The sequence below is a fragment of the Apium graveolens genome, chromosome 1 (genome assembly GCF_009905375.1).
Source record: "Apium graveolens cultivar Ventura chromosome 1, ASM990537v1, whole genome shotgun sequence".
NCBI classification, from domain to species: Eukaryota; Viridiplantae; Streptophyta; class Magnoliopsida; order Apiales; family Apiaceae; genus Apium; species Apium graveolens.
In genome coordinates this window covers 200580396-200648033 of record NC_133647.1, presented here as the reverse complement: position 1 = coordinate 200648033, position 67638 = coordinate 200580396, and the positions used below count along the sequence as shown (strand labels likewise).

Below are 67638 nucleotides of genomic sequence, written 5' to 3'. Positions count from 1 at the left end.
AATTAGCTCATTTGGCCTTGATGGATAACTGAAGTAGACATCTCTTAGTTCAACGTCGCCATCTATGTCATCCAGCTTCCGACCCTTGGTATTGGAAGAATCAATCTCTGGCGTTCTACTGAGAGTTTTATATATCTTATATGCAGCAACTTGTCCACCGGTAAATGCAGTCAAGCATGGAGATGTTTGTCCTAGCGAACTAGAAAAATAATACTATACATTAGTCCATGCCACACATTACATCTATATATGCATTTGGAACAAAATGTACACATATCAGTTAATTCAAATCACCAGAGTGGATAATTTAGACGGAAAAAAAAAGAAGAAGTGGCAACTTACATAGAGCCGGTTAACACAGCAATGATCACATTTATGGTTTCTCCAGCAGTATAATTTTTGTGTAAGATCAATCTTCCACCGAACCACACAGCCAAAGCATAACTATTGTAAAGGACCAACATATATATGCCAGCACCTAACCCAGCTGCCAAGCCCTCTTTCACACCAGATAAGTAAGCTGCGTCAAGGGACTTATCAAATTTAGAGATGGCTTGCTTCTCCCCTGTGAAAGATGCAACCTGAACCCAAACGCAAATTTCATGAGCACGTACATGCTCAATGCTAAAGTAAGATTATACTCTAAGACAAAAAGTAGTGCATACTGTTCTAATTGAGCCAACTGCCTGTTCAACTATGTTTGCTGCTTCAATATAAGATGCTTGTCCTCGAGCCATAAGCTTGCCCACGAAGGTGGTCATAATACCAGAAGCAATGACAATACAAGGTATCGAAGACATTAAGACAAGAGCAAGGAGCCAACCCTTAACATAAGCTATCACAAAACCACCCAGAAATGTAGATACTAACTGTATGAATTTTGCAACCTGAAGTTTGTAGTCAATAAAATGAGTATCATCATAAATTCAAAATAAAATTTTGGCTGCAAGTATATATGGTCTACATTTATAGATAAATGTACCTTTTCAGTCAGAACACCTTGAATGATCATAGTGTCAGCTGACAATCTCTCAACAACTTCGCCTGTTCTAGTTTCAATATCAAAGAATGCAACATCTTGCCTCAGTATAGCCTTCAAGTATAAATATCTAATCTTGGCAGTCTGTCTCTCCCCTGTGATATTCCAGCAGATCACCTCTATAAAATGAAATTATGATTCTCAGTCGTTTCTACTTTAGGATAGTATTCAGTACTCAACAAGGAGCTAGCTAGCCATAAAACTTACGTAGAAAAGCTGAAGTGCCAGACCCCAGAGCCAAGTACACATACTTAAGAGAAACCTGATGATACAATTATCCATTAGATAAGTACAAAGTGGACTTCTCAATTTCGTCTATTCCTCAAAACCTCAACATACACGAGGTGAAGAATGATGATTCGTTAAACATTGAGAAAAAAAATCAGGAATGAGTTACACTGAACTACCAAAGCACAAGAAATAAAAAAGGAATCTCGATTGAGTGAAAACTCATCTGCAGCTCCAATGATAAAAAAGATCGACGCAGTAAGACAAGTTTAGTCCAGTAACTATGCAATCATCAGAATGAATTTTACTAAAGGTTTAAACTTAAACATTACCTTAGAAATTGCATGAACAACTTTTGTGCTATCTACGGTTCCTCCAAAAGTATCAATTAGCTCCCCTAATATCAAAGTGATGAAGATGAAGGAGATCCCACTTCCTACTGCTGCGATTGTGCCAACAAACATCAATGCATTGTCAATCCTGTCTGCAAACAAGAATAACTTGAGAAATGGAACTGACTTAGCAACTTCCTTCTTTTTGCGCGTATCTGAATCTTCCATGTCAGAAGACCTTTCCGGTAGTTTTAGTGCTTCTTTTGTCACTAGTAAATCGTTTACTGTTGTTGCAGTTTCTCCTGACTGAAAATTTCTCTCCATTCCAATCTCAATGGTCAATCAAGTACCAAACAATATTTTCACTAATTCGGCTCCAAAAGAACTGATGGAACACTGTTAAGAAGTTGAACAACTAAAAGTTCTTAAGATCGATAACCATTTTATCTTAAAACACAGGCTAATGTATCATCCACATAAAGATTAGTGCTGTAGAATTTACATCAATGGTGCTTCAAATAGATGACATTCTAATAACAAAAACCAACTTAAATCACAGTTATAGACTTGTAGTGCCTGTTAACGGTTGCAGTGTGACTAGAATTTTACAATCAGGAACCTGCAATCAGTCGAGCAGCTATATTATTATTATAAAACATAAACAACTATAGACTTGTAGTCATTAAGCTCTGAAACTTAAGGTCGTACTTAACGCGATGATCACATCTCAATTTTTTATAAGCTAGGCCATGGTCGGATTAACTTCTTTATGAAAATTAATTAGAAGGTTGCATATATCGGAACCAAGGCTCTCATACCATAGGTTTGCGGAAGTCTTGTACATTAGCTAAAATGGTTTTGCAAATAATGTCTAATTATTACTCCTAAGCAAGGTGAGTTGACTTGTAATCATTACTACAATAATGTAATATGGACCACAAACTAGATGCATATAGATTGATAGATGTATAAATCTAGTTTAATGAGGTGATTCAAACTTTTTGTTTGATTCATCGGACAACTTGATTATGACCAAACCATTGATCTATTTTTCTTTAGTTAATTATGATCACTCTCTTCACATTTGCACATATGAGATACCATTTGTGAAGTACATGATACTACTTGTACCAAATGGTGTACAGTGTGGTGTCAATAATTCTGTTGGTCATTTCTGAGTTACAAGTAGTAAATAATTTTGTTGCTGGCCTTTTTTTGTGAACCAACAACATAAAATATTAGATCTATGAAATCCGGGGAATAATATAAGATATTATTTATTAAGTCCTCTAAACTTTTCCGAAGAATCGGTAACTTAACATGATATCGTACTCAATTTATCATCAAGTTCAAATTCCCTGTTACCCAGTTATTTATTATGAAGAGGAAAAACTTATAATAATATCAAACAAGCATTTTAAAGATTAGTGAATTTTGTTAGATTGAAATAAAAGTTTGATATTGAAAAAAGGGTGGTAACTTTATTAAAGTATATTTCTTATCAAATTTCCCTTTTTTTTTACTATGAGTTTCATAATTAAAATTTACTATTTTCTTATAAACACTTTGCAACTATTTGCTTGTGAAATGGAAAACAATTCTCATTTTTTTTTCAAGTAACATCTTCCACCTTATTACAAAAAAAACATACACGTGTGCAGGTTCCCATGCATTTTGGACACTTAAATTTGTTCAACCAACAAATCTCCTCTTCAACTGCAATTACCCAGATTCTCAAATGTTCCATGCATGTATGAAATACATATATTTGTTTGATTGTTTGCTATTAATAAAATCTCCTCATAGAAGCCTAAATTAATCAAAGATACATATTTACATGCAGGTACATGTTTAAGTATAAGTAAAATGGATTCGAGAAACTCTGTTGTGTTTATGATTATGGTGTTGGTGGCATTTGTTGTAACCTCATGCAGAGGTGCCACTGCCGGAGAAATCTGGGGATATCAGAAGAGCAATGCGGTGGAGCCACCGCCCGAGAAGTATGTTGATGATGCAAAGGAGGCTACAAAGTCATGGACTGGATGGGTAACGAACAAATTATCTGAAAACATGGCCTTGATATCCGAAAATAAATTCATTGGTGCTTCTAAAAATACCAAAGATAAGATTAGTGATGCTGCTTCTGGTTAGTTAGTCTGTTTTTCCTTTTTATATCTTGAAATTGATATGCCTGTGTGATTTTCTGAGACAGTGAATGCAGAATAACATGATGTCAAAAATGTGCAGATGTTCTTAACTTTTACAAAAGTACTGCATAAAAATTGTTCTAGTTATTCACAACCTAAAAAATGTGTTCTCCGTAGAGTATGACCCAGAAACCAACCAAACATATTTAGCCTAGTGTCTAGCTATACGTATCGCAAGTATGGGGTTGAATCCGCGAGTGGAATGTATGCAGACCTTAGTCTAATCATCCATTCCATCTTTTTGGATACAATCATACAATTGCATCTGTTGAATCACCTCGACGAATTTGCAGGCCTCAAATATTGTCAGCATATTCTGTAGGCCTTGATAGTGCTTGAATGATTAAGCAACATATGTCTTTGCAGAGTAGTAACTAATACTTGCATCCCCTGAATGAGTCTCTGGATCATCAATAAGATTTGACTGTTTTAATGTATTTTTTTGGGTGAATTGGCAGAAGCAGGACAGTATGGGTATGATAAAGCTGGGGACGTAAAGAATTCAGTGGTGGAGAAGGTCTCTCAGGGTATCGATAGGGCATATGACACGGCCTCTGAGGCTAAGAGAATGGCGGGAGAGAAGGCTGATGAAGTTGGCCGTTCTACTGAAAAGGCCAAGGAGAGCACTTATCGAATAGCAGAGGGAGCGAAGAAAATGGCAATGGAGAAAGGAGAACAAGCATCTAACATGATGGCTAATGCCAAGGACAAGGCTTATGAGACAGCCGAACAGGGAAAACAGAAGGTAGCAGAAAAAGGAAACGAGGTTTCTGACATGACAAAGAAAGCAAAAGACAAGGCCTCTGAGGCTAGCGAGGCTGTGAAGGAGAAAGCAACAGAGAAAGGCAATGAGGCTTATAACATGACAGGGAAAGCAAAGGAGATGGCTTACGGGACAGCTGAGGGAGCGAAGAATTTGGCAATGGAGAAAGGAGAACAAGCGTCTAATATGATGGGGAATGCCAAGGACAAGGCTTATGAGACAGCCGAAGAGGGAAAACAGAATATAGTAGAAAAAGGAAACGAGGCTTCTGACATGACAAAGAAAGCAAAAGACAAGGCCTACGAGGCTAGCGAGGGTGTGAAACAGAAAGCAACAGAGAAAGGCAATGAGGCTTATAACATGACAGTGAATGCAAAGGAGATGGCCTCTGGGGCAGCTGAGGGTGCAAAACAGATGGCTGCAGAAAAAGGAAACGAGGCCTATAACATGACAGGGCGAGCTAAAGATATGGCCTTGGAGACAGCTGAGGGTGCAAAACAGATGGCTGCAGAAAAAGGAAACGAGGCCTATAACATGAAACAACAAGCTAAAGATATGGCCTTCGAGACAGCTGAGGGTGCAAAACAGATTGCAGTGGAGAAAGGAAAGGAGACGTATGACATGACAGGGCGAACAAAAGATATGGCTTACGAAACAGCTGGGGCAGCTAAACAAAAAGCAACAGAGAAAGGAGATGAGGCCAAGGATTTGACGGGGAGAATGAAAGAGATGGCCAGTGAGACAGCTGAGAATGCGAAAAAAAAGGCAACAGAGAAAGGAGATGAGGCCAAGGATATGACGGGGAGAGTGAAAGAGATGGCAAATGAGACAGCTGCGAATGCGAAAAAGAAGGCAACAGAGAAAGGAGATGAGGCCAATGATATGACAGGGAAAGCGAAAGAGATGGCCAACGAGATAGCTGAGAATGTGAAACAGAAGGCAACAGAGAAAGGAAACGAGGCATATGCCATGGCAGGGAAAGCGAAAGATATGGCCTACGAGACAGCTGGTGCTGCAAAACAGAAGGCAGCTGAGAAAGGAAGTGAGGCATATGATCTGACAGGGAGAGCAAAAGAGAAGGTTTATGAATTAGCGGAGGCTGCAAAACAAAAAGCAGCAATTAAGGGAAATGAGTCCTTTGACATTACAGTAAAGGCAAAAGACAAGGTGTGCGAGTGTGTGTGTACAGAGGAGAAGGCGACAGATAAGAACGTGGAACGGTCCAAAGAAAAGGCCAAGGAGGGGTATGAAGCTGCAAAGGCCAAAGCTGGGGAAACTATAGAATCAGCTAAGGAGGGTCTCTCATCAAATGCAGAAGCTGCTAAGCAGAAGTCTCAAAAAGTTAAGGACACTCTTGCAAGCCAGCTTGAGGAAGAACTTTGAGTTGTTTATCTAATTAACATTCTTTAGATTGCATTACTTAACTTCTCCCCTTTTGAGCTGTAGTGTTGTAATCTGTGTGTGTTTACTGTAAATTACAGTTTGATATTTGATAGTAATGTTGATTTAGTGCTCTGGTGTTGTATAGGACTGGTAAACGTCTGTCATCGGACTTGAGGTAATGTTCATACAACATTAGTTGCTACTACTGTCTGCTTTAGTTCAATAATAATACAAGATTTAGTCTCAATCTAAAACTATGCTACTCTTAAGTTATTAATAATGACCCGGTTAGGGGCAAACGATTGTTGCAGCATACCATATCATTGAAAGTTCGTGCTGTATATTTTGGTACGTAACTCCTATGCTGCAATGTATGCTAGTGAACATCTCCCATAATAATTTAGTTTGAGCGAAAAACATTTATATTGATGTGTTCAAGGTCTCCTATCTATCCGATTTCATCAAAATTATCTCATATACTATTTTTCTCAATGCATTCAAACTTTCTCGATATCAAGGTTCCAAAAGTCAGTAACTGAATATACAAAAACATATGCATTGTTTTTTAATGAGTTTAGTAATGAGTTTAGCATTTTCATTGCTGGTGTATCCCAGCCAAGTTGGCTGGGAATAATTTGCCATATTTATTTGATTCATAATATAAATTCAGACGGATATGCATTAGTACTTAAAAGATTAATTGACCCTAGTATTTTCCTATTAGCCTTGCTAATCCTGCAAGGTCTTAGTTCTTACATCTACCGCGTTAGTTGTGATTGCGAAGAGATATTCAAAACAAAATTCTTTCTCTAGCAAAGCAAATGCTGACATCCATTTTTTTTGTTAGAGTTTGAGCAGCTGCTGTTCTGAAAAAAAACAATTTTCTTTCTTTATATAGCTGGCATAACCCACAGAGTAGGATATAATTTTATTTAGTTATGGTCAATAATTAGAACTAGCATTCAGGTCTAGAAGTTCATCTGAGCAAGAAAGTTAAGGATGGTGGAAAAAGCAAGAATTTTGCTGTAATTTTATGATAATTTTCTTCCGTATGTTGGATTAATTGTTATACCTACTGGCACTGTATAACTTTTGTTATCGATATGAAGTTGTTCTCTACAAAGAAATATCTACATATAGACAAGACTAATTGGTGTTACAAAGCAGCCTTCTCCTAAGTAATCTAAGTGTTAATCAAACTGCTGCACTAAATTTGTAATTTAAGAACTATGCCGAATGTTTTAGCCTTTCAAGCCCAGGAGAAAAGGTGCTCCAGTTCCTTTGAGCCATTGATCACCTTGGATAAATGGCCCAGCAGTGAAAGGTAGAGCCTCATTCCTGTTGGTAATAACTTTGTAGCCTCCCCATTTCACCCTCTGAGCAGTATTTGCTCCTGGACCGCCATTTGCATACTCTCTATAAAACAATGTATCAAGTGCAAAGTTTCCTTCCCATGGCATCCATCCGGCTGGCTGTATGAAGTCAGCCAGTTGCGATTCCATGATCACTGTCATGGAGTATTCTTTCCAAGGTCTTCCCAAGAAAGTTTGGACTTGGAATCTCTGTGGGAAAAGTTTTTGCTCAGGAACAATGCGGCAATTTTGGATGACTATACCAGTAGGTTCGCGTCTGTCTGATCTCCCCTGTGCAGTTACTGTATTTTTCTGACTAGGACCTGGCATTCTGACAATAATCAAACTGTTCTGAATAATGACTGCTCCATCGCCAAATATGAAATCAACAGTGCCTGAAATGACACAGTTGCGATAAAATTGGCGATGTGTTTGTGTATATAAGCTGTCTTGATATCCATCAATTCTGCAGTTATAAAATGCAGACATGTCTGATTGGACTCTGAGAGCCACTGCCTGATGTCCATCAGGACCTGCTGTGTTCTGGAATCCCATTCCCTTGGCCACGAATCCGGCTCCAACAGCAGCTGCAACAATCATCTAGTTAGTATTATCAATTTTTGAATGATGATTGTGAATTCATATAGGAAAGTAACTTTATAAACTTGCCAAAAGATGCACTCTGCATGGTTGAAATTCCTTTGGCATTGCATTTACTTCCAGTGACCATTGTCTTGCGAGGTCCATCTCCGTACATAAACACATTTACCTGATCCTTGGTAACAGTTATGTACTCATCATAAACTCCTGCTTTTACATATATGGTATATTTCCCTTTATTACCCTTCGGATATGCAGCAAGAGCAGCACCGATAGTTTTGTACTGTCCACTTCCATCTTGTGCTACAACGGCATTTGGTGTCACCCCCGCGTTGTTACTGGCTAACAGCTTTCTATCTGCAGACGAAAGCCACCTGGGATAACCATGCTTATCCTCACGAGCTACATTAAGAAGGCGTCTATTACTTGAAGTTGCATTTACAGGAATGTTAAACGACTTAAAAATATCAGACATTGTCGACACAATAGCTAATGCATTGCTTGTCAGCTGTGTTGCATTCAAAAGTCCATTTGACATTGTGGCATTTAGTTCATGATGATCAGCACATCCGTCAATGCAACTTTGCTGATACGAAATAACTGCACTCAACCAGTTCCTCAACTCAGCTTCTCTGTCTGACATGCTATGCAAATTGCTATCTCCAACAGATGAAAATGAGGCTTGCAGCTCCTCAACAGCAAATTGTAACAAATCTTGGCAATCTTCAACAGCCATTTTTTCTCGCGGTTTATTCACAGCTTTCGACAGTGTTCCTGATTTATCTAATGCAGCTTTTATTTCTTTTTGTGCAATATCAATAGCAGCTTGAATAAATTCCTTTGGAGATGCAGATTGATTATTAGCCAAAGCACTCATGGTATTAACACAAGCCTCCTTGTAATCAGTTGGAGAGCAAACTGAGGCAACCGGTTTCGTCGTGGTGGCCAGAGGATCTTTTCCATCACCGGATGATTTCTTATGCACAACATCAGAGCCAATAAGGCCTATAACTGCACCTACAACTGCAACACCTGCAACTGCAAACAGTACCAGTTTTCCTTTCATCTTGTTTCTATGTATATTACGTTGACTATCCTAATACTTATGCTTCAATGTTCCTTGAAAACATGTTTAAGATTGAAAAATTGGCTCTGATGAAATGCCAAAATTAAACACATGCATGCATGCAAGCTTATGGATTAAATATTATCATTTGAGTGTACGTCCTTTAAACAAGGTTTAAGGGAAGGTGATTAATCATTATTAGTAGTGTTCTGAGGAAAGTAACCACTAAAATAATTGAGGTTACATTTAGCAAAAAAATAAAAAAAATAAAAAAAAATAATTGAGGTTACTATCAAACCATTGTTTTGTTTAAGTTTGAGGTTTAAATCTATATTTTCTCTTTTCTTTTCCTCTTTGGTTTCTTCTTTCTTCTTTGTTTTGGTTTACTATTCTAGTGAACTGCCATACAAAGTTTGTTATTATTTTGGACAACTGGACAATTTATGTCTAAAAAAACTTATTAACAGTAAATTTTGTACCACATTTGGAATTAATGAATCCTGGACGTTTTATTTCACATTTATCATCTACAATAAATATTTGTAACGATCTTGATAAACCCCTCAATATTTTATCTCACATTTACTATCTTGATAAATTAATTGAAACTACCTTATAGCCCGTGCAATGCATGGGCATGTTCTACATTGAACGAATTGATATTATTTTAGTTATACTTTATGATAATATTTCATGTTATCCCCTCCGAATGTTGATGAATTTATTTGTGTATATGAGTAGATTTTTATTGTGATGGTATTGGTGCAATAGTGTTTATCTACAATTGACGTAGAGTTCCACCGTTAAGGACGATCTATGGAAGTTTTTTTAGAAATTTTAGTAATTGCCTAAACTACTGCACGATATAGTTGTTTGTTTATATAAAATTTTATTTTATAATTGTTACTTGAATTTTATTATTCTTCAATTTTAATTTCCGACCTTAGTAACTCTTTCCCCTCTCTCGAAAAATATTAATAAATTCACATCTCTCGACATACTAGGCGCTTCTTGGTTGTATTTCATATGTAAACTTTACCAAGATTATTTATTTTAGTTAATATTATTCGTTCACGCCATGATGACGCCGTAAAATACCATTGTAAACCAACATAATCATATATTTTATGAAGACCATAAGTTAAAGGTTTTTTTGCATAAATTAACACATAGATATACATATATATATTATATACATATATATGTGTGTCTATATATATATATATATATATATATATAAAAGTCCTGAATTTAATTTTTTTTGTGTAAATATAAGAATATATATATATATATATATTATATATACATATACATATATATGTGTGTGTCTATATATATATATATATGAAAGTCCTGAATTTAATTTTTTTGTGTAAATATAAGAATATATATATATGTATATATATTATATATACATATATATGTGTGTGTGTCTATATATATATATATATGAAAGTCCTGGATTTTTTTTGTGTAAATATAAGAATATAACACTTAAAGTATGACATGATTAAATATAAATATTTATTCAGTTAAAGGTATAAATGGTTGTGATGCACATAATCATATTTAATATATAAGTTTCTCTAGTTGATTTGTTTTTAATATTTAATTCGTAAATATTTATAGTAGACTATAATGTGATAGATATGGTATATGCCGTGTGATTGAAGGTGGGTGTGAAGTGAGAGATGAGGGGGCGAAGAGAGACGAAATATTCTTTACTCAAGTTTGACTAATTAATATAAATAAATAAATTTTATTTTAATAGTAAGATTTTGTGCGATTTTCGCATATCTTTTTATATTTATATATTTTTTTTGTCATTAAGATTAACCACGAACAATAATATTTTGTAAAAATAAATTTTATTATAATTTAAATGTACGACCACTTTTTTTTATAAATAACATCATTTTGTACTCAAGTTTCTCATGTATTAATATTATTTATTTTTTTATAATAATAATATTAATAATTATTATTATTATTATTATTACTATAATAATAATAATTATTATTATTATTATAATTTTTAATATATATGTTTTATAGACCTGCTATTCAAATTAAATATTTTTTATTTTTTAATAAAATTTAAAATTATTACTATTACTATTTTTACTTTATATTTAAAATTCACTTATTTATATTATTAATTTGATAATTAATAATTTATGTATTCTCTTCTTTAGAATTTAACTTACGTTAAAAATAAGTACAATTTTATTTTTTGTAGACAAACAAAATTGAATCATTAACTAAAAGAGAAATTTCATTTGAATATTATGTTTTTAATTTTCGAAGCAAATAAAAAGTACAAGACATGACTGGCACATGCCAAATAGAAAAACAAACTCAGGGTAATATAATATTTTTATTGTTTTACTCTGATAATTAAGAAACTGCTCTGAAAATATAACATCTTTAACTAAATTATTATATATATACACATGTACGAACATACGTACATATGTTTGTATGGATATATGTATGTATGTATGTATATATATATGGATACATGCATGGGTGCATGTATTTATATAATAATTAGTTATATATATATATATATATTAAGTATGTAATAATTAATCGATATTAGTAAGTCACTTATGGGATAGTTTATGTATTATATGATGCATGCATGTATCTCTATAATAATTAGTTATAAATAAATATATATACTAAGTATGCAACAACTAATCGATATTAGTAAGTCAATTATGTATTATATGAATTCTTATGCAAGGGTTATCATTTAAATTTTTTATACTAATTTTTTTTAATAGAGTATGTAAATTTTATGAAGAAATTATTTTTACTGACTTGCATATTAATGATGTTTTAATTGAGATAATAAAAATTACATGAATAAATCCGTATTAAATATATATAATAATGAATGAGTTGCATATTAATGATATTTTAATTGAGGTAATAAAAATTACATGAATGAATCGGTATTAATTTTATAATAATGAATGAGCATTAATGGTTAAAACAAATTATGTATGGATATTAATTACTGTATTTATGATTAAATTTGCTCAGCGAACCCCCCTGTTACTGTATTAGATATATAATAGATTTCAAGTAGTTCAAATTTGGCCTCAAATACTAAAAAAATAGAGTTTTTTCCGACCGTCACTGACAATTTTATAAATATAAGATAAAGTAAGAGAAGAAAGAACATTGAATAGGAGAGAACGTTGTTTATTATTGATAACGTAAAAACTGATAATGGAAAAGATGGGTACAGGCTGAATAAATAGCAGTAGTGAATTAACATGGGAATTGAGGACATTTCATTAAAAACAACAAACAAAAGATAACGGTACTGTCAGTTGGGACCACAATAAGCACTAGCTGGAGTCTCATTATTACTCTGAAGAGTAACAATCTTGTTTTTACTGCTCGATGTAACATTCCCCCTCAAGTTGGATGGTTGGAAAAGGTTACAAACATTTAACTTGGAATTGAAATAAGCTAACTGAGTTGAGCCAACTGCCTTAGTGAACATGTCTGCAGGTTGCATCGAAGAGAATAAATGGAATGTGTTGATAATTTCTTGCTGCAACTTTTCACGAATTAGATGACAGTCAATTTTTATGTGTTTTGTTCTCTCGTGAAAGACAAGGTTATCTGCAATATAGAGGGCTGATTTACTGTCACAGTAGAATGGGATTGGAAGTAATTGAGGTAGGTGCAAATCCTTAAGAACAGCTAGTAACCAGGTGACTTCACAGCATGTGTCAGTCATAGCTATGTACTCTGCTTCTGCAGATGATATAGAGATGGTGTGTTATTTCTTGCACCTCCAAAAAATCAGAGATGATCCTAGCATTATACAGAAACCAGTGAGAGAATGTCGAGTGGAAGGACAACCTCCCCAGTCAAAATCACTATATGCAGTGAGTTGAAGATGATCAGATGCTGAAATTACAATTCATTGTCCTGGAGATTGCTTTAAGTATCTCAAAACTTTGTATACAGCTTGCAGGTGATCAGTTCTAGGAGAAGAAATAAACTGAGATAGGACATGTACTGAATAGGACAGATTAGGCCTCGTTATGGTCAGGTAGATCAGTCTTCCTACCAGTTTTCTGTAGGTTGTAACACTGGCTGGAGATAGAAGAGGAGATTCATTCTTTAGTAGTTGATGGGTTTTGCTCAATATGTACTAATGATGGTTTTGCTGCAGACAAGCCTGTATCTCTTAGTAAATCCAGAGTATACTTTCTTTGATTCAAATAGAAACCATGACTTGACCTAGAAACTTCAATTCCAAGAAAGTATTTTAGAGGACCAAGATCTTTGATTTGGAATTGAGAGTGCAGAAACCTTTTGACATCAGTGATCAATGAAGTTGAAGAGCCTGTAATAAGCATATCATCTACATAGACAAGAACAGCTACAAAACTTGCGTCTTTGTTCAAAGTGAACAGACTATTATCACTGTGAGACATATGGAAGCCAAATGCTAGAAGAGCAGAAGACAATTTATTATACCAATCTCTAGGGGCTTGTCTGAGGCCATAGATAGACTTCTTCAGTAAATATACCATAGGAGTGGATTGGTGTGGCTGATTTTGGGAAGACAAGGCTCTAAAACCATGTGGCAAACTTCATATAAACAGTCTCTTTGAGATCACCATTGAGAAATGCATTTGCAACATCCAGCTGAGTGAGTGACCATTGCTTGTGAGCTGCCATTGCCAAGAAAAGTCTGACTGTAACCATTTAATCCACTGGAGCAAAGGTCTCAAAGTAATCAAGCCCAACTGTCTAAGTGAATCCTTTGGCCACCAATCTGGCCTTGTACATTTCCACTGATCCATCAGGATTGTATTTAACTTTGAAGATCCACTTACAATCCACAATATATTGATCAGGTTTTTGAGGAACAATTGTCCATGTTTTGTTCTTTTCTAAAACATCAATTTAATCCTTCATTTCTTTACACCAATGAGGATTACTAACAGCTTGAACAAATGTGTATGGTACAGAGACTTGAGAGGTAGCTTGAACAAAAGCTTGATATTTAGGAGTGAATTTATCATAAGATAAATAATCTTGAAGAGGATAAGGACATGAGTTTGTAGAACACATACCTTGATCAGATGTAAAGTGAAAGAGATGAGTATTGTACTGAGGCAAGCTAGTAGGCAAACCAACAAAGTCTTTAAACTTACTGGGAAGTTGTTTAGTTCTGGTTGGCCTAACATGAATCTCAGTATTAGAGAGAGCAATTTCAGGGTCATTATGAGGAATGGAATGAGGACTTGTAGTGGTATCAATGTTGTCATGATCAGTGGTAGGAAAGGATGACTCATGTTCAGTGTGTTCAGGAGTTTCAAAATTAGGAGGTAAGTCATTGTGGATAGGAAAGAGAAAGGTTTTATCAAAAGGAGAGGGTGTTCTAGTTTTGAAAGGAAACTCAGACTCAACAAAGTGAACATCTCTGGACACAATACACTTTCTAGTGACTAGATCAAGGACTTTATATCCCTTTTTGCCAAAGGGGTATCCTATAAAGACACCTTTAATACACCTATGACTGAATTTGTCTGAGTTGGGATCAGTAACAGTGGCATAGCACAAACAGCCAAACACTTTAAGGTGTTGATATTTAGGAAGGGTTTTGAACAAAAGTTCAGAAGGACATTTATAGTTAAGGTGTTTGACTGGTAGAAGGTTGACAATATGAGCAGTTGTGAGAATAAAATTACCCCAAAAATTGTTAGGCATATGTGACTGAAATTTTAGGGATCTGGCAATGTTTAATAGGTGTTTGTGTTTTCTTTATGCTCTCCCATTTTGTTGGGGAGAGTAAGGGACACTGATTTGATGAATAATACCAGAGGAAGACAGAAATGTAGAAACATCATGGTTGGTGAATTATGTACCATTGTCTCTTCTTATAGTTTTCACAGTGGTTTTAAAATGATTTTGAACATAGGAAACAAAGTGTTTGATTAAGTTAGGTACTTGAGTTTTATGAGCAAACAGAAAAATCCAAGTAGCTCTGGAATGGTCATCCACAATGGTCAAAAAATAAGAACATTTGTTGTGAGTCACCTGTTTATAAGGTCCCCGTACGTCTATGTGAACAAGATCAAAAATATGAATACTATAAGAGGTGCTATCTGTGAAAGTTATCATTTTTTGCTTAGAGAAATGACATATATCACAAGGCTGAGAAAAATCAGGTTTAATGTCAATAAACTGCAGTTGTTGCAAAATAGCTATAGAAGGATGACACATCCTAAGATGCCAAAGACAAGTATCAGACTTATTACAAGAAATTGCACCAGACATAGAATACTTAGAGTTTGATACAGATCTTGTTTGAACTAAATTATTGACATGAGGCTTGAGAAAGGTTGAATTTAGCTTGTAAAGTCTCTCATGACAATCACCAATCTCTCTCTCATTCATCGAGATAAGTTCCTGTATAAAATATTTAGAATTGGAGAAGGAAATCACAGATGGAGAGTGATTAGTTAGCTTGGAGATGGAAGCCAGATTACAATAAAATGTTGGTACAAAAAGAACCTCATCCAGAGTTAAATTGGAAGAGAACTTAATACTACCAATGTGAGTAATGTATTCAGTTTCTCCATTAGGTAAGTGCGAGACAGAGTTTAGAGGTTTGACATTGTGCATAAGTTGTAACTGGAAAGCGATGTGATTATTGGCACCAGAACCAAGTATCCATAAATTTGGGTCTGATTTATTAATAACATGTGTTGTATTAGAGCAATAATAGTTGAGCTAGAGTATTGAAATGTACCATATAATTGAGAATTTGAAGATGCAGCTGTCCAATTGTTTGCAGGTGTCATCTTTTCCTGCAGCATTCTCACAATTTGCTGACATTGTGCCTCAGATAGATTAAAGTTATCCTTGCTACTCTCAGCAGTCATCAACTGATCTTTCATATTGTCACCAGTAATTGCTTTAACAGATACTTGAGCTGCAGATCTGAAGCCAGAGTTTGTGAATTTCTTCAGCTTTGGTTTTGGCTTTCCATAAAGCTTCTGCCACTCAGGATACCCATGAAGATAAAAGCATTTGTCCTTAAGATGCCTTGTATTTTGACAGAACTCACACACAAGGTTAGGATCAACAGTGTTTCTTTTTGGTACAGTTGTAGGAACATTGGGCATCTTGGACTTGTTGAACCTCACATTCATAGCCATATTCTCAGTAACAGGGGGCAGGCTAGATGAAAATTCCCTTTGAGATTCTTCTTGAAGAAGAAGTGAAAAAACATTGTTCAAAGTGGGTGTTGGCCTCATCATCAAAAGTTGACCTCTCACAGCAGTATACTGGTCACCAAGACCCATCAAGAATTGACTCAACTTGACCATGTCTTCATATTTTTCCAATTTCAAAGTATTTCCACAAGCACAGTTACTATTGACACAAACACATTTGGGAATGGGTGATAGAATATCAATTTCAGCCATAAGAGTTCTGTATTTGGTAAAATATGAGATGATAGACATATTTCCCTGATTCATAGAGGCAAGTTATTTCCTAAGTTGAAAGATTCTAGGGAGATTTATTTGAGAAAACCTAATGGCTAAGTCTTCCCAGATCTGTTTGGCAGTAGAAAAATAAGTAACAATGTTTCTTATTTCAGTGGATATAGAGTTTAACAACCAAGATATAACCATATCATTGCATCTAATCTACAAAGCATAATGAGGAGAATCACTACTGGGTTTAACAAGAGAACCATCTATCATACCTAGTTTCATTTTTTTAGATAAAGCAATGGATACAGATCTACTCCACTGATGGTAGTTTTGTCCTGTAAGCAGTTGAGTTACCAAAGGAATACATGGATTATCAGAGTTTTGAATATAGTATGGGTGATTTGCATCAATAGTTACAGCTACAGCTCCTGATGATGTTGAGCCTGTAAATGTTAAGTTTGTCGCCGACAAATTTCCGGTAACAGCAGCTGCGTATGAGCTTGCCATATCAGCTAGGTAGATAAGGGTTGGGGTATGGGTATGATTAACAATAGAACTAGATTATCAATAGAGACAAGCACATGGTTTTGGAACCTAACTCTGATACCATGACAATTTTATAAATGTAAGATAAAGTAAGAGAAGAAAGAACATTGAAGAGGAGAGAACATTGTTTATTATTGATAATGTAAAAACTGATAATGGAAAAGATGGGTACAGGTTGAATAAATAGCAGTAGTGAATCAATATGGGGATTGAGTACAGCTCATTAAAAATAACAAACAAAAGATAACGGTACTGTCAGTGGAGACCACAATGAGCACTAGCTGGAGTCTCATTGTTACTGTGAACAATCTTGTTTTTACTACTGGATGTAACAGTCACTTATTCGAACGTTTAAAGTTCGAGGCTAAAATTGACTGTCAAATGTGATAGTCAGTTTAAAAATAAAATTGACCAAATAAAAAGCCGATCAAAGCTTACTCTATGTCCCCTTTTGAGAGAGGTTGACTTTATAATTTTAAATCAAATGACAAAAACAACTATAACATGGTAACTAGTAACCACAACTAATAACATAGACCCTTGCAAAAAAAACTTATACGGTTATACCATAGACTTAATTTGAATTATATTTCCGGTGTAAAATATCATTATATTAATCGATTAAGCTACTGATTAGAAATTTATTAGTAAATCAGAATTAAAATAAGCAAAATTAAAAATTTAATATAATAATCTTATCTATAACAATATACAATTTAAAGATAAGTCAACTTTTACTCGCATTCTAAAAATCAAATCGACCACATTTATTTAAGAATTAATCGAGAATTGATCAGAAATTTTTAAAACACTGATTACAATCATATACTATTTAAAATTATTATTTAAACTGTCCCCTCCGTTACACAAGACAGTACTTCTCGAGATATAAGCTTACTATATAATATTTACTCCGTACTATCCATTTTTTTACACTTCTTTTTTGATATATTCTCTCATTTTTTATATAACAATTTTTTTCAAAAGTAGTAAATTTACATTTCTTTTCAAAAGTAAAAAAAAAAAGAATTATAATATAAAAATCAGTTACATTCACTAATATCATCCACTATACTCATGTAATACATTAAATATTAATGGATTTCACCACTTTATCAACTTTCTTTTTTTTTCTTTTTTTCATCACTAATATATATTTTTATTAAATTTCGTATTCAAACCTAATATAAAAAATTGAGTGATATGGACATTGGTTAAATTTCGTACTTTACTAAATGAACATATGTTATATTGATGATAACCAGAGATGCACAAATAGACCATCGGGCCGGGTTTTATCCGGACTTTAAAAAATCCGGTTTTTTTTAAAAGGGATTGGGCCGGGCTTTTTTAAAAATCGGGCCGGGTCGGGCTTCCTAAGAATTAAAAGGCCCGTTTTAGGCCCGCAGGCCGGGCCGGATCTGGCCGACTCGGACTTTATCTGGGCTTTTTATTTATATATTAAAAAAATATTTTATAACTCGAATTATGAGTAGTTTAAATAGCGGAGAAAATTATATCTTGATATATCATATAAAGTAGTTTAGACACCGAAATAAATAATTATTTTAATATAATATATAAATAATCATATATAACTTAATTGCTTCTAATATTATAATATAATATTTTAAAAATAATAAAAAGTATTGTATATTTTCAAATTTTATATAAAAAATTCGGTTCTTTAATCGGGCTTTTCAAAAAGCCCGGGTTTTTATCCGGGCCGAACCGGGCTTTTATCCGGGCTTTTTTCGATCCGGGCTTTTATCCGGGTTTTTTTAATCCGGGCTTTTCGGGTTTTGGGCCGGGCCGGATTTTCGAGAAAAAAAAGGCCCATTTAAGGCTCACGGGTCGGTCGAGTTTTTTTCTGAATCGGATTTTTCAGACTTTTATTCTGATCGGATCGGATTTCGGATTTTTTGAATATATCTTATGATCACATTGTAATGTTGATTTGACTATATCGTCAAGCTCGTACGATACAATTGATAAACTTTTTTGCGCTTTTCTCTTTATAGCGTTTTACGAGACATGTTAGTAATGCAGATAGCTATATATATTGGCCTAAAACTCGTGCAATGCAAAAATTATTTTTAATATTATATATTTGAATTTAATTTGAAGCGAAAATTTTAATTTCTGAAATTTATTTATTAGAAATTTTTGATAATATGATTTGATAATTATTTTAAATATGTGTGTATAATTTAGTGAAATTTTAGTTTTTAAATAAATATCACAGATTGAAAGATTTAATTTTGATTAAATTCATAGGTGTATTTATAAAAGATAACTATGTTTTAATTAAAAGATTAATTTTAGCTCACATCAATAGTAAACGAATTATCTTTATTTTGGTATACCGAACAAATCTAACTAATTATATTCAAATTTATTTTGGTTTAATTTGTTTAAACCCCGATCAATGATAAAAAGTTTATGTATCAATTATAAAAAAATTATGTTAAGCCGAACAAAACTACATATTGTTTTATTTTAGCTGGTACAGATTTCTTATTTTAATTTTTATTTATAATGAATTAATTATTTTATTTTTTTAGCCCGAATAAATAGCATGTATTGATTTATTTTAGTCTGACGCAATTATACTAACTAATGAATCATCTCTATTTTCATTTTATTAAAATAGTTTTAGATATTATAGAAATTGAAAAAACCCCGTAGTTATATAAACCCAAACATTTTACAAACAGATCTGTAATTAAATTTTTAATGTCTTAGGGTCGGATCCCAGTATCCCACAATCATTATACCTAACAACAAATTAGGTGAACTTTAATTTTATTTTTAACACAAATTAATAATATAAGAATTACCTTTATTTTGAATTTAATTTTAGTATTAGCGTAAATCAATAAAATACATTATTTTGTTTTAGCCTTAGACCAGTTATATCAACCATTTAATTACATTTAGTTTGTTTTTAATTTTATTTTAGATCTGTTAAATATTATTTTGTTTTAAGCCAAATAGATAACATATTTTATTTTATCTGATGTTATTATATCGACCAACGCATTATGTTGTAACCCGATTTGATAAAATACTTTTTAGTTAGATCAGTAGTAATTTTTATATTGTATTACCCCGAGTTAGCAAATCTTTGTTTTAGTTTCAGACCCGTTATGTCAACCAAATCTAGCTAATTATATTTAGTTTTTTGTTTAATTCATTTTAGCCCGCAATGAATATTATTATGTTTTAAACCGAATTGATAATATGTATAATTTTATTTTGGTGTGATGACATAATATTTGTCATACTAATAATTACTTTCATTATTTTATCTTTAATATAATAGTATAGATTATTTTATTTATCTTAGTTCAATGGTATAATTTTTAAGCTGGATCAGTAGTATTTATTATTTTCTCTTAACCCGAGTCACATTGTATCAACTAAATTCAACTAATTGTATTTAGTTTGCTTAAAATAATTTTAGCCTGAAATTTAAATTAAACTAATATAAAATTAAATATGAATTAGAATTTAAAATTGGTAAAAAAAGTTGACTTTAATATCAATTAATAATGATATAGAGTTGGATGTGAATATAATTTAAATTGGTAAAGAAAGTTGACTCAAATATTAATTTGAATTTGAATTGACCGATCGACCAACTCACAAATTAGAATTAGGATAATTAATAAAGGGTGATTAAATAATTTCAGCAAGTACCAACGAGTGCGAATTATGCTTAATTTAATATTAGTTTGATTTATCCCGTATAAGTGTTTACATTATTTTATTTTATCTCGAGGCTCATTTCTACGACCAAATTCAACTAATTATTTTTTGTTTAATTTTAACTTTTTATGTCTGCATCAATAAGTTAATTTTGTTTTAGCACGGATAATTATTATATATGATTTTATTTTAATTGGTTGAATTATATTTTGATTACTCTCTCTGTCCCGTTAATTTCTATACGTTTACTAATTGAACGCATTTCGAGGCCTCCATAAAATATAGTTCCGTAATATTTTTTTCAAATTTTTTTTTTGAATAAAAGTTTAAACATGAAACTTTTATTCAGAAAAAAAAAATTAAAAAATATTGTGGAATTATGTTTTAAATAAGCATTGAAAAGCGTGCTGAAAAGTAACGTATAGAATTCAATGGGACAGAGGGAGTATAATTTTGTATTAGTTTGAATCAATTGTATAATATTATTTTTTTAACTTGGATGACTAATATATATTATTTTTCATCCTAGTTTAATGATATAATTTTTTAGTCGTATGAGTAGTATTTATTATTTTGTCTTAATCTGAGGCACATTATATCAAACTAAATTCAACTAATTATATTTAGTTTGTTTAAATTGATTTTAGTCCGAAATATCAAGAAGAATAATATAAAACTAGATAAGAATTAAAATTTAAAATTGGTAGAAAAAGTTGACTTTAATATCAATTAATAATGACATAGAGTTGGATATGAAATATAATTTAAACGGGAGAAATTGACTTCAATATCATTTATAATTGAAATTAACTAATAGACAGGCCCATTAGAATTTGAATAAAGGTTAAATAAGTAATTTTAGTAAGTACCGACTGACTATCAAACTTTTAATATTTCGTTTTGAGGATTATAGCATAGATCCGTAAGCAAGTTAACAATATAAAGGTAGAGGTAAGATGAAATCCTTTGCCCCCAAGTTGTTGTAGATCAAGTCAAATTCCATTTATAAGAAGATTTCAGAGGACTTAATTTTAACGACTCTAGTACATCTATATACAATATATAGTATAAATTCTTTAAATTAATACTCGTTAAATTAATAAACTCTCTAAAATAATAAATTTGTCCGGTCTCGACTTGGGGTAATGTAAAAAATTGATAAACTTGATAAAATAATAAGATAATAATTTTTCGGGAAATTCCTTTATAGTTTTGAGTCCCAAGAAAATCATAAATTAATAATTCATAGGAACTGAAAAAATATATTACACCTTATTGAAATATGATTCAATAGTTGTCTGTTTTATTGTAAAGTTCAAGTCTATTTGAAACTCATCTCTAACTTTTCTTATTACATCCAATAACTCAGGTGTTGTATTTTTGTATTGTACTGTATGTTTTGAATATTCTAACACGTTCATGTAATTTATATATGCCAAACTTGTTTGAGAATACATTGAACACATTCATTAATCTTGTTTACGTACAACTTCAAAAGTCATTATTAATTTCCCAAAATTAGTAATTACGTTGAATCTCAAGATTCGTTGATTCTAAGATGTATGTACATTATAATAAGTTAAAAACTCTTTAAATTAATAATTATTAATTTATCAATAAATTAATAAATTTCTCCGGTCCCGACATTATTAATTTATAGAGTTTTTACTGTACAGTATATATTATTAGACCTTGGATAAATAGGTTTCAGTAAATTAGTTAGGTTAGAAAATGATGTACATTAGGTTGGTATAGATCTTGGAGAGCATTTAACTCTGAAAACGAGATTCTCAGCCAACTAGTTTCGGGGATAAATAGAAATATATTATTTAATCTTGTAATCATATTATTTTAATAATTAATAATATATTACTATTATTTTATTAAATTATAAAGGGTCGAAACGTAGACTTTAAAAAATTAGTGGTCGAACTTGGTTAAGATTGATGTGTGTTTAATATTTGATATTATTAAAATACTTTTTAATTTACAAAAACACTATTTTTCAATTATTTTTGCAAAAATACCGTTTTTTGGCAACCGGATCAACTGGATGCAACTTTTACGGGTTGCTGCAATTACATGCAACCTCTAATTAACCAAAAAAACTTTATTCAACTAGTTGCATGTCTGGTTAATTTTTGACTGATTATGATTGATTCCGTATTTTTACAAAAAAAATCAGAAAATAATAAAATCACGAAAAAAACAAAAAAGTTGATATTTTGGTAAATTCTCCTAATCATCTTATCAGCAAGTTGTCGGGCAGTTGTCTAATTTTAAGTATTCACCTCTCTCTCAATGCACATTCATATGATAAAAAATGAAATTAATACATTAGCTTTTGTCATTTTTACGTGACTAGGTTTAACTGCTACCAACATTAATAAATATATCAAGTGTACTGACCACATAATTACATAAATTATTTCTTTATTTTTCTTACTAATCTGAATAAAAATATTAAAAATAATGAGAAGCGAGTAAAAATCGAATTACAAGTATGAATGTAAGATGCATTAAATATCTTTTTAATATAAGCATTAAATTGAAAACAGACTGTTGTGGAATGGAACGAATAAATTCTAAATTTCGATTTGGGCTTGTAACTTTTCATTGGCTCCAATAACAAACAGTGTATGATCCTAAATTCGAACTAATATATGAACCGGATATTAAATTCCAATTTGATGATTCTAAAACTTAATCGTGTTATTTCATTAATCTGTTTTTCGGATTTAAGGCTCAAATTCTTGATTTGAGATTCCACTTAAAGGCGGCGATTTATGATAATGATTTCATGCGGGCAATGACAGTTTCAGAAATTACATATTAAGGATAATTTCATGGTGGCATCAGCTCGTCTAAACGGTGGCGTGTCAACTCGGCGAGTCAAGTGGAATTTTAAGTTTGGAATGTTTGTTATTTTCTTGGTGGATAAGTCTAATGTAAATCCAATCATGGGCTCAGAAATTGCTTTTTCATTCATTCCTCTTCTTCCTTTTCTTACTCCCCAGACACCGCTTCCCAGGATATGGTTTATTGATTGATTGATATTAAATTCGAACTCAATTTTTAATTTAGAAATATTAGGAGGATCAACCCAACCCAATTTTTAGTCTCAAAAATAATTATCATTGGGCTTCCACTATATCATTGGGCTTCCAATTAATCATTGGGCTCCAATTACAGGCCCATCCACATTAGACACGATAAAACTGTTATAAAACCTTACAAGTCATTACCAGGGGTGCACACGGGTTGACAAAACTGATCAAACCGACCCAACCTAACCCTATTTTCGACCGATCAAACCGAACCGTTATAATACGATATTAGGTTGGGTTAAAAATATGTCAACCCGACTTTAATGGGTTGGGTATGGGTTTTAACTTATTTTTAACCAACCCAACCCAATCCGAATTTTTAATTTATTCGTATAAATATATACTATGTATATCTCTATTCTATGCTTCTTGTATTAATATGTTGTTCAATTTTAAACTAAATTTGTTGCATATCAATTATAGTCAATTATATAATTTATTTTTCATACACCATTAGAGATCATTTGTATTTTTTTGTGTATAAAACATATTTTACTACAAATAAACCTAAGATTTTATCATGGAGTAATGTTATGTATATCGAAAGATATCTAAAAAATGTTCTCGAATGACACATAACATGATTTTGTTTGTGGATTCGTATGTCTTTACAAGTAGTCTCATATCATAAATATATTTTTTATCAACTATATATTTTGAATAACTTTTAACAAACCGTTCAACCCAACCCAAATCAAACCAAACAGATGAGTAAAGAGTAGGGTTGGGTTGCATTTTTATTTTTAATGGGTCGGGTTGTAAATTTTCAAACCGATTTAATTGGGCCGGGTTGCTAAAATGGCTCTAACCCAGCCGACCCGACCCATGTGCACCCCTGGTCATTACCCGGTTTTCGGATCTCTACAAAACCCTAATCCTCTTTTCTCCTTACAATTCATCAACACTCAATTCAATACATTCAACGCTGAATCCACGTAAGCTTCTTCTTCTTTACAAATCTATACATACATATATGCACACAATCTCTTTTTTTTATTATGATTTTTATAAATGTGAATTATTATTTTTTTTAATTTAATTGTGCTGTGAAATTGTGTTCAGAATGGTTGAAAACAAGCCAAAGATTGGATTAGCATGGGAACCAAAGCTACCCAATTCATTTTTACCTGGAAATAAATCCGGCTCGGGTCAAAAAACCCAATCTTTGGTTGAAAAAAGTGGTGTTTATAAGCCTAATAGTGAGCTAGTTGATGGGCTTTTTGTGCCAACTAATGATCCTAAGAAGTTTAATAAGTTGTTGAAGAAACAAATTAAAGATACTTCTGGGAAGAATTGGTATGGTTTTGTTTTTCGGTTTTTTGGGTTTTGTGGTTTTAGGGTGTGTGTGGTAATGTCAGGTGATTTTTTGGTGTTGGTGTGTAGGTTTGATATTCCTGCGCCTACGATGACGCCCGAGTTGAAGAAAGATCTTCAGTTGCTCAAGGTGAGTTTTTTTTTAGTGTAGGAATTTTTCGGTGTTTTTAGTAGAGTTTATTGTTGTATTGTTTTGCTCGGAATATGGATGGAAAAATTTCTGTTTGTCGGTTTTTTAAATTGTTGTTAGCTATTTGAGTGACTATCATATTTTTAGGTGTGTTGTGTTTTTTGTGTTAATTTTATGTTACATTTGATTGGAATGAGCGGGGTGAGGTAAATATTTATAATAAATAATTGTGAACAAATCTAGACGGAAAGAAAGTCTGTAAGATGAAAGAGTAAAAGATTGACACTTTAAATTATAATGATGTGGTAAGTAGGAATTAGGAATTTATCTTTAAATTGGTAGAATTGAGCTTTGATTTGTATAAATAGAATGGAGGGATGAATGAAATTAATGAGTTCCCACAAAAATGTACACGCTTTCATTCCATCCTAATTCCTACCTATTAACATCCCTTTTTATGTAAATGGATCATTTGTTTTGCAACTTTGAGCTACTAAAGTTATATTGTTATGGGGCTTTATTGTGTTTGTCATGTTTTTCATACGTGTATAGGTTGTGACTTGAAGCTATCCAATAGTAAATACCAACTAATGAAGTGGGAAAATTCTAAAATAAAATTCTGTATAGTATTAAGCATCCCATAAGTCTATTGATAAGATACCTTCTCTTTCACATTATATAGACTTCTAGGTATTCTGTAAGTCCAGGTTTAAGATGCGAAGTGTGCATTTTCTTGTTGGTAGAGTCAGAGCGTTGTACAGCTTCATTTAACCCACACCCACATGTCTAGGATGGAATTTTGAATTTAAGTTGTTTAAAAGTAATGTTGGACCATAATAAAGGAATCAATCTCCTAAGTTAATAAATGTTATACACCTCGATGTAACCTTGACATTAGTCTGAAAATATTTTCTTGAAAAGTTCATTTCTTCAAAGAGTAATAATCATGTAATACTGGCATTTGTGATCTTTTTGGTGGTTACAGTTGAGGACTGTCATGGATCCAAAGAGGCATTACAAAAAGGGTGATTCGAAATCAGTTCCCAAATACTTCCAGGCAAGTCACTATTCAGATCCCCCCCCCATTGCAAAAATAAAATGATAATTATGGTGATAATCGAGGACCATGTGTTGGCTTTCATATGTATGTTTTGAACATATATAATCCATTTTTATTAGCTTATTATTTTGCTGCTTATTAATGGTGTACGTTTGAAAACATATAAATTCATCAGGTTGGCACTGTTATAGAGTCGGCAACAGAATTTTACACAGGTAGACTTACTAAAAAGGAGAGAAAGGCATCCCTTGCAGATGAGATACTTGGTGACCATTCTCTAGGGAGTTACAGGTAACTTTGGCTAAAGAGCTAAATGGCTTGTATAATTGTTAAGTACCTCATTCCGGTTTGTCCTAGAGTGCATGTGTAGTTCCATTTTATTTCGATTTTGACGAGTATTAATATTTAGTTAGATGCCATACTCATTTAATGAACTAAGATGAACCGCAAAGATTCTTTTGTTATTGTATGATTCTAAAATGACTCTCCGTGACCCCTCAAACAACCTGCTCTTTGAAAGAATCATGAATGGAGAAGATTATGTTTCTTTCAACCTTTTTTTTGGCTCAATTCTGCTGTCTGTCTTATATAACTTTTTCATGCAGAAAACGGAAGGTCCGAGAAATAGAAGAGAAAAACCAACCAGGTGGGGTTGATAAATGGAAGATAAAGGGCAAAGAGTCCTGGAAACGTGCAAAGCAAAGAAGGCACTGATGGGAGGATGTAGGCCCTGCATCACCATCTTGCTTAATTTTGTTTTTTCCCAGCTGTGAGGATGAACCAAACTAGAGTTAGTTGTGTCAAAGCATAGGCAAATCCCAAGCCCCTCACTGTTGTATGGTCGTGGATACTACTAATGATGCGCCCTTCACAAATAGACTGGCTTTAAATGTATGATTAAAAGTTTTTACGATATGGATGATGGCTGCAAAAAAAGGAATGACTCTCTTGCCTAAATGATTATTGTTAGCCAAAGTTGCAGGTGAACTTTAAGTTCAGGTACAGTATCATGCCTTCACCATTCAGATAATGATGTTTATTTCGTAACTTGGTGCACCAATGATAGTATAATGGGTCATTCGTTTACAGTCCCGAAATGTGTGGTTCACCAATATACCATCAATACCATGTCGAATGGAAATAGACAATTCGCAGATTCCTTTCGAGATACTGTGAAGTATGAAGTATAAATAAAATTGTCTAACTGGAGCCTTATAACCATATGGCTGTTGTGATGATGCCTGTTTCGATATCTGAATGTTGCTCAAAATTGCGGGTCTTTTGCAGTGCTTTAAAGTTGTAAAACACTTGAGCAGACCAATTCTTGCTATTCCATGTTAGAAGGATACTCTGTTGCCAAGCGTGAAACAGCTAAAAACTTGAAATTCTAAGGTTGATAAATACCAACACACATACATTAAAATGGGATCATACAATGCTATTTGAATTAAATTAGTCAGTACATCTCAAAATCATTAACGATTAAACGCAAAATTTTGGCAAGTAAAAATTAAAGAATTTATATTTTTTATATTCATATGCCAAGTTATAAAAAACCTTAATTTACAATTTGAAAAGACATCCTGATTTTTATATTTGGTATTCAATATCTCTAATAAATTAATAAGAACGACTGGTAACCGCAGTTCCTCTAAGACAACTCTAGCTACCTATACTGTTTGGGAGGAACAAAATACCACTAGGATAAACATTGCTAGATTTTTTAACAAATATAACTACTATTATGATTGAATAAATTAAATGAAAATCAATTGATTACAGACACTATATCATCATGCTCCCTCTTTTAACAGTAAATGTTATCATCACATCCATCCAAAGCAAATCACATAAATACATGAAAGTGCTAATAAAATGAAGAACCCGAGCACAACAGCTGCTGGATGAATAGATGCTACACTGAGTTTTGCAGCTCTCCGTAGTAATTACATATCCCCTACAAAAAATGGATATTTACTAGACTTTAGGATAGATGCAACAGTTCCCAGCAGTGGCTTGTCTTTGCCTCATATTTGCCGAGTAAAGGGTTTTCAGCTGTAAATCGATATTTGCACTAACACAATTATACATCCCGATTGCTTAGCTGTGAACGTCCAATATGAGAGATCCTAGATGATGGAATTAGAGGTGCCTCTTCGTCTACATTTTGATCGGAAGCAGAACTGACAACTCTGCTATTACTTCCATCATCTTCACTATCAGGTGTGAATATATCAGATGATTTTTTCTCTAACTTCCATTCCTGTGACCAGAATTCCAAACTCAAGATTATGATACAACATGCCAGGTTCCTAGAACTGTATATACTTTTATATGTTAGGAACTCCATTCTTTTGGGCTATAGATTCATATGGTTTGCTAGATAGTGATTACTTAACATACTTTTTCATTTGCTTGCATATTGAACTTTTTATTTAAATGTGTATATGTTTTCACTTTGCGACTGACATTATATAAGCTTACTAGATTAAATAAGCTTTGAATTCATGCTTCTATAGTAGTCTAGTCATATGCTAAAATCCTCGAATCTAGGTCCATGAAGGCCATGTCATGATTCATTCTGCCCATCATTAGCAGAGCCGTGCTTGAGATTTCAAGTGCCCTATTCAAAAACTAAAAAACTGCCCTACTAATTTTTTAATTTTTTTACATGAAATAATAAAAAAAATAAAATTTATAAACAAAATATATTAATTAAAGTACAAAAGTAATTTTATTACATAATCAAAATGAACTCAATAAAACAGTTATATATGTAAATTTTAATATGTTATGCTATATTTTAGAAATTAAATATTTTTCTTAAACAGATAAGTTATACATGTGACTTATGATGTATTATTTTATAAAAAAATAATATAAAATATTGGTAAACAAAAAAATAGTCAAATAAAAACTAATTTATACATAAACTTGTAATGTAGATCTGTTCGACCCATTATTTAATTTAGTTTATATTAAATTGATTTGTTTGATACAATATATACTTTAAAAATGGATATATTTAAGATGAATAATATACCTGAAATTTGAATTATTATTTAAATGACATAATAATATATATATTGTCACCAATAAAAAGCAAGTGTATAATTTAGTAAAAAAAAGTAAGTGTGTATAATTATATAGTTAACTATAATTTTTTTTATTAAAACTAGTAGTTTACCTCGTCAAACGAAAACATTCACCGTGATTTACAATGCAATTTTTGTTTTTAAATAATTTTTATATTAGTCTTTTTAGAATTAATGTGACTTATTCAAGATAATAATTTAAAATTATTTAAATGTACAATATTTTTCAATTATTTTTCATTTACAAATTTCAACATTAAAAAATATATTTTTATCCTAAACATTCTTTTTTCTACTTTAGTATACATCTATATACACATGTATATAAAAAAATGTGCCCCCTCTTATCAAAGGGCCCAGTGTCGTGGCATCACTCGCACACCCTTAGGCACGGCTCTGATCATTAGGACCAAAAAAAACTAGTATGCTATGTAATTTGGATAGATGAAGTAAAATGATAAGTGTGTCATCATGTTACCACGATTTTGGAGCAAAACATATAAGAAAACATGAAAGAGGCCTAAACTGGTTTCTTCTCTAGTCTAACTCAGACTGTTATAAGCGTCATGGTCTCAATACCATCTGATTTATCTCAAAATCACATGCAACATTTGAAGCAAGTCTATGTGAAGAGTGAATTACGCTTATTTTAAGAAAATACATTTACAAAACAAACACAAGGAATTGATCTAAGGCTTAACACTCTTAGCATACACACATCCACATATATGCAATTAAAGTTCCTTTGTAATAGACTGGAACTATTTTGCAGTTAAAGGTTCTTATTTAATATCCCTGATCATTGTTAAGTGATAACCTGAGCATGTTCTATAAAACATTGTAATGTTTCAGGGAAAAAATAAGCCTCGACAAAGTGAAGCAAGAGAAGTCATAAATTAGCTAGTCCGGAAAAAACAAGAGGTAATGCAAAAACTGACCTTTGTCATTCTTTCTGGAATACTTTCAACCGGAAGTTGAGATAAACGAACATCCTTGACTTTTATGTAGTTATAGAAGACAACACCGCAGAGTGCTGAAAAAATGTTATATCAACCAATTATGTCAAAACAGGGGGGGGGGGGGACCGGGCACTATTAGCTTTAACAAAAAAAAATGACTACGTACCTATGGCATAGCCAGTAATGTTCAGTCCAGTAATAATGGACTCTGGAAATATTACAGTCGAAAGAGCAATCAATATCCAATCTTTCAGAACACCGGCAACTCGAATCGTTACAGCTCCAGTTCTAGCAATTACTAAGAAAATTGAGAAGTTTAATGCTAGAGCACACATGGCATTGGAGAAAAAGATCCAGAAATTGAATTTAATCTGTGAGACTTCCATCCCAGGCTGCTCCAGGAAGTACCAAGGTACAAATAGGAAAGCAAAACTGCGAATGACAAATATAGCAACACTTGTGTCATGAAATATCTGTAACAAAATTCTGAAATAGGGGACGATAATGCCATATGCATGTACTAATTGGAATTAAGAAAAGATGGTAGCTAATGATTGAACGATATTTGCTTTATAACTGAAAAAACGAAGACAGTCAATGCAGAAAAATATACCCAGTCACAGAGTAGCTAACAAAACCTACGTAAAGCAATAATGTCTCGAAAAGAAAATTCCGTGTATTAAATTCTAAGTTCATCATCCTAAACTTTTGGGAAGAAAATTATGTGTATTAATTTTTTTGTCATCCTAAACTTTCAGGAACAAGTGGACAAGTGTCCACGCATAATAAGTTAATAACAAAGAAAATATTGGGAAAGCAATAAAGTTAAACCTGCATGGAGCTATGTAATATAAGCTTGTGATAGGGTTGAGAGTCAAGCCTTTCTTTTGCAGGAGGACTTGCGTTAAGACTAGCCTCAAAGCTTCTGCAAATATGCCTGTGACTTGGTAAGCTGTACCAATCACATTAAAATGGATTTCCCCATACGAGGAAACAACCACCCCAACACTGACCAGCAACATATTTAAGAAGACATCCCATCTTAATTTGTCAGTGCCGCACAAAACAGCCATGAGAAATGTCGCCACTGGCACTGCAATGCAGAATTAGAGGTAAGCAAGTCTTCACTGTATATCAGAAAGAAAGTGAACTAACTTTAAGTAACATACTTAGGGCTTTAAGCATCTGAATAAAGGCCACAGATATATGCAAGTAGGCTGTGTTCCCAAACCTGTGTCAATAGAATTAATTAATAGATGTTACTTCTGAAGATATAGAGAATGCAAGTAGAGTTATTATTAAATGGAATTTTAAACACAATGCATGACATGCCAATTGTCTTTCCAGAAGCCCTCATTAGCAATTAGGGAACTTCGAAGACATACTTAATGATATTACATCAAAAAAAACAAAAATCTAACAAGGACTCAAGCAAACTATGGTCTATGCATGATAAGTTTCCAACAAACACACAATAGAAACAAGTCAACAACTCAAAAAGCGAAACTTAACACTTCTCAGTTTTTCTAGAAAAAACTATCACCATGGACTTGCATATTTATTTATTACAGAGGAATTTTTTTTACCTAAAGAGAATTAATTTTTCTTTAAAAAAATTAAAAAAACCTGGGCTCTTTATTTTGGCCTATTGAACCCCAACTTGACGTGAGTTTTTAAGTTCCGTCAAATATTATTTTAAGAAAAATGATCCCTGGGAAACTTTATACATCAAATGGTATCGTGAACTTGCGCATGAAACTAACTCTAATAAGTAGCATCCACGTGATGGCATGTGTGTTTCAACAGATACAGAGAATCAAATACCTAGAGCTATATTAATGAACTATAACCATGCAGAGTTGGTACCCAAAAGCATAGGGAAAGTAATAGGAATGAGAACCAAAAGGATAAACAATCCCATGAGAAACAGCAGTGCGTTAAATATTACCATCCAAAAGATTCCTCATAACATCAGCATCAAATTTAAAGCAAAACTAAGTAGAGTTACCTAAAACAGTGCTCAAAACTAAGTACAGTTACAGAATGTACGAATAGTTTTAGTGCTTACCAAAGACTTGAAGCAAAAAAGGCACTTATTGGTATCACGCATGTTGCATATCTGCCGAGAGCAATTAAAAGAACATAAGAATTAAAAATAAAAATGCTGAAACAATACAAAGTTTTTAATCTTTTCAAACAAAATTTGACTACATACATTTCAAATGTCATTTTAACAGGAGCTACAACCTGCAAAACAAATTAGGGGAAACGTTACAATAAAGTCTCTGCTCCCTACAAACCAGCTTTTATTTTAGAATACCCAGGAAACACAATGCAAACATAATTAGAAATCTCGATAGTCACTTTTTATAATAATACAAAGATACACATGCAATATGTAGTACAGCCCCCAAAGGCCGTGCTCAATATGTTTCGCAACCCATTGTGTGCTTGGAAGATTCACGTTGCAGTAAAGCAGGAGAAAGAAGCATAAAACAATAACAGAAGGAAACTCTGATAATTAGTTAATTTGAATCACATTAATATAAATAACATATCTGAAAAATAGATTGCAACAGCTATCCATTAAAGTAGTGAATGGCTATTAGAAAATTTTATGTGAAGTAATATTGAGAAGATTTAGTAGAGAAACATACCTTCAAAACACGAATGAGAAAAAATGCCACTGCTCCAGAAAATCCCATATGTATCATTGTAAGTGTAATAGGAAATGGAAAATTGAAGTATTTTGGAGAGAGAACCCACTGCAATTAAATCAATCCATTATTATGAATGGATGTTAAACATTTATGCAAAGGAGGTATGCTTAAGTTACAGATAAAGTTCATAACAACAAGATATTTGTGCAGAGGCCTACACAACTGCAAAACAGTAATGTGTCTATATCCAAATGTACACACACACATAAATGGTTCATAAAAGAAAGAACACCTTTAACTGTGGTTCAATGGGCCATTCGCACTGACGTTAGGTTTATCACTGGATTTAGTTATTAACTGATGCCAGGTTCTTTGGAAACATACAAGTAAAAACGTGGGGCAAATGCAGAATATAAATCTAAAAAAAGGTAAAAATTAAGATGCTGATGAAGCCTTCAGTTTTTCACTTAGTTTATTCCAGATATAATAATACTTTAAGATACAAGCATGTAAGTACACTCGAGTCAAGCAAAAGAGAGATCCAGAAGAGAATGATTTTCTAGCTTAAGCCTGATAAGCGAAATAGCAACTTAATATAATTTTGTGGTCCATACTGACATTTCAAACTAAAGCGACTTACCTTGTTGTACAATATAACTCCAGATGAGAGCAAAATGTACACTAGTAGGTACAAATAAGTCAAAAAAAGTGACTTGCTGATCATTTTTCCTTAATGATGTCTTTCACAATATTGCCCTTCTGTATTAAGGTCTGGACACTTTTAACCCATTGCAACCAAATGCCAGTTACAGTATGGTTCCTAGTACGTGTAACCAGGAATCATGCAGCCACCTGCAACCATGGTGATGGTGAAGCTGTATATCAATGTGACAAAAAAGTGTATTCAACTGATTTATACAGTTGTTAATCTAAATATATTTGCACACAAATGTCAAAAACAGTACACGAAGAAATTGACATATACTACATTACAGATGTATTGCATATACTTCAAATGTAAAATGTCGGATTTGCCGACAATCTAGCAGCTCACAAATACTGAAAGATTTTTTTTTAAAAAAAAAGCGAGTAAAAATCACAATATGCCACTAAACTCACATCACTCTTCTGTCTTCCCAATGTAACTACTAAACATTGACAGATATGTTCTTGGTGACATAACAAATTAAACATTAATCCAAATTAGCATCATCATGTCTTGCACCTAATAATATCTATGATTATGTAAAACCTAAATATAATCTAGTTGCTCATATACTTGCAGAAATATTAAGATTGAATAGCAAGGCTGGGATTGTTTTAAAGTATACTTTGTGATGGGCAGATGACACTACCTTCAACTAAAATGAAAACACGTTGTTAAAGCTTATGATGCTTATACTAACCCTTATAGAGTCATAGGACCCTTAGCATCTCCATCAAAATTACAGCTACACTTACATAATAACTGGCTTGTTAGAAAAAACGGGATGGAATGAACTACTATACATACATTTATTAAGCACAACCTTCGTTCCTACCCTCATTCAATTGCAACAAACAAATTACATTAGATTTGATCCATCATCTTAAATCATTTAATTCTCCAACTTCATCACATTAAAAAATTTCATCTGCTCAACTCCTATCTGACCGTCTCTGTCGTCATTTCCTTACCCCTCCATTTTCACATCACTCCATCTCAACCAACAAGACAACCAACAAGACAAAACAAGGAACTAGATCTTGGTTTTCTTACATTAGCACCCTTCTAGACGAAACATTACAACTTAAGCCATTTCCACAACTTCGGTCATAGCTATTAGCAGTCTATCAAAACAAACCGTTTAATACTGTACAAAAACGATATCAATTCAACCAAACACTACGCAACATAAAAAAAAACTAAGTCCACAACTTCAGCAACAATGCAAACATGTTTATAACATCACAATTGAAACGTGAACCACAAGTCACGCAGAACAGGCAGATCAAGTAGAATCAACAGCTCAACAAAAGCAAACTTTCAATATAGTACGAAACATTCCAATTCTACTAAATGCAATTTCCAATTGATATATATTACTCGTAACTTTCAAAAATTAAGTCAACAACCTCAATATCAATTCAAACATATAAAAATCATAATCGAAACACAAACCGCAAGTAAATTAAGCAAAATCAACAGTCTAACACAACCTCGCTCTCAACACATTACTAAACAATACAAATCTGCAAAATGAGCTTTCAAATTGACATGTATTACCACAAAACTAGATCAACAACTTCAATGCCTACTCACACAAACACGCTCTCTCTCTCTCCCTCTCCCTCCCTCCCTCCCTCCCTCTCCCTCTCTCTCACACACATTAACACATATCACAATTAAAACACATAGTATATATAGCAAATTAGCATCTCTCTCTCTCTCCCCCTCCCTCTCTCTCTCTCTCGCACACACACGCACATTAACACGTATCACAGTTAAACACCTCTCTCTCTCTCTCTCACACACACATTAACACGTATCACAGTTAAAACACATAAATAGCAAATTAGCAACTCTGTCATCTCTCTCCCTCCCTCCCTCTCTCTCTCTCTCCACACATTAACACACATCACAATCAAAACACATAAACATCAAATCATCAAGTTCAATCAAACTACACAAACAACAACTAAGCTACTGATCTACACTAAATCAATCAACACAACATGATCTAATCAATTCAACCAGAACACAACAGATTCAAAACTGTAAAAAATATAGATACAGATATGTGTGTACGTATATGTGGACTTACAAAGAAGCGAGAATCTAGAGTAAGCAGCAGCTTTGTCTTTACTTCACCGATTAACAGTGTTAAATAAAAAAAATAAAATGAAAGTAACGTCGATAAAATATAGAAATTTTATTAAGACGCGTCCTCATATTTATTATTATGGACCCTCTCTTGTGTTGTTTATTTATCTCTCTGTTTCGGTTTTTACATATTTTTTGTGGACTTGTAATGGCTTGCGTTGTCTTTTTTTTTCCTCCTTTTTGGCTATAATTTTATGTAGATTTTCATGTTTTTTATATTGATTTTTTTATTATGTGCCCAGTAGAGAAATCAAAATAATTCAAAAATTATAAATTTTCGTACATATTATATATACATGAGCTCACAATATAATTTTTTTATATTTAGATTGGCGATAATATTTTCATAAACAAATTTAAAGCATAAGTAATTATAATATTTTTATAAACATAAATTATTTACGATAAATTTCGATACGGATCACCGTAATAAAACTAAATAAATTCATATTCACAAGTTTGTAGATGGCTTCCCAAGAAAAATTATTAGAATAATTTATTAACGAATTCATACTTATTTAGATGGTTTTTTGAAATCGCCTAATTTTTTATAGGGCTAGATGACATATTTGTCACTTAACAAACTAGTAAATTTCAGCTGGGTAATAGAATTTAAAAAATAATCAATCAGGTCATTTAACATCTTAAACATTTCATTCAAATCACTAAACAAACAAAAAAATTATAGCTCATAAATAGGACTGACTTTGGACGAAAAACGTTAAGTTAGATAAATCTGCTATCACATCAGATTTTGAACCGCCCAAAAAATTAATACCTAATCCTAATCATATTCATTTACGACTTGATCCAATTTTGTAAAAATAAAATCATATATCCGTCCTTCATTTTCTCCTAGATCATATTTTCCCAACTTAACCGGAGGTGTAGCGGTATCAGAATTGAGTGTTCTAAGTACCCAATTTAAAACTATTAAAATTTTTATCATTAGTTTTCATTAATCACAAAAAATAATGGTTTATCATTAGTTTTTATTTATCACAAAAAATAACGGTTCACCACCAACTTAATTAAAGGTGTAGCGGTATCCTAATATTAAATAGTATGAGCTTGGGAATTGGTTTATTCTTTTATATGTTTTATTCTTTACCTAAATTATATCCTATTTTAGGTAATTTATCAAAAATATTCATATTTTTGAACTTATTTGTATAAATACGATTAATATTATATATGAGGGTGTATAGTAGTTTGCTCGAAATTATATATGAGATTGCAAATATTACAGAAGAAGTTACTCGAAATTGTATATAAGATTCCAAATATTGCAGATCGTATTTGTGAAAATATTTTATATAACATGAATAATTTTGAAAAAACTCATGTATTATTAGTTTGATATAATTATTTTGCGATTTAACTGTACCATTACCATATGGTATTATTTTTAGCATATAGTTGTTATATTTTCGAGTTTACAACACATGAGAAAAGTCAAAATAATAAAAAATGCAGTACAATCCAACAATGAGAAGACATTTTTTGCGCACTACCGAAATGCAATTGATCATGAAATTGACTTTAATATAACTATCCACGTGAACAATACATATTTACATGATTGCCGAGGAGACTTCAAGTCAATGTCATTATTTATTACTCCTTCCGTCCCTTAAAACGTTTTCTATTTGTGGTGGACACGTTTGTTAATGCACACTTTTGATTGTTAATATCTTTAATTTTATATTAATATTAAATATAAAAACTTTATTGTATTAAAGTACTCATAAATACGAATTCAACAAAATCACTCATGACTATATTTGATTTTATAAGTTAGACCTAAATTAATAGTCAATCGCTTATCATGAACAGTGTAACAAGTCAAAACGGAAAATGTAATATGGGACGGAGAGAGTAGTATAAAGGACAATAAGTACGGATTCTACAGCTCCATAGCATTCAATCCAAATTCTCAAAAAGAAAAATATTAAATTTAATCAAAATCTTAGAAACGATAAGCTTGATGAGATAACTCTGGTAATTAAAAACTTATATCTTACTGTCTCAATTTATGAGTTCGATTATCACGGCATGATTAAAGGCTTATTTCTTATCGATAATTATGATTATTGTGAGTATAATTATTATGCAATCAATATGGATTATAAAAACATTAATATGGATGATTTAATATATTAGATAAATATATTAGATATTATAGTATTTTTGTTTATATATGAAATGCAACACAATTGAGACAAATGCCATTTGCCAATCATTTAAGACAAAATTAAAACTGTTGACGGAGGAATCTGGTAACAACAAAGATTGAGGTTTCTCGCCGGAACTAAGATCTGTGACGGTGGTTCTCTGCCGGAAACTTAAGCGGTGTGTGGTTGATTGTGGTTGTTTTAGGCTGAGATTGATCAGAGTAAGTGGTGGCTCTCTTATCAGCTCTCAACTTCTTACCCTCTCAATGTGCCTACGTACCCTTTATATAGGGATCAAGCCTGACGTAGTTCTCGTAGAACAAGAAGTCTGATGAGTTTAGACTTCTTACTCCTAAGCCCAGTAGAAGCCCATCCAATATCCGTCTTCCGCTAGCTTTAGGAATGTCCAACTATGAGGCCCAACCGCGAAGGCCCAAGGCTCGTCCGTAATCGTAGGACTTCACGGATAGTGCATCTCCCTGCGCAAGGATAACACTCCGCTACAACTATCTCCCTTGATTTACGAACGCAGGTATAGCCGCGGTTCACCCCAAGTGCCAGACGCGTCCCTGTCCCCCGAATGAGGATAACCCACCAGATAACAGGACAGGTGATCCCAAACTCTTGGGTGCAAAGTGCAGGATGACTCCAAAGTTCTCCAACGAGGACACCCGTTGAATACAAGAACAGAGCTCCCAAAGCACACACCAAAGTTAACCTCGCATCCCCAACGAGGACACTCGTTGAATACAGGAGGAGGCCTTCAATCAGCAGGCATACCCCTGGAGGCCTTCTACCTTTTCACGGACATCCCCCTCCTTGACCGTCTCAAGGAGGGAATTCTTCAAAGAGCACCTGCAACAAATACATTAGTAAAAATAACTTCCATTGCTCCTCCCCATGCAAGCTCTGTCCTGAACTCATCAAAAGTATATAGATCAAAAACAGGACGCGTCCTAACCCTTTGGGTGCGTCCTCACCTTCATAAATCCAACCATGTTTCCTCATCAATCGTTCCTTATAGCATGCAAAACCACAGGACGCGTCCTAGTAGAGACAAGCGCGTCCTACCTCTTTCATTGCCACAAGATCACGTTTACCAGGTAATTTTCCTAATGTTGACGCGTCAACCAAAAGTGGGCGCGTTCATATCCAAGCTTCGCTATTACCATAATATAAAGCACCAAATTAAATATACGCGCATCCTATGTGTCAGGACGCGTCCTATCCTTCCACAACGCAGCATCGGGTTTGACCGTACGTAATCCGTATTTGACCCGAATCAACTCAATGCCAAATTTCAGATATAACAACTACCCCCAAATTCCACTTGCAGTTAAAAATAAAATTAGAATTTTTATCCTACAATCCAAGCAATGAAATTTGGTTCACAGGACGCGTCCAAAGCACAGGACGCGTCTTGCCTTTACTCTGTACTCGTAACATACAGTTGTCCTCCACGTCAGCTATATCTTCCCCTATAAATACCCAGAGGCGTAACCGTCATTTTCATCCTTCACCTTCTCAGAAAACCACCATCACCGTCGCCTCTAAACTTTGAGCTCAAAACCCCGACGATTTAGCCGGCCATTTCCTGATTTCTTTAGCTCAATCCAACCGCCAACTCACAAGGTACACAAATCTTCTTTTACTTTCTTATTTAATTGAGTAAATCGATTCTAATGAGCAAAAAAAAACCGTTCATATGCTCCGAGTTTCCATGCACTGTTCTTCATGCTCTTTTATATGTATATATGTATGTATAGGCAAATATAACATATTTAGCTTCCCTGATCTCCCAACTACATGTTTCTGGGATTTTATCATATTTCCCCCAAATTGCTAACAGTCGATTAATATTCCTCCGCATCATAACCACGTAGGACGCGTCTTCCCGTCAATGCGCGTCTTATTTTCCTTTGTTAAAGGCATATGTTTAATCCATTTTAACTAAAGGTCATATAAGGGCAACACCTTACTAGGACGCGTGTTGATAGTGAATTTCATACGATAGATTCTTAGGACGCGTCCTCAAATATCTCTAGCATCTTCCTTATGGTTCATTCATTCACCATCTTCTTTTTTCTTCTTTTTTTTTGGACGCGTCCTCAAATGTTTATTCCCTTATTTTGCAGCTGGAGGACGCGTCTTCTTTCTCACCATTTCACCTGTTTAAGGCTCTCAACAAACGTATTGGAATCTATTCCCCGCACCTGATCTCTTTTAAACCCGACTTTCCCGAAATCCACAGGACGAATTCCTTCCTTAGAGCAGAAAGACGCGTCTTTGGTTCCCTTAAATCAAAAAGCTCTATAATATCTGATTCCAGCTCCGATTCCATGGACCATGTTCCCATAAGCTCAAGAATGGAAAAGAAGGGAGTTAAAAGGCAAAGAACTGCAGTTCTCCATACTAGGGCCGCCATCGAAGATTGGACGGACGATGAAATTGTTCCTATCACAGGCCAAAAGCCCCGAGGAACAGCTGTTTCAGATGAGGACGCGTCCCGTTCCCAGGACGCGTCAGATTCCCAAGGCGCGGCTCCTTCTCAGGACGCGTCCCCTCTTAGTGTAAGCGAATTTGAAAAGAGGGCACCCGACCCCGAGACATATCCTGTGTCCCCCCAAAAATCTGACTCTCCCCTGGAACATTGGGAACCTTCAGACGTTGAAATAGATTGTGACTGGACCAGGCTTGGTACCCTAACTGAAGCAGAGAAAAATGCCAGAAGGAAGAAAGAATGTAAGTTAGCCTGCGTATCCCTTGACTCGACTGCAACCGACTGGGAAATCCAATGGCACATGAAGTACTATGACATGGAGGGCATCTGGGCGCGCCCTCTTCGAACCATGAGGCCACACATATTCAACATTGGGAACCAAAGGATCCCAAGAATGGTGCTTACACCAAAGTTAATTTTCGTGGGTGTGGGCGCGCCCTTGCATCCATACATTAAGAGAATTTTGAAATGGTACGACGTGGCTCCAGTCCAACTATCACCAAATTCATATAAGCTAGCCTGGGCTTTGTACATTATGTACCATAACTTGAGGCCTCAATGAAAGAATTCAGCTTCTTTTACAGCATCAGGAAATCAATTCCAGGGTACCATTTTCTGGTTGTCAACAATGGTTGAACAATAAGGGATTTAATGAAGGTAAAATCAGCCACGAGAGAGACTGGAAGGAGCCATTTTTCTACATTTATGACGTCAAAAGGACACGCGTTCGCTTCAACTTGGAACCAAGTGAGTTCAATGTTTTGGACGCGTCCTCTCTATCAGGGCGCGCCTTTTCTTTTATAAGCTTTTCTTTTTTCCTTGTTGTAACCTATTCTCCCTTCTCTTAGACAAAAGGACCCAGAAAGAGCTAGCAGGAAGGAAGAATAAGAGGGCAGAGAAGGTATTACAGTATGCTGAGAAACATTTCAACCTCAAGGACATGATTACCGAAGATAATTTGAAGAAAATAGGAGCTTTGTCCCCACGGGTGGGTTCTCTCTGCAAATTTCGAGATTTCCATAATGGGAAACCCATCCTCACCGCTTCCGAAAAATCCAAAGGGCTCCAAGCCACAGAAATTATTCAGCCAGACGTTAACAAAAAAATGGATTTAGAGCAAGGTAAGAAATTATTATACGTAAGACGCGTCACTACTTTAGGACGCGTCATACTTATGCTCACCTTTTTGCTTTAATTTGTGCCTGATTTATAAACGATACTATACATATGCGCTATCACCTTGGGCGTGCCCTACCCCCCGGACGCGTCTCTTTATTACAAAAAGCGTCTTAGGTAAGACGCGTCACTTCTTTAAGACGTGTCATTCTCACACTTATTTATACATCTTTGCATTCGTCTATATCCGTCATGCATGTAGAATTTTATATTAGGATATGGGCGCGTCTTGTTTCCAGGACGCGTCTTCTTGTACATAACTAATCCCTTTTCATGTTTATATCGCAGATATGGCCTCTCTTCCCAAAGGATTCGCAATTGGGGCCTCCAAAAAGCTAAGGGCCAAAAAAATGCCCCTACAAAGGTTGATCCAAAGGCAAAAACCCCACCTCCTGTTGCAACTCCTTCTCCTCCACCAAAGATAATCGACACTACCGTGTTCGACATTCCTGAGAAGGTGGAGGACGCGCCCTCGAAGCGTCAAAAGGTAGTTCCTGATGACCAGTCTTTCATTCTCAGATACCTGGGTACGTCCTCTGTTGGGGATTTCACAGAGGATGAAGTCAGAGGTTGGACCTTCAGAACAGAGTAGCAAACAGAGGAGGCCATGGTGAGGGTTGCAGCTGAGCTCCACTTGCACGCTAGGCAAAGCGCTAATATGTCTGCAAGGCTTAGGGCACGTCTTGCTGCTACAGACACTGCAAAGAGCCAGGCCGAAGACAAGGTCAAATCCCTAGAGAGATACATTACCCTGCTTGTCCAAGAAAAAGATGTTGAGATCAAACATCTGGAGGGGGAGATGACGCGTCTAGAGACGGAAAAAGCTGTGTTGGAAGGCAATGTCTCCTCAATAGAGAAGCAAATTGACAGTGTCATTGTGCTTAGTTCCACTATGCAGCTGGAGCTTGACACCCTAAATGATGATAGGCTGCATGGATGGACAGAGGAAAAGAAGCTAGTTTACCAACACGGCTTCCAGGCTGGGTTTGAAGAATGGTGCTCTGGATTCATTACCAACGACCCAGAGTATACATTTTCAAAGTTTCATGCAGATACCCAGATATGGGTAAATGATTTCAGGGTCAGGGTCGCAGACTCCATCAAGAACAAAAGGATTTTTCTGGGCTTAGAGGAAGAGGACGCGTCCCCTGATCCTGCTCCACTTCAGACTCATCCTCCCCCTGCGAAAGACCAAGACAAGCCATAGGACGCGCCTCCTGCTTAGGACGCGTCCTTTATCTTTTATTTACTTGAACTATTTTAAGGGTGCAGGCCCCTTGAAGCCTTGCAAGTTGTAGTATCTATTCTTGAACTTCATTCGCCTGCACTTTTTATAAAAACCTCTTTGCCTTATCCATGCATATTTTTACTTAAGCATTCTATTTTTCCATTCACATGGACGCGTCTTATTATTAGGACGCGTCTTTTAATTTTTTAATGAATATTTTTGTTTGCAAAAGCATATGAGCATAGCACCATATTATACCTGCGTATTTAATCAAGGCACAATTGGGCGCGTCTTATGGTTTTGACGCGCCTCCCCTTTGATCCAAAACTCATCCTCCTTCAGGTAGGGCGCGTTCTAAACAAGGACTTTTCCTTTTGAATCATGTTTTGCCAAAGCTACAGTAACATTCAGTCCAAAGAGCATCAACCAAGACAACTTGGGTGCGTCCTTGGAAATAGTACACTTCCTAGTTCCACTTTGACTTGAGTTTTATTGATCCTTTTGACAACCATTAATTCAGTTAGCATTCGCATAAAACCATCAATCAGGACGCGTCCTATAGTTAGGACACGTCTTACAACCAAGTAAACAAAGCAAATAACCTTTTGAAAAAATTTCAGACATTTTATTTATAATGCGCTCTGGTGTCAAAAGTGCACCAGTCCCACGGCTACTATGCTCTGTGGGGAAATAAATTCTAAAAAATGACCCTTCAACTAGTTCCAAGGTAAGTAGTACATGCACTACCCCCCTAGGTTAGGAGGAATTTATTTAATTCTAGCCTATAATCCGAGCATAACCCAAAATAATAAAAGAAATACGTAAGGGGCCAAAGTCGCGCCTTACTAGTAATACTTTCGGAGATGTTCCGCATTCCAAGCTCGCGGAACCAGCTTTCCTTCCATATCTTCAAGGTGATAAGTCCCCTTCCACAGGATGGACTTTATTCTGTACGGTCCTTCCCAATTAGCTCCAAACACTCCATGTTGGGGGTTCTTTGTATTGGGCATCACTTTCCTAAGTACCAAATCTCCCACCTTCAGCAATTGTCCTTTTACCTTCTTGTTATAATACCTTGTGGCGCGTTGATGATACGCCGCTAGCCTTAGCTGAGAATTTTCCCTCGTCTCCTCTAAGAGATCTAAATAAAACCTTTGATTAACCTCAGCATCTTCTTTCCTGTAACAATCTCTGCGAAGTGATCCCGATCCAACTTCCACGGGGACCATAGCTTCGTAGCCGTAAGTCAGCATAAACGGCGTTTCTCCCGTAGTAGATCGTGGCGTAGTGTTGTATGACCACATCACCTTCGGGAGTTCTTCAGGCCAATTCCCTTTGCGTTCCTCCAGTTTGGTTTTGAGGGTATGCTTTATTATTTTGTTAACAGCTTCTGTTTATCCATTGCTTTGAGGATGATAGACCGCTGCAAACTCCTTCTTGATTTTCAACTCCTCACATAGTTGTCGCAACTCCTTGCTATCAAACTGTTTTCCATTGTCAGAGACACGCTTGTAAGGGATTCCAAACCTATATACGATTGAGGTGAAAACAAAATCCCTGATTTTCTTTGCGGTGATAGTAGCCAGTGGCATAACTTCCGCCCATTTAGTAAAGTAATCGACCGCAACCACTGCATACTTGACGTCTCCTTTAGCTTTCGGCAATTCTCCGATAAGATCAATTCCCCACATGGCGAACGGCCACGGGCTTGCCATAGGCGTCAAGAGTGTCGTCGGCATAGACGAGTAGTTTGCAAAGCGCTGGCAGCGATCACATGCCTTGACAAAATTTGTAGCATCTTCTTTCATTGTGGGCCAATAATATCCTTGGCGCAAAACTTTCATTGCCAACGAGCTACCCCCCGAGTGATTGCCACAGAATCCTTCATGTACCTCTCTTATGATGTAATTTCCTTCTTCTTCTTCAACACATCTAAGCAAAGGTTGGTTGTACCCTCTCTTGTATAGGACTTCGTCGTATATCACATATCTTGCAGCCTGATAGCGGAGTCGGCGAGCCCTAAACTTATCCTCGGGGAGTATTCCCTTGCGAATGTAAGCTAGAATGGGCGTCATCCATGTTTCCTTGGGAGCCTCATCCACTTGCATAGTTTCTATCTCTGGGATACTAGGAATCTCCTGGATTTCAAGAGGGATGGATCCTAACAACACAACCTCTTGTTGCGACCCCATTTTTGCCAGAGCATCCGCATTACTGTTCTTCTCCCGCGGAACACATTCCAATCTAACTTCTTTGAACATTCCAATCAGGCGCTGTGTACCTCTCAAGTATAATTCTGTTCGCGGGCCTCGCGCTTGAAATCCCCCGTTCACCTGATTCACTACCAACTCTGAGTCACTTCTTGCAATTAAGTTTCGCACCCCCATTTCCAAAGCAATTTTTAGGCCATTAATCAACGCTTCATACTCCGCATCATTATTGGTTGCATAAAACTTGAAATGAATTGCGCTCATCAGATGGTGGCCTTCTGGAGACACAAGCACTATACCCGCACCTGCTCCTCCATTGTTAACCGACCCATCCACATGCAAGATCCACCAAGGATGTGGATACTCCTCCAAAGACTCCTCGGCATGAGGTGGATGTAACATTACCAAAGCTTTATCATCAATTTCAGAATCAAACTCCAACAAGAAATCGGCTAAGGCTTGCCCTTTTATCGCTGTTCGGGGCACATATTCCAAATCAAACTGTCCCAACTCCACAGCCCATTTCAGCATTCTGCCTGATGACTCTGGTTTATGCAGGACCTGTCGCAGCGGGTACGTTGTACGAACTTCAACTCTATGGGCCTGAAAATACGGCCGCAATTTTCTTGATGCAAGAATCAGGGCATAAACCAGTTTCTCCATGCTTGTGTAGCTAGTTTCAGCATCGTGTAACCGCTTGCTCACGTAGTACACTGGTGATTGCTGCCCATCTTCCTCTCTTACCAAAACTGCACTGATCGAATATTCAGACACTGCGAGGTACAGTATTAGAGATTCCCCATCCAACGGTTTTGACAACATGGGAGGGTTTCCCAGTTGCTCCTTGATTCTTTTGAAAGCCTCTTCGCATCCTGACGTCCATACAAAGTCTTTCCCCGCTAATTTAATCGCTTTGAAAAATTTCTTGCATCTATCAGACGACTGGGAAACAAATCAATTTAACGCGGCGATTCTCCCAGTCAAACTCTGCACCTGTTTCACATTGGTGGGTGACTTCATATCCATTAATGCCTTGATCTTTGCGGGGTTGGCCTCAATTCCCCTGTGGTTGACAATGAACCCGAGAAACTTGCCCGACTCCACGCCGAACACACACTTTTGTGGATTTAATTTCATACGAAACCTCCTTAGAATGTTAAACATCTCCACCAGGTGCTTGATATGGTCACTCGCCACCTCAGACTTTACCAGCATATTATCCACATACACTTCCATAGTTCTCCCGATTTGATCCTTGAACATCATGTTTACCAACCGCTGGTAGGTTGCTCCAGCATTAATCAAACCAAACGGCATTCCTATGTAACAGTATAACCTCTGTTCGTAATAAAAGATGTATGTTCTTGATCGGGGCCATACATCGGAATTTGAATGTAACCGGAGTATGCATCCATAAAACTCAACAACGCATACCCCGCCGTCGCGTCAACCAACTGATCGATTCTTGGCAGCGGGAAGCTGTCCTTTGGACAAGCCTTATTGAGATCTGTGAAATCCACACATGTCCTCCACTTCCCATTCGGTTTCTTCACCAGTACTGGATTTGCAAGCCATTTGGGGTAGAACGATTCTTTGATCAACCCCACCTCCAACAACCGATCTACTTTTTATTTTAATGCTATCGCCCTTTCTCCACTTACTGGGCGGCGTTTCTGACGTATGCCCTTGCAATTCGGGAGGATTTTCAAACGGTGACACATTACTTTCGGGTCGATTCCTATCATATCTGAATGACTCCATGCGAAGACATCAAGATTTGCAATTAGAAAGCGGGTAAGACTTCCTCTCATCACATCATCCAACTGGGATCCCACTTTCAAAACCTTACTCGGGTCATTTTTATCAACTGGAATAAATATTGTGTCTTCGGCCGGTCCCGTCTTTTCGGCGGGCATAGGGATCCTGGGATCCAAATCGAAATCAAAGTCTCGGGGGTCTTCGACTTCCACTTTTGCATCTGAGGGCGCGTCTTTGTTTGGAGGAGCATCAACCTCAATTTCATTCAAGGGCGCGTCCTTCTTTCGAGGAGCATCCACCTTGAAGTTATTCCCGAGACCTTGCAAAATCTCACTTCTTCCTTCCAACTTTTCCCCGTTAACCTCTTTCTGTATGATCGCCTCTGTATGGTTCACCACCACTTCTTCCACGCTACGGATCCTCGAAACACGTCCCCGCGTCAAAAAAGAGTTCCCAGAGACGTAGGTTTCTTCCTTTTCGGGGCCTTCAACGAAATAGTGGGCATGGACCTCTCCACTTGGTTTCGTATGAATATCTTCTACATCCTCAAATGGGAGACCTTTCCCTTCATACCTTCTTCTACGGAATTCCTTAACAGCCTTGTGATAGCAGTCACGTGACTCATACTGTGACCCTCTCAGACTGCCAACTCCGTTTGGCGTTGGGAACTTTATCATCAAGTGGTGTATCGAGGTTATCACCCTGAACGCTCGCAACCAAGGTCTGCCAACCAGCACATTGTGCGCAGAATCCTGATCTAGCACCTTGAAATCTATCATTTGAGTAACCGACAAAGCTCCTTCCCCGAGCGTGACGGGAAGCCTGACCGAACCCATAACTCTCACTACTTCCCCAGTAAAGCCATAGACGTGCGCATCTTCGAAATACATGTCGCTATCTGGGAAACCCAGCTTTTTGTAGGTGCTGTAGTACAAGATGTTTGTAGAACTCCCATTATTCAAGAAGACTCGATATACGTACATTGCCCCAATAAGCATGGTAATCACCAACGCATCGTTGTGAGGATGATGCACCCACCTAGATTCTTTTTCCTTGAACGTAATATCAGCGGACTCTCCCTTAAAGACCTTCAGGGGTATATCTTCCAAGCTGTGAATGTTGGTGAGCGGTGGATGTCGCGCTTCTCTCGCGTTTCTCTCCAGTGCTCGATTACTATCACCAACAAAAGGGTGTCCTCCAAAAATTGCCCTGATACTGCCAGCCCTCTGAAATTTGACCTCTGCTGTTTTCTCAATATCATCCGCCCGCAGGGGCTGACTTTCATCCTTAACCTTGTCATCAAGTCCCCTGCGTCGCTTCACCTTGTCAATCCATTCTCCCAGGTATCCAGCCTTGATCAATTTCTCAATCTCATCCCGCAGGTGATAAAACTCATGGGTGTCATGGCTAGTAGACTCATGGTAGTCACAATACTTCTTTTTGTCTCTGCTCTGCCATGAAGTTAGACGGTCGGGCTTCTTGAAGATTCCTCTATCCTTATTTACCTCAAAGATATGATCAATGGACGCTGCCAGCGGTGTATAATTGCTGACTCTTCTCTCGTAGTTCGACGGTGGGCTCCAATCTCTCCGCGAGCTCACAGCATTTACCCTGTTAGGGCTTCTGGCATTTCGCCGATAATCTGGGCTCAAAGATCTGTCCCTTCTCTTGGATCGCCCCTTGGAGTTATGGGCATTGTCATTCTTTTTTGTTTCTGCAAGCGACTGCTCGATTGCTTTGAACGACTCCGCCTGCGCAAGCACATCAGCTAGTGACACTGGGTCCTTCCCTTGCAGGTGCTTCCAGAAATCCGTCTCCACACGCAACCCAGCTATAAGCAGTATTTTCAATATTTCATCAGTTGCACCCCTCACCAAAGTAGATTCTGCATTAAACCTCTTGAAATACGAAGTCAAACTTTCTCCTTACTTTTGTTTTACATTAGTCAGCGTAGTAACAGGTGGTGTATACTTCACCGCGGCTTGGAATTGTGTCAAAAACAAAGTTTTCATCTGTTCTCAGGATGAAATTACACATGGACCAAGTTTTTGGAACCACTGCTGAGCGCCTTCTCTAAAAGTGGCTGCTAGGAGACGGCATCGAGCCAAATCAGGTACTTGATATACGTCTATTTCAATGTTAAAACGCCCCAGGAATTCCACAGGATCAGAATTCCCATGAAAACGCAAGTCGTTGGTTGTGTTCCTGTATCCTGCGGGAAATTGCGCCTCCCTCACGACAACAGCAAAAGAAGAAGGAGCTTGCGCAGTCGCCGTTACTCTTCCTCCCTCAAGATGGTTGAGCAACCTCTTGAGGTCGTTCACATTAAACGTCCCTACCCCAGGAATGGTTTGAACATTAGGCTGCTGGGGTTGCTCTGCGACTTGCTGAAATTCCCCTTGAGTACCCCCCGGGTGTGGCGGAGGATCTCGCCGCCCCTCGCCCTGAGGCTGCGGCTGTGGCATGTTACCATTTTGGTTTTGAATATTTTCCCGCACGCGAGGTTCCTCTTGACCGCGTTGCGGAATTTCATCATTGTTCTGCGTTCTTACTTGAATTTTCCCGCCGTCCTGGTCATGAGGACGCGCCCCAGACCCATTACCAGTAGCGATGTGGGAAGCTACGGGAATAACGGCGGGGGCTTCTCCAGCAGAGTGTGCTCCACCTCTCCTACCATTGTTGGGCGCTCTTCCATATTGATATCCCATTCTTCCTCGTCCATTCCTCTGATATCCCCGGTAGTAATTCCCGGGCCTTCCTCGCGGAGGGGCACGCTCGTGATCGCGGTGCTGCGTCCCGTCATCCCTTTGGAATGCGGGGGGCACACGCGTCGTGTCACGGGGCCTCGCTTCTCCGACGTTTTCTTCTTTTTGCCATTCTACTAGTAACATCCTCAAGTCGTCGTCTTCCAACCTTATGTCAAGCCTCATTTTCAAGGCTGAAAGATCCCTTCCTTCCTTGTCTTGATTTTGAGTATTCTCCGCACGACGACGCTCGTCCATCGTACGCCCAGACCTATGTGGGTGTGGCACTACCTGGTTACCCAGGCGAGGCCTTTCTCTGCCATCAGTGTCCTCATCCGCGAGCTCCACAATAGGCTCTACATCATCAGAGTACTCCAAGCGCCGTGGAGTGATTCACGGGTTTTCCCCGCTCCCCTGGGTATCTCCTTCAACTACATGGGCTTTTTCCAAGGCATGACCGTAACGGGGGAAACGACGACCTCTCCTCGTCCTTCGACGCTCCACCGTGTTCAGTCTTGAGTTAAAACTGTTAAGAGTATCCCCCATGCGATACAATTGCTCCAAGATATCAGCGTTGCTGATGAGAACTGGAGGTGTCCCCTACATCCGGAGCTCTTGGTGGATCCGCCATGTTTCTGGGAACGTAAGGTTCGTGGAGAGTATAGCGCCCCCCGCCTTCTCCTTCAGATCTGCTGTCACTTCCATCATAAGAACTTCCATCACGATTGTAAGACATCTTTTCCTCCTAAGATTGCGACCTTAATTAGCTCCCCCTCCTTCTAGCGCCAATTTGTTGACGGAGGAATCCGGTAACAACAAAGATTGAGGTTTCTCGCCGGAACTAAGATCTGTGACGGTGGTTCTCTGCCAGAAACTTAAGCGGTGTGTGGTTGATTGTGGTTGTGTTAGGCTGAGATTGATCAGAGTAAGTGGTGGCTCTCTTATCAGCTCTCAACTTCTTACCCTCTCAATGTGCCTACGTACCCTTTATATAGGGATCAAGCCTGACGTAGTTCTCGTAGAACAAGAAGTCTGATGAGTTTAGACTTCTTACTCCTAAGCCCAGTAGAAGCCCATCCAATATCTGTCTTCCGCTAGCTTTAGGAATGTCCAACTATGAGGCCCAACCGCGAAGGCCCAAGGCTCGTCCATAATCGTAGGACTTCACAGATAGTGCATCTTCCTGCGCAAGGATAACACTCCGCTACAGCTATCTCCCTTGATTTACGAACACAGGTATAGCCACGGTTCACCCCAAGTGCCTGACGCGTCCCTGTCCCCCGAATGAGGATAACCCACCAGATAACAGGACAAGTGATCCCAAGCTCTTGGGTGCAAAGTGCAGGATGACTCCAAAGTTCTCCAACGAGGACACCCGTTGAATACAAGAACATAGCTCCTAAAGCACACACCAAAGTTAACCCCGCATCCCCAACGAGGACACTCGTTGAATACAGGAGGAGGCCTTCAATCATCAGGCATACCCCTGGAGGCCTTCTAGCTTTTCACGGACATCCCCCTCCTTGACCGTCTCAAGGAGGGAATTCTTCAAAGAACACCTGCAACAAATATATTAGTAAAAATAACTTCCATTGCTTCTCCCCATGCAAGCTCTGTCCTGAACTCATCAAAAATATATAGACCAAAAACAGGACGCGTCCTCACCTTCATAAATCCAACCCTGTTTCCTCATCAATCGTTCCTTATAGCATGCAAAATCACAGGACGCGTCCTAGTGGAGACAAGCGCGTCCTACCTCTTTCATTGCCACAAGATCACGTTTACCAGGTAATTTTCCTAATGTTGACGTGTCAACCAAAAGTGGGCGCGTTCATATCCAAGCTTCGCTATTACCAGAATATAAAGCACCAAATTAAATATACGCACATCCTATGTGTCAGAACGCGTCCTATCCTTCCACAACGCAGCATCGGGTTTGACCGTACGTAATCCGCATTTGATCCGAATCAACTCAATGCCAAATTTCGGATATAACAAAAACATAAACCAAAGACACTACCTATATTTTACTTTATAAATTTACTAAGAAAATTAAAAATGTCACTGTATTTTAATTTTAGCACGAAGATCTTAGGCGGTTAGGCCCGATAAAAGAGTTCAAAACAGCCTGGGGTAAATTTAAAATAAAAATATTAATGAATCCTGAGAAAGATTCAAATACAATAAAATTAATACCCCCATGCCTCTGCCTCATTTCGTACGTCTTGTTTAATTTTTTTAAATTAAATATCAATATTTTATTATTTTAAAAAACTAAAAAATACATATTAATATATATTAGATATACTTTTTAATCAAGACAAATAAAATGAAATGTCGAGAGTAAATCTTTGGACAATTTAGGTTCTGTTTGAGATTGCTGTTAAAAATTGTCGTGCTGTTAGAAAAAGTGCTGCTGAAAAAAGTGCTGTTGTAAAAATCAGATGACTGTTTGGTAATTTTTTTGATAAGTATATGTTTTGATGTAAAAAATTAAAAATAATAATGGTTTCGGTAAGGTTTAATGGTGAAATCGCCATCTACTTCTCGCAACAGCTAAAAAGCAGCTTTTTCTAAAAGTATTTCTCGCAACAGCTAAAAAGCAGCTTTTTCTAAAAGTACGAGACACTTATTTTCTCTAACCGCAGTTTTAGGTTAAAAGCACTTTTCCGAAAAACAGTTTTTAAATTTTACCAAATAATTTTTTAACTGTTTTTCAGTGAATAGCCGCTGTTGCAACAACAATACCAAACATACCTTTAGTGCGAGTGAATCAATTTGCAAATTGTAACTCTACCTGGCAAATAATTATATAAACAGCACAGATGCTCTGCTCCTCAGGTATCCTCCAAGTTGAATCTGTCCACAGATTGTCCTTCCTGGAATCAGTACTTCCTTTTCTATAACTTCCAACAATATCCAAAAATTTCCGGTTCATCAGATAAAAACAAATGACTCATTTGTGATTTGCTCCATAAACAACATTAGGGATGCTCCAATTATATGCATGGAACCGAATCCTTTATCACTAATTCCAATAGACATATAAATAATCATAATTCATGTCTCTTTTCTCAAGTCTATTGTATAATTGGTGTCCCCTTTGTTAAAACTTGGGATCTGTTTGACAAATCTTATTAGTAGAATTGTAAGTACGCAACAATTTATCGACGAGTGTTTGTCGATCCAACTTATAAATTAAATTTACAATTTATAAGATGATAAGTTAAATTTTAATAATTACGTAATTTTTCTCAACTTATTTTAAATTTTTATTTTTTTTATCGTAGATAACGCGCAACCGCTACCCTTCAAGTGCGCACTGGGTAAACCTGACGGGTTCACGCAATAGCTTTAAAAAAATTATATTATAAATGTTAATATAACTTAAATCAAGAATTAAAATAATTATATTTAAATTTATTTTAGTTCCCTTAAGTAAAAGAAATTCTGACTTCTAGGTAAAAAAATTCAAATACTTATATAGTTTATAAGTATTTACCGGTTTATCACTTATAAATCACTTAATTATTACTTCATATTGGTCTTTTTTTTTGTTAATCGGCTAGATCTTGGTTTTTACATGAAGTTCGGAGGAGGAGTTTTTCTAGTCCAAATATTTTTTCAGGGTAAGTAATCTCGTGCACCAAGGCAGTCCAACTGAATTCAAAGTTGTTATAAACAACCAAATTATTACTTGAACAAACAATTCCTTAAATAATCACGTGTCTCGAGGTTTACTTTCTTTTCTATTGCGTATTGATATACATGTATTTTTGATGTATTTTTGATGTGTGCCAAGTACACGTAATAAGCCTAAATTTCACGAGTTTCTTATATTTTTATCTATAAAATTGATATAAATGCAGTACGATTAACTGATATTTATTATTGAAGAATCAATCAAAATATAATAAGCTCACAAGAATTAGTATCTATTACGTAGTCCTTTGGCACATATTAGAATAATAGTATATAAAATATATTCATCATTTCTGCACCTAACCTACTTTGTTTGCCGTTGGTCTTGTTTTGCTATATATATTATCTTCCTAAATAATCTAAATTATAATATAAACACGGATAAACAAAAAAGTGAATTTACTAATCAATTTGGTTGTTGATATTTATTTTTATTTTACGCCAACCGACAGTAAAGGTGCCACGCGGTTGTCGGTTAACAAACAATTGTATTGCTCTGCAAATCTTGTGACAAATTTTTTATTTTGTGTTTTGTGATTTTGGCTTCTTTTTTTACAATCAAGCACATTCTATGCTTTAAACAGTTGTGATTAAAAAATTAAACAACCAATTTATTCTTAAGAAAATTATTACAAGTCAAACAATTAATTATAAAATTTTGAACATAAGGTAAATTTGAATGATCATACTTAAAGGTATTATAATTGAATATATTATACGCCATAGTTTTGGGATGAACGAAAATTTTGACTGCGAGCTTTTTTGTCATTTAAATACTTACGCGTAACATATCACGACAAGAATTCAATAATTTTTATATTTTACGAAGACTTATTATGATATTACAAATATTTAGGTAAACATTTATAATTGATGTAATTTAAATACTTACGAATAACATGTAACGACAAGAATTCAATAATTTTATGTTTAACAAGAACTTGTCATAGTATTTATTTTTTGAAATGAGGAAAAAGTTGCGTACATCTTATCCTACCCGGTCCTTGCGTTAAGCGGGATATACCGGGTATGTTTGCTTTGGTTTTGTTATAATATTTAAATATATATTTTTTTATCGTAGATAACCGCAGCCGCTACCTTCAGGCGCACTGAGTAAATCCTACGGACAGATTGCATGAACACTTAATGCTGGCATTATGATTGTTACAAATACCGAGTTGTAATAAACCAATAAAAACAAGAAGATTTGAGATTAAGAGATCTTGGTAGGGCAAAGAAGGGTCTAATCAAGATCTAACCCTGCTTTATTAAGCAAAACAAAACAATAATTTTCCAATATTTCCTTGGATTAAATTGATCGCCTTGCCTAGTTGTCTCGTCTAATTATACCCCCAAAGAAAGATCATGTACAAAAGTAATCATATAATTACCTACTCTTTTGTTCCAACTCTTTATACTCTTATTTTCTTTTACCAGCTTACTCGATAAAAATGAACTCGCATTCACGGCGATCGGCGGATCTAAAATTTTTTCCTCTTAGAAAATCGAGTATATTTTGGGACGACAATCTTACATTTTTAAATTTTTGTAAAAACATTCTAAAAAAAATAAAAAATATCAAATTTTATTTTAGAAGAGACACGTGTGTGCTGTTTGCAGTGTTCTAAAAATCGGTTTAGGCGGCACCTAGGCGCTAGGCGGTGGTAAAACGCTCCGACTTGGACCTAGGCGGCGATTTAGGCGTTTTTTCAAAAAATCGGGTCAAAATCGGGATTAGGCGGGCTAGGTGGTCAAAAATCGGTCCTTGGCGGTTTAGGCGGAAAATAATTAAATTTTTTTTTTTTTTTACGTTTTTATAATTTTAAATCATTAATTTCATAATTTCACATATATCATGTCAATTTATAATATAAAGTATTGGTAAAAAGTAACAAGTAATCTAATATATTTATATTCTCACTTAAAATATAAAAATAACATATTATAATTAATTTAAAAGTGTGAATTAAAATATAGTTAATATTGTAAACTCAATAATTAGTACATAACGCATGTCAAATGTGTAGATATTATTTAATATCATTCTAATTTCTTTTTTCAAACAAATATTTGACAGGTTGATCATTATATAATTATAAAAATTAAAGATAATATTTGTATTCTTCTGATTAATATTTCGATTAATCGGTCCGATTAATCTCCGACTTGCCAATTAATCTCTCGAAGGTATCCTCACCGCCTGGCACGTCAAGCGATTCCCGGAACACCGGCTGTTTGCGCACACATTATTCTCAGCTTATGTGATCATGACTTAAGAATTGAATTTAACTCCAAATATATTACTACGTCACCCATGAGTTTACTAATTAATCCATCCATGCCTTGAAATATATTTATATCCCACAACTTCTCACATCTCTCTATTTCATGTGCCTTCCAATTTTCCTCAAGGAGTGGGATTCAAATTTATCATTCTTTAAGTTTACTAGATCTTATAACCTGTTCTTCATTGATTTGGCAACCCTTTTGATCAATATAAAATACCCACAAATCATTTTTTTACACACCTACTTGATACTTGAAATAATTTAACAATGGAGTTGAATTTTTAAGAATGCACAGTTCATTTCATGCACATCCTTTAGTGTGAGAGTTTGGTTATTTTTTTAGTCCAAACTACAAAGGCTCAAATTTTGACTCTCACTAGTCATCACATACAGGTATATATAATATAAACATAAATATATAATGCATGTTCTGATTGTATTGTTTAATATGATACATTTCAGGAGACATTGTGTTCTGTTAGTTGTGATGATCATAAATTATTGACTTGCATCTTATGTAGTTATGTTTCTTTGTTTCATATATTTTGGCTGTTGGTAAAGAGATCTTATTTATTTTTTTTATAAATTTTTTATTGTCTTTCCAGCTAATCTTGCTTTTTGACTTTGATTTTATATGTTTGCATCTGAGGAAATTGGTAATGTGTAATGTGTAATGTGTATGTCTTAGTGATCTCTACCTGTCTCCTATAATTTTGTGCTAAGCTGTAGCCTGCAGGCAGAAGTAGACATTAAGCAATATGTACATGTTATAATGATGTCTTTTTTTCTTGCTAACAAAGAATTCAATAGTGTGTTCTTTTTTCCTATCTAGGGAGTGTTGGAAGAAATTACAAGTTTTCGATATGCTCATATGCATTGTGTGAAGTTTAGCAGTATATGCATCAAATTCATTCTTGTTGTAAGAGTTTCTTGTTGAAATTGTGTTGTGTTCTAGTCTGCAGAATTGCTGGTGTTGACAGAAATGGGAATCAGCAATGACCTGACAAAGAAAACTCCGATCTTTCATCTTCCGGTATGGGCATTGGTTGTGATTTTTGTGATAGTTCCTGTAGTCCTTTTGGTGCTTCCATTGTGTATCTCGAGGAGGAAATCCAAGAAGGCTACTAACACACTGCCGATTAGTCAGAATCAAATTGTGTCAAGTGAGTTTAAGGAGATTAGAATGGATCAAAATTCAGCAAACAATTTTGTTGCCTATGGTAGCGATTTGTCCACTTCAGAAAACAGGTACAATGGCAAAGATTCAGATAAGCTTTTGGAGCATTTGAGAGATGATCAGATTAAGAATCCTAATGTTAATAGCCGATCTGGATCTTTTAACAAGTTAGAGGATAGTGATGTTGGTTCTGAATCAGGAGAAAAAGGTTATAGAAACAATTTCAATAAACCTTCTTCACATCCGCAGCATATTTCTTCCCCTCTATCTGGACTACCCGAGTTCTCACAACTTGGTTGGGGCCATTGGTTTACGCTAAGGGATCTAGAAGTTGCAACAAATCGTTTTTCAAAAGATAATGTTGTTGGTGAAGGTGGATATGGTGTTGTTTATCAGGGCTATCTGCCTAATGGATCAGTTATAGCTGTCAAGAAGATCTTTAACAATCTGTAAGTTAGCTAGACTTCTTTCCATTGACATGTTATTTAATCCTATAATTCTTACCGGATTATATGTAGCTCAAACTGATGGTGTGATATAAAAAATTGTTCTGCAGAGGACAAGCAGAGAAGGAGTTTAAAATCGAGGTTGAGGCCATTGGCCATGTGCGGCATAAAAACCTAGTTAGACTTCTGGGATACTGCATTGAAGGCACCCAAAGGTACACCTTATATGATCAGTCTCTGGGGATCTGTTTATAGTTAAAGAATTTTTAAATAGATATCAGTCAAAAGAGATTTATTAAAGAAGTACTAAGCCTTCTGTTTCAACTTGAAATACAAGAAGCAGATAGAATACTAGTATCTTACTTCTGATCTTATCCAGGATGTTGGTCTATGAGTATGTTAACAATGGCAATTTAGAACAGTGGCTTCATGGAGCTATGCGGCAACATGGGTGCCTTACTTGGGAGGCTCGAAAGAAAGTTATACTTGGCACTGCTAAGGCGTAAGCTTATCTATATTTTCATCCTAGCTAGCTTAGATGTGGTGGGGCGTAATTTTGATTTAACACACACTTCCTGCAGGCTTGCATACTTGCATGAAGCCATTGAACCAAAAGTGGTGCATAGAGACATTAAGTCGAGCAATATACTACTAGACGATGAATTCAATGCTAAGATTTCTGATTTTGGTCTGGCCAAGTTACTAGGTGCTGGTGAGAGTCACATTACAACCAGGGTTATGGGTACTTTTGGGTAAGCAATTTTTCCAAAATCTGCCTTCATACTCATTTACACTTCTCAATTTTCAACTTCTCACTGTCTAAATGCTTCATATTCAGATATGTAGCACCAGAATACGCCAATAGTGGTCTTCTGAATGAGAAAAGTGATGTGTATAGTTTCGGGGTTGTGCTCTTGGAAGCAATCACAGGAAGAGATCCTGTGGATTATGGTCGTCCAGCAGATGAGGTATCTATTTAACACGTAATTATGAATTTTGTGAAATTACAGGATGCAATCTTGTCATATAACACCATGAATCTGCAAAATTAAAAGTTGACCATCACTCTTTAGGCAAAACTAGAGAACGCGGATTAGTTGTGTTCTAAAACTGCGTATACCATAGCAACCAATGTGATTGAAAGGATGTAGTCCTAGACTTTACAAAAATTGATTGGAATCTGGACTTTAAACACTTATCTATCCGTTTGCTAAAGTTATAATTCATGATTTATCCAGGTAAATATGGTGGACTGGCTAAAAATGATGGTTGGGAGTAGGCGATCAGAAGAAGTCATCGACCCATCAATGGAGACTAAACCATCTAGAACTGCTCTTAAACGAGCACTGTTGACTGCCTTGAGGTGTGTTGATCCAGATTCCCAAAAGAGACTAACAATGGGTGAAGTTGTTCGGATGCTTGAATCAGAGGAATATCCATTACCCCGAGAGGTTAGTTCTACACTTATTGAACTAACACAGCATTAGATTGATTATGTACTCACTAGGACACTAGGACAGCGTTGTGATGAGTTAAATAGATGGGTTTGAAACTATCATGATATGCAAAAATGTAGTAGTAACTGCAAGTCTGCAACCATTTTGATGACTTGAAAACTATGATGAATTTACACACTTCTAAAATTCAGAGTCGAAGACGTCAAAGAAATCAACCTGAAGCTATAGAGTCCGAGTCCAGAAGGGAGATCACAGACATACACAAACTATAAATCTAGACTCGAGGTCAAAGAGCTGCTTGACAAGCAGGAACTAAGTTATCAACTTCAGTTACCTATGCAAGGGGTTCCTAACATTTCTTCAAGCTTTCACAAAACTGCTTTGCACAAGGAGCAAGTACTTGTTCAAGCAAAGCCATAGATCTTCCCTTGGTGTATTCTTCTGCTTATAGTTTACGGATCGATTTATAATTATATTGTGCATAAATTATGTCATATATAGCATACCCTGGAATAGGTGGTGTGTACAGTACAGGTAATGGTGTTAGGTTTCAGTAGTCTATTTGAGAACTAAATTTCAGTCGCCTTCTTTGTGAAAATATATGAGGTTTCTTTCTTTTCTGTTGATTTCTTTACTTGTGTAGAGACAATGCCTTCTATTGTAAAGGAAAATGTAGCATTCTATAATCTCTATTTCTGTAGATGTATACATGGAATTCAATTTAGTTTTGCCTTTCTTACGCGATGATTAGTTTGTTATTATATAAATGTACAACTAGGGCAATTTCAGAAACAGAGAAACATGATAATTGCAGACTCTTCAATAAAGTTTGCATACCCTAAATCGTCAAAAACAGGGCATGCACATCTCTCGCATCAGTGAACCACAGTAGATCCGATGTAATGCATATAAAACAAATGCAATATTAGGAGATGTTAACAAAGCAGTGTAATCAGCCCTAGAATGAAACTGTATTTGGACGAACTGGGAAGATAAGCAGTTCTCTATAGAAGAAAAGAAAAAGAAAATCAATATTGATACTTTCTCGGTTCATAATTTCAAGCTTACGTGCATTACACAAGCCAAGTGCAAAAATACCTGATTATATTTAATGGCTGAAGAGAATTGAACCAATTTAGAAATTAGCCGATGACACCATATCACAGAACATATCAAAACTACAATTTTAGAATTGTAGATTAAAGATTTGGAAAGTTATCCATTAGTGATGTGATTGACTTGGAGATTGGAAAGTGATCCATTAGTGAAGTGATTGACTTGGAGTTACAGGCCGAGCATTCATCAAAGGTTGGAGAGCCTTCACTACAATACTCATATTTGGACGGAAATCAGCTTCATACTGCAAGCACAAGGCAGCAACTGCAGCCATCTTTTTCCAGCGAAATGTGCATAACAGGAAGGGAAACAACAAATGTTAAAATAATACATCAGAATTGGGATTGCAGTTATTAAACTATAAGTGAGCTCATTCTTAAAGAATAGAATGAGGGAATGCACAGATTATAAATATTTTGGTGGAAAAGAACGCACAATATTCACTATGTGGTGGTTTTCTGGGAAACAATATTCACTACGTTGTAATTCCACTGCATCTACTTAAGCTAACTCTAATCTCATTTATTTTTTAACTTTAGAACAAGTAACTATTCCTTCCTCCTACTCATATTTTCACAAACATTATTTATACAAAGTTCACATTTTTCATCTTTCTTTGTTAATAACTAAAAAAACCCGTTTCATTCTTCTATCCCAGCACTTATATTTCTTAACATTTTTTTCATTTCAGTTCCATTCCCCAACATTACAACCAGTGATGTAGCATAACGTTCTCAATTATTTCCCTTAGTGTGGCTTTCTCAGTTTTTGTGGATTTAAATGTTAACATACAGTTTTCGCCCCAAAAATGCTGTACTGTATTGCGTTTAATAACATTCTATATTACCTTGGCAACTGCCTTGGGTGGGTATTCTCCGCCAAGTCTAGTGTCCACGCATTGTTTCACTTTATCTTCGCTGAGTTTTGGAGTTGCCTAATACAACACCACATATAATAAAAAATCCACTCAAGCAGCAAAAAGATAAGTGACAATTCACGAAACTGCATTGAACATTACCCATGTCACCAAACTCTGTTGTCCTCGCGGCAGTGTGTGATCAACAGGTTTACGCCCTGTTAAGAGTTCCAATAGGACCACACCGAAACTGTACACATCGCTTTTTGAGCTAAGTTGTCCAGTCATTGCATATCTGCCACCAAATATCAGAATAATCAGACCATCTTCCAGTTCAACAAGCAGCATCACTGAAGAAATGCTTGTTCAGTTTAAAAAGTTGAACTGGCTAAGAGCAAATCCTTACACTCCAGCAACTTTGCAGGTGGTTATTTCAGTTCCAGTGGGGTCATGTCAGAGTTTGTCAATTTTACTCTTATCATACAAAATATCAAAGTGAGTAAAGGTGTTTAATGTAGATATCTCATATTCCACGTTTCCAGCGGTGTTCCACAGTACATTCTCTTACAAAGCCCTACACCTATATTTTTGTCATTGTATAATTTGCGTTTTCTGGTCACCCTGGTCTTTTAATGAAATATTTAATGACGAAGATAGAAAGTAATATAAAGGAATGCTACATTTAAGAGGACATAGGTGAGGGAAAGCTGGAAGAAACAGCTAAAGCAGACCCGTACCCTCTATAGATGGATATGTACACTTCAAACCAAAAAATGTGACTGGGCTAACTGTAACTTGAAAGCAATCAGCTAACATAATTTTCTACATGCTAATTGCTAGAGGAACCTGAATTACAAATATTCTAAATTTAGCTTCCTCAACAGAATAAGCTCTATTAGCAAAACCATCAGGCATCACTGCATCAGGCAAAGTATAACTTTGTTTCAACCTCTGTTGAATCTCGACTCTAAACTGTTCTTTTTGTTTATTTAAATATGATATAGCGATGTTGAATAAAAAAGATTTTTAAATTGGTTGACAAATGCTGCAATTTTATTCAGACAAGAATATGGGGTTTCAAAAAGAAAGAGCAAATGGAAGAAGAATGATCCCCATTAAAATCTTACTCAGGAGCGTGATAACCAAAAGTTCCAAGAACACGAGTTGAATGAAGGCGTGCTGCCATGTCAGGTGCTTGATTTGACAAGTCAAAATCAGCAATTTTAGCTACATCAGCATCAAAAAGTAAGACATTGCTGGACTTGATATCCCTGTGGATGATATGAGGCTGAGTCTTTTCGTGGAGATACTCAAGTCCTTTTGCTGCCCCCACAGCAATCTTTACTCTTTGGGGCCATGATAAAACTGGACCTTTTTGTGCACCCTTAACACCTTTTCTTCCTACATTACCAACAACGAATATTAATCGACAAGCAGTAACCCAAGGAAATGGAAAGCAGCTGAAAAGGGTCAAACAGGCCTGTACATTTTAGTCAAGAACTCAAGATATTGCTCACTTGCTCTGCTTATGTATAATTACATAAAAAAGAGAGACAACCAATTTAGATCAAACAAAAATACCAAAACAAATAATATATACAGTGCTTTAATAAGACGAACGCAACACCCTGACGCACTGTACAAGTTGACAGGTCACTGACACGCAAAAGCTATAAAAAGGTCCATTTCAATAAACTTTGACAGCATTAACTAAACTACGGAGAAGTCCTTGATGATTGTGTTTGGTACACCCGTACAAAGTTCCCAGTTCACATGCAAGTAGTTAGTACAGCTCATGAAGCAGCAAACCACATTCAGAGACCATTAAAAGTCTACATAGTTCTATGAATACTTGATAGATCAGAGAGCTACATATAAGCAGTCAAAATATTCAATTTCGAACAGTTCAGATAAAAAACATAAAAGTACGTACCATGAAGAATGTCATGAAGAGATCCATTTGAAGCATACTCATAGGCAAGGACACAGATACCACCATCCACACAGTATCCAAGTAGCTCAACAACATTATCATGTTTAAGCCGCGATGCAATAGAAACCTGTAATGACATGCAAAAAAGCACCAAAAATTATACCAAATCAGTTGATTTATGTGTCAAGCGTCGACATAGTACATTCTGATGGGACCAACCTGTGCTAGAAACTCTTGGTCTGGTTGCTTACTGGAGTCTAATTTTTTAATCGCTGCAGCCTGCCCACTTCTCAAGACACCATGATATACTCTTCCATAGGCCCCCTCACCAATTAAAGCTTTTGTGCCAAAATTATCTGTAATATCTTTCAATTCATCCACTGTGAGCTCAGGGATAGTAATAGGCTGAATGTTAGTAGTTATTATGTCCCTTGGCGCTGTTACAGTAGTACGATGACCACCGACATTTCCTACACAAAAGCGTAAGTTAGTTACTATTTCGATTAAGAAAAGGGCAGAGAATAGCAATGGCAAGTGCCATATATATGACAGCAATGTACTAGAAATAAACTACTATGCAGAAGTAACAGCAGGAATAAAATGTAACCAAAAAATGTCATGTAGTTACTGGTTTAAATGAGCCTAAAATGACACATCATTTGTTCGAATCAATGATCTTCAATGTGCAACTTTTGTTAGAACAATGTACGGTGAATTTTCTTTTAAGCCATAGTCCAACATAAGACACACCTGCTGATTGATTTGGCTTATAAGGTCGAGTAGCAGCAGCCTTTGGTACATTATCCTCCGTGCAACAGCCAAAGCAACTCATTACGTCTTTACCTTGCCACTGACTGGAAATGAAAAATGAAATGCCTTAATTCCTAGAACTGCAAGAAATGATCATAATCAGAAGTATGACACACTTTATCACCCAGAAATGCCACAATGCGTCACAAATTTCCAACGAACCTAATTAGAAATTTTCCAGAAAACCACATGGATATAAACTTCCAACCATTTAAGAAATAATTGGCAAAAAAAATAAAAGAGAACAAAAAGTAGACAATCTAATATATGTAAAGGTGTGCAATGCATATCCTGTGCTAGTAAGAAGATAGCTGCATTGAATCACAAACAAAAAGATTAGAATAGATTTTATGCAAGCATAGATGTAACACGATTTTTAGATATGCAATTATTCCACGCATGTCATTATGTCAAATCGTCAATACATATAGTAGAAACACTCCAAATCATGATAGATAAACTAAAACTAATACACTTATCTACAAAAGCCAAGTGATTGCTGATATAATTGCATTTAGTCAAGATATAACAATTGTAGTACCAAGATAAATCCAAATTTAGTCGACATACTTGGAAAACAAAACAAAAAAACGCATTCCACATTGGCATGAATGACATCATATTCACATATAAATTACCATATCACACACTCAAGAAATCAAGTTTCAGCTACCATTATCATCCATTTATATCCTTAAAAAGTGTATTTTACACTAGCTCTACACTAGCCCACGAAATCGATAAAAATCTGTTCTTTTTGTGCCAAATATTAGATTTTTTTTTACTAAACATAGACAATATTAGTGATTTGGTAAAGTACCTATACAGCATATAACAACAGTACAACACAAACATCATATCAAACATAAATACTCATAAACATCACTTTACAAAATCAATAATCAATAAGCCCACAATTCAATTCTTCACTTTTTCAAGAACATCAGATCAACCTATAATTGAAGATATTAAATTTAAACTAAACCACCAAAATTCTCTCTTTTCATAATACTTTTTAATCATCTAAACTCCAATTATTCAAGCAGACACCACAAGAATTGAAAATAAAAAAGACCCATGATTTACAACAGTTGAATAATCATAAAAAAAATCAAATTTTTCTCAAGGGTATCAAGAAACAAAGAAAAAAAATAATAAAAAAGATAAAAGTTGGCATAAAAAAAACTAACCTTTAATATTATGTTGTATGTGACTGTTGATCAGCTTAGAACATGGTACTTAAAAAGGTGAGGATTTTATGTTGTAAAGTGTTTGAGCAGGTTGTGTAATAACAAGCAAATGAATGGAAGGTAGACAGAGAGATACAACAAGTGTTGTGTTGTGTCTAAAAATGCAGTGACGGCAATAATGTCTGATTGTATGTATTGTATCTCTCTTGACCTTTGACTTGGTAAGAAGTTTGTCACAGAATAATCAGAAGGATACATTAGTATATTTTCTTTTCTTTATTTATTTAAGACCATTTGTCAAATGGAAAGGCTTGCTTAATTGCAGCCTATGTCGATATACATGAATCTTTTGATAAGAGGAGGGCTAGATATTCAAATATTTTTTCCTAATTTTTATTAAATAATATAATTTATACATGCTTAATTTTGATTTTTATGTGTATATTAATATATACGGGATCCTATATTATTATTAGAAAAATTATCAATTATTTATATAACACATTAGATTTGTGAAAATTTTTGAGGAAAAATATAAAATTTCTAACATTTTCCTTTGTGTAATCACGAAATCGACAAGTACTCACGTCTAAATGTATAGTTGGTAACTTATAACGTTTTTATTTAACAATAATAAAATAAGATATAATTAATTGTGATGCGTACTCAAATTAAAAAATTTAGGCGACGAGAAAATATTTGGTAACTTAAGGTATATGGCACTACTTGTTTATAAATAAAATTTTAAATTAAGTTAAAATTATTTAAAATTTAAAATTTTATTATTTTTCAAATTTTATTATTTAAATTTAGGTAAATAAAAATTTGATATGAGGGGTAATCAAATCATTTTCTTGGTTTATCGAATTACAAATCAGATCATCTTTTGGATCGATCTCGTAAATTCACTCTCATTATAAAATAATATCTGAATAATCTAACTGTTTTTCTTTTGTAATTTGTTCTGATTTTTTTATGAATTAATAAAATCTTGTTATAATTGTGATGATTTAGGACAATGTATGATTTCTTATTTTGTCAAATACTAATACATATCATTTTAATTAATAATAAAAAATAACAATACTTCATATCATTTTTCGCGAGTCTACATTTTCCCTAGAGTGAAAAAAAATAAACATTTGGGCTATTAAAGGCTGAACAATTTAAGCCCATCAGATAAGAGGGGGTCACATTTATTTTAAGACTCTACGGCCCAAGCTTCCAGTGATGTATAATACTAGCTGAAGCTCTCTTTTATTAGAATTTTGGGCCTTTCAGATAAGAAGAATCTCTCCGGCCCACATCGGGTCACTTAGCCCATTACTTGTTCAACCTTTTCATTCGTGGAGTATAATTAGATTTTTGTTTGAGAACCCGTGACCGTGAGGACAACTTCGACATAGAAAATAAACATTATAACAACTACTTTGTCCCATTTTGATTATTTTTTATTTTTTCTCACTTAAATTGAGGTGTTAAAATAATTATTGCTACATAATAAAATCAAAGCTTTAATTTGATATAAAAAGTAAATTGGTTTATCAAGTATAAGTAATGTTTTTTGTCGGCTTAAAAACTTTCTTCTAATTTAAAATTAAATATTTAAACATATAATATAAAAAGAAAACTTTAAAAACAAATTATGAAATTACTAGATAAGAGTTTGCGCATAAACTTAACCTATACTCCCACCAGATTCTTTACATACTTTTACCTCATTTTTGACACACATTTTAAGACTATTATAAAATATAGTTCTATATTTTTTTTAAAAAAAATTCTTATTCTGTATAAAAGGTTAAACATTATATTTTTATTTAAAAAAAATATTTAAAATTATTTAGCAAACTATATTTTACGGAAGAGCCGATCCCGCCCTCCAATATAAACAACTCACTCGAAGAGTTTGAGTGAGAGAGTATTCACTATTCAGTGACTTAATTTCAAAATAAAAAATTGACCAAATGTTAATCTACTTTCCAAACCCAAACCGAATCAAATTTATCTTTCAAAATCCTATACCCACTGGGATTACAATTTACAACCCCATGTCGCCTCCTATAAATATACCCCTTACCCTCATCACATTAACCATATACATCGTCTACATAAATGTTACGCCCAGATTCGTTCGGGTGTTTGAACATACTTCAGCTTCCTTTAAGGTGACTTCGGCTAATACCTGAAAGTGAAGAGAATGTGAGGGTTTGTACCCCGATTCACCTCTGGTGTGAGAATAAGAATCTGGTTCTAGAAGTGGGTAAAGAATACAAGAAAAACAGAGTGTTTGAGAGAATCTGTGTGTGTTTTGTCTTATTTCTCAAGGGGTTTTATACCCAATTCCGCCATGATTGCTCATCCGTTACTCACCATTAAGGCGGGAGTGAAAAGGGGGCGTTATGTCCCTTCTGTATTCCAACGTTCAGGGAGAAGATGGGCCTCGGCCTGAGGCTCTTCGTGGGCCTTCGACTTATGGGCCTGGTGGGCCTTCGGCCCAATAGCTGGATCGTCCGATGGACCTTCACCCAGTGGGCCTTATCTGGCCCAATAGCCAGATGCTCGCCGCAAATTCCTTCATGCACTGCCTCAAGAGCTTGACGTTGTTCTTCGATGTTTAGATATCTCAGGAGGGGCTGACTGACTGATCGGCGATACATCCGCCCATTAATGATTGTGTAGCTCGACGCTTTGTACTTTATCTTTAGCGCCTCCCTTCGGTCCGGAGGTAGGATACCCTTCTCCAGAAAGTTCCTTAGGGGAGTCATCCAATTGTTCCCCTGATGAATCTCCAGACATTATTTCTTCTCGATTGAAGGCGTCTTGGCTTCGGCGAGGTAGATGGAACCAGTTAGGTTATGTGTCTCAGCCGAGGCTAGCCTGGAAAGGGCATCTGCCCATTCATTGTTCTCCCTTCCAGTTTGACTTAGCTCAAAAGTTTCAAATGACAGAGAAGCATCTTTTACCTTGGTGG

At 35.4% G+C, this 67638-nt stretch overlaps 9 protein-coding genes across 16 annotated transcripts in view; 3 read left to right on the top strand and 6 right to left on the bottom strand.

The window, feature by feature from the left end:
• Positions 1–1951, bottom strand: part of LOC141678520 (ABC transporter B family member 3-like) — a 5561-nt gene extending 3610 nt beyond the window's left edge. Inside the window, exons 1-6 of the mRNA XM_074484870.1 lie at positions 1600–1951; positions 1247–1301; positions 983–1158; positions 666–887; positions 343–581; positions 1–199 (exon numbers count right to left, since the gene is read on the bottom strand). The exon at positions 1–199 is cut by the window's left edge and continues 327 nt beyond it. Coding sequence (XP_074340971.1) covers positions 1–199; positions 343–581; positions 666–887; positions 983–1158; positions 1247–1301; positions 1600–1923 — 1215 coding nt within the window. The 5' untranslated portion in view covers positions 1924–1951. The remainder of the gene's footprint in view (positions 200–342; positions 582–665; positions 888–982; positions 1159–1246; positions 1302–1599) is intronic.
• Positions 1952–3385: 1434 nt separating this feature from the next.
• On the top strand, positions 3386–6199 carry LOC141678503 (uncharacterized). Its single transcript, XM_074484849.1, has 2 exons — positions 3386–3745; positions 4265–6199. Exons 1-2 carry the CDS (start codon positions 3466–3468, stop codon positions 5950–5952), a joined length of 1968 nt encoding a protein of 655 aa, XP_074340950.1. The 5' UTR covers positions 3386–3465; the 3' UTR covers positions 5953–6199.
• A 753-nt stretch (positions 6200–6952) lies between these two features.
• LOC141678512 (pectinesterase-like) lies at positions 6953–9062 on the bottom strand. Its single transcript, XM_074484860.1, has 2 exons — positions 7974–9062; positions 6953–7891 (listed from the first exon to the last, which is right to left on the bottom strand). Exons 1-2 carry the CDS (start codon positions 8968–8970, stop codon positions 7194–7196), a joined length of 1695 nt encoding a protein of 564 aa, XP_074340961.1. The 5' UTR covers positions 8971–9062; the 3' UTR covers positions 6953–7193.
• Positions 9063–13112: 4050 nt separating this feature from the next.
• On the bottom strand, positions 13113–16481 carry LOC141716901 (uncharacterized). The gene is made up of 6 exons (XM_074519064.1): positions 15764–16481; positions 15526–15698; positions 15049–15420; positions 14082–14724; positions 13595–13676; positions 13113–13497 (listed from the first exon to the last, which is right to left on the bottom strand). The coding sequence occupies exons 1-6, from the start codon at positions 16479–16481 to the stop codon at positions 13113–13115; spliced, it is 2373 nt and encodes a 790-aa protein (XP_074375165.1).
• An 8119-nt stretch (positions 16482–24600) lies between these two features.
• LOC141678496 (rRNA-processing protein fcf2-like) lies at positions 24601–27279 on the top strand. The gene is made up of 6 exons (XM_074484837.1): positions 24601–24753; positions 24881–25114; positions 25202–25262; positions 26248–26319; positions 26498–26613; positions 26928–27279. Exons 1-6 carry the CDS (start codon positions 24617–24619, stop codon positions 27034–27036), a joined length of 729 nt encoding a protein of 242 aa, XP_074340938.1. The 5' UTR covers positions 24601–24616; the 3' UTR covers positions 27037–27279.
• Positions 27280–28064: 785 nt separating this feature from the next.
• Positions 28065–35992, bottom strand: LOC141678462 (putative sugar phosphate/phosphate translocator At3g17430). 6 transcript variants are annotated; one of them, XM_074484798.1, is made up of 10 exons: positions 35841–35992; positions 33677–33888; positions 33034–33141; positions 32592–32623; positions 32445–32495; positions 31546–31607; positions 31208–31469; positions 30543–30808; positions 30356–30450; positions 28065–28585 (listed from the first exon to the last, which is right to left on the bottom strand). In XM_074484798.1, the coding sequence occupies exons 2-10, from the start codon at positions 33758–33760 to the stop codon at positions 28406–28408; spliced, it is 1140 nt and encodes a 379-aa protein (XP_074340899.1). In that variant the 5' UTR covers positions 33761–33888; positions 35841–35992; the 3' UTR covers positions 28065–28405. The 6 variants fall into 6 exon arrangements, with proteins under 6 accessions (XP_074340899.1, XP_074340916.1, XP_074340908.1 ...); XM_074484815.1 differs by having other exon boundaries at positions 35825–35972; XM_074484807.1 differs by lacking the exon at positions 35841–35992 and adding an exon at positions 34443–35373.
• Positions 35993–55775: 19783 nt separating this feature from the next.
• Positions 55776–59379, top strand: LOC141678434 (putative receptor-like protein kinase At5g18500). Of its 2 annotated transcripts, none has more exons than XM_074484756.1 (8): positions 55776–56072; positions 56635–57305; positions 57413–57517; positions 57682–57804; positions 57884–58054; positions 58141–58270; positions 58541–58753; positions 58951–59379. In XM_074484756.1, the coding sequence occupies exons 2-8, from the start codon at positions 56662–56664 to the stop codon at positions 59029–59031; spliced, it is 1467 nt and encodes a 488-aa protein (XP_074340857.1). In that variant the 5' UTR covers positions 55776–56072; positions 56635–56661; the 3' UTR covers positions 59032–59379. The 2 variants fall into 2 exon arrangements, with proteins under 2 accessions (XP_074340857.1, XP_074340865.1); XM_074484764.1 differs by lacking the exon at positions 55776–56072 and adding an exon at positions 56155–56234.
• A 387-nt stretch (positions 59380–59766) lies between these two features.
• On the bottom strand, positions 59767–64895 carry LOC141678450 (pto-interacting protein 1-like). Of its 2 annotated transcripts, none has more exons than XM_074484784.1 (8): positions 64665–64895; positions 63415–63518; positions 62884–63134; positions 62665–62791; positions 61859–62132; positions 60894–61026; positions 60723–60809; positions 59767–60149 (listed from the first exon to the last, which is right to left on the bottom strand). In XM_074484784.1, the coding sequence occupies exons 2-8, from the start codon at positions 63494–63496 to the stop codon at positions 60021–60023; spliced, it is 1083 nt and encodes a 360-aa protein (XP_074340885.1). In that variant the 5' UTR covers positions 63497–63518; positions 64665–64895; the 3' UTR covers positions 59767–60020. The 2 variants fall into 2 exon arrangements, with proteins under 2 accessions (XP_074340885.1, XP_074340877.1); XM_074484776.1 differs by having other exon boundaries at positions 63415–63554; positions 64665–64894.
• A 2567-nt stretch (positions 64896–67462) lies between these two features.
• Positions 67463–67638, bottom strand: part of LOC141716889 (uncharacterized) — a 519-nt gene continuing 343 nt past the window's right edge. Inside the window, exon 1 of the mRNA XM_074519055.1 lies at positions 67463–67638. This exon is cut by the window's right edge and continues 343 nt beyond it. Coding sequence (XP_074375156.1) covers positions 67463–67638 — 176 coding nt within the window.

Excerpts from the sequence above, each read along its gene's own strand:
- LOC141678503 (XM_074484849.1), top strand. The coding sequence starts at position 3,466 with ATGGATTCGAGAAACTCTGTTGTGTTTATGATTATGGTGTTGGTGGCA. Across the intron at positions 3,746-4,264 it reads GATTAGTGATGCTGCTTCTG|AAGCAGGACAGTATGGGTAT; the intron begins GTTAGTTAGTCT and ends GTGAATTGGCAG.
- LOC141678512 (XM_074484860.1), bottom strand. The coding sequence starts at position 8,970 with ATGAAAGGAAAACTGGTACTGTTTGCAGTTGCAGGTGTTGCAGTTGTA. Across the intron at positions 7,892-7,973 it reads CATGCAGAGTGCATCTTTTG|CTGCTGTTGGAGCCGGATTC; the intron begins GCAAGTTTATAA and ends TGATTGTTGCAG.
- LOC141716901 (XM_074519064.1), bottom strand. The coding sequence starts at position 16,481 with ATGTCTATCATCTCATATTTTACCAAATACAGAACTCTTATGGCTGAA. Across the intron at positions 15,699-15,763 it reads TTCAAATTCTCAATTATATG|ACCCAAATTTATGGATACTT; the intron begins GTACATTTCAAT and ends TTAATAAATCAG. Across the intron at positions 13,677-14,081 it reads TCACTTTACATCTGATCAAG|CTCACAAGCAATGGTCACTC; the intron begins GTATGTGTTCTA and ends TGGCAATGGCAG.
- LOC141678496 (XM_074484837.1), top strand. The coding sequence starts at position 24,617 with ATGGCTCTAACCCAGCCGACCCGACCCATGTGCACCCCTGGTCATTAC. Across the intron at positions 24,754-24,880 it reads ACATTCAACGCTGAATCCAC|AATGGTTGAAAACAAGCCAA; the intron begins GTAAGCTTCTTC and ends AATTGTGTTCAG. Across the intron at positions 25,263-26,247 it reads AAGATCTTCAGTTGCTCAAG|TTGAGGACTGTCATGGATCC; the intron begins GTGAGTTTTTTT and ends TGGTGGTTACAG.
- LOC141678462 (XM_074484798.1), bottom strand. The coding sequence starts at position 33,760 with ATGATCAGCAAGTCACTTTTTTTGACTTATTTGTACCTACTAGTGTAC. Across the intron at positions 33,142-33,676 it reads GAGTTATATTGTACAACAAG|TGGGTTCTCTCTCCAAAATA; the intron begins GTAAGTCGCTTT and ends ATTTAATTGCAG. Across the intron at positions 30,809-31,207 it reads TATTACATAGCTCCATGCAG|TTTTGCTTTCCTATTTGTAC; the intron begins GTTTAACTTTAT and ends TGTCATTCGCAG.
- LOC141678434 (XM_074484756.1), top strand. The coding sequence starts at position 56,662 with ATGGGAATCAGCAATGACCTGACAAAGAAAACTCCGATCTTTCATCTT. Across the intron at positions 57,805-57,883 it reads ATACTTGGCACTGCTAAGGC|GCTTGCATACTTGCATGAAG; the intron begins GTAAGCTTATCT and ends CACTTCCTGCAG. Across the intron at positions 58,055-58,140 it reads AGGGTTATGGGTACTTTTGG|ATATGTAGCACCAGAATACG; the intron begins GTAAGCAATTTT and ends CTTCATATTCAG.
- LOC141678450 (XM_074484784.1), bottom strand. The coding sequence starts at position 63,496 with ATGAGTTGCTTTGGCTGTTGCACGGAGGATAATGTACCAAAGGCTGCT. Across the intron at positions 62,133-62,664 it reads TCTTCATGACATTCTTCATG|GAAGAAAAGGTGTTAAGGGT; the intron begins GTACGTACTTTT and ends TTGGTAATGTAG. Across the intron at positions 60,150-60,722 it reads CACCCAAGGCAGTTGCCAAG|ATGGCTGCAGTTGCTGCCTT; the intron begins GTAATATAGAAT and ends CGCTGGAAAAAG.